The sequence below is a fragment of the Amblyomma americanum genome, chromosome 3 (assembly GCF_052857255.1).
Source record: "Amblyomma americanum isolate KBUSLIRL-KWMA chromosome 3, ASM5285725v1, whole genome shotgun sequence".
NCBI classification, from domain to species: domain Eukaryota; kingdom Metazoa; phylum Arthropoda; class Arachnida; order Ixodida; family Ixodidae; genus Amblyomma; species Amblyomma americanum.
Window position 1 is genome coordinate 61,060,494 of NC_135499.1, and position 54,490 is coordinate 61,114,983.

Sequence of the window (54,490 nt, forward strand, 5' to 3'; positions counted from 1 at the left end):
TGTAAACTGCATATGCCTGGCATCCCTCCTGCAGCATCTCGACATTGTTGCTATTCAATGTGCACATGCATTTTGTGCATAGTTTGACAACCTTAATAACACGAACTGATGGGCGAGTTGGTCTAACACTACGGTGAAACAGTGCAGTGGCACACGGACAAAAAAAGAAAGTAACTACTAATCTTCACTAGGTGGCTGGATGGCACATTCCTTCATGTGAGCTGAGCATACGTGAAGCCACTGGGAGTTGGATGGCTTATGTCAGAAGACGGAAGGCTGCTGTGCTTTTCAGTGAATGCAACCACAGCTTTCATCCTTTCGTACATAGTTTTTATGCCACTCTCTGGTGGCAAGTGCTGTTGTATCACAGAAATAAAATATGAACACGATAAATGTGAGCATCGCTTGTCAAACCTTCCAGTTTCAGGGAAATCCAGGAAAATATGCATGCAAATGCTGCGGTAAAGAGGTGCTTGCATAGCACTCCGCGTTCTTTTCTTCAGAGTGCTATGGAGTACTAGTAGAATGACAATGAGGATAAGGTCATCTTATAACTGAATTTTCGCATAGCAGAGAATAGGCGAACGATGACAGAAACCAGGGCACCCGTCCTTTGAACAGCCGCTCGATTTTAAATATTTCATATATACAGCGCTAGAGGTTGCAAACAGCCGATGTCTCCTGACATCGATGGTGGATGTAGATGTTTATTGGTTTAAGCGTTCATTTAGCTACCAGACATGCCTATAGCACAGCCAAGTTTATCTAGCGGCACCTACCTGAAGCACGCAAAATAGTTTTTGGGCTAGTCATGAGCTAAAGGAACGACTTGTGAGAACGGTGAATATTTACGGCAGCATGTGCCATTTTAGATATGTGCAGCGCGAGAGAAATGGCCAACAGGAGAGAGTGGTAGAGGACATGCGCTGCTTTAAGCCAACAGCACCAAGCCCCATGAATTAAAGCCCATTCAGGCATAGTACTTTATCTGCTACAATACAAAGCAGTACTTGATACCCACGTGTACCAGGACACCACTGACGTCACATTGGGTAGTAGGTACATCCTCTGTCGGCTTCGCTCAAAAGAATACAACTTGGCAAAGTGGTTGGCTAGCTGTGGAAGTTTTCCACTTACTACATGACAATAAAAATCAACGTTTGCAACCTGGTAACTGCAACATAATAAGCGGTATCTCGCAAATTAGAACTTGAATACTAAGCAAAACTTCGTGCTGGGATTCGTGGTGCATATTATTAGACGGGTATTTTGTAGTGCAACAGGACGACACAGAGCCTAGGAGACAAGGCTCTAGATTGGCTGTAGCGCTGTCATGTCGTCGGCTCTCCTACTTGTTGTCCCGTTGCACTCTGAAGGGCCCTTCTTTCTGAAATGTCTTTCTCAAAAACTTTTCTAGTCTTCTTGCATAGTTGATGGCGCAACAACCACGCATTGTTGTGAAAAAAGACAAAAGTGACGGAAAGACGAAATGTGTAATGAATGATGCGAAACGGAAACCTCAGAACCTTGCTGATGTCCCATTCAGTGTACTGTGAAAGGCTGGCTTCTGGGACAAGCCCATTCACTTACAGTGACTTCATGCTCAGGCATCTTTTGCATCATTCAGCCCCTTAGTGGAGACCAGTGGATGTAACGCACTGATTCGCTAATGTACAGGAGTGCTGCTTCCTTTCTTTGCTTTGTTTGCATGCTTTTGCAATGTTTCGCCATTGTTTTAAGACAACCTGCCAGGCAAAGTGGTTTAATTACAGAATAATGTCAAGTTGGCTGCACCTTATTCGGAGTCTTTTCTGTAGCCCTACATCAACTTTTTACAAAGAAAATGTGTGCAGGATTTTCATTTCGCATTTTCCAAGCTCTCATTTGCTGTGCTTGAGGTCACAATAAAAATTAAGAACGCGTTGCTTTCCATTTATGTTGAAAGAGTAATGTGCTGCATTGGAAATAACGTTCCATATTGCAATTTAATAACGTAAGTCGAAGTGCTACATCTAAGATGAAATTTCAGGCTCGTGTCATCTACTTGAGACGTATATTCTGCTGGTGTGAATGTTACGGGATAGCCAACTCTTGAAGCTGCATAATAATGTCTAAATGTTGAGTATAATATTGAAGTGCGTAATTTTGTAATATGCATCTCTGTTTAGCTATCAGATTGCTACCATTTTCAGGATGAAATGGATAAAGACAATGGACTGGTAAAACAAACTGAAGTTTATGTAGGAAGGTGTAATGGGCAAATGCCTTGACTTCGGTACTAAAAAACTATACCCTCTATAGGTGTCTTGTTTGCGACGAATGCTTCTTCTATTAACTAAAAGAATAAGGAAACAGCCACTCACCTGCACTTGAGCACCCTGGTTATGATTAACGTCACCGTTAGCTAGATTTTCAAGGTCATCACAAGTGTTCGGACGTACATTTCGCTGTCAGTCTGGATGCTTAACTGTCTGTAATCATCTTCAAGATGTCTTTTCTGTTCTTTGAAACAAGTATAACAGGACTTTCGTAAATGAAAGAAATGCTTCACAGTTGTGATTTTTTCTGTAAGAATCAAACATCTGTCATTTCCTTATGTTGGTGTCTCATGTTCAAGGAACATGGCAAAGAGGAAAAGTAAATGTGTGGGAATGTGCGCCCCAGCATAGCTATCACAGGCTTATTCCAATAATTAAATTGACAAAAAATACCAAAGGTACCAAAGGCCAATAATATACCAAAGCAAAAAAAATGCCAAAAGGAAAAAAAAAGCTGAAGGTAAAAAACCCTGTCCACTATGTTTTTGTGTGCTAATTGAAAATATGCCTCACAATTTCATTATGTTATGTAATATGTAAGATTTTGGAGAGAAATTGTAAGAAATTTTGCTGGAGGAAACTTGTTAAAAGGCATGCCATTCATTTGTAATGACGTCAGGGAATGCAATAAGGGTAAAATTATCGTCTTACCTATCATAGAAATTAAGTTGTCGGTGTTTGAAGTTGCCACTTCAGAAACGGGAAGGAAAGCGTGTACATATTCTTGTTTTTAAAATGGCAACACAAGAACCTTATAACTCAAGTTATATGATAGGCAGGATGATTTTACCTTTCGTTGGTGTCAAGACAAAAATAATAGCATGCGTTTCAGCAAGTTTTCTGCAGCAAAATTTCTTTCTCTCTCTCCAAAATCTTACTTAACATATAAGTGCACAAGCACTAGATGTCTATAAAATTTAGTGGCATATTTGGAATCACCGCGTAGAAGCACGTTCCATGGAATTTTCATAGTTGTGACTATGATTGGAATTTTTTTTTCTAAGAGCAGCTTCCCTGCTTACATGGGTTGCATGTGACATCACAGATGCCATGATTGAGTCCAAGGCGTAGCTTCTGCAGTGCAGGTCAGAGCAGGCGGTAACACGTGGATTTAAAAATGCTCAGGTTTCCGCAGTGGCTTTTCAAACATGGAGCTGCTATGACGGTGCAACACATGTACAGTGATTTATAACTAGGAATCGGTTATTATACTGCAGTTCACTCCTCACATGTCGAGGCTATTGTTCGGTTCATGAGGTATAAATAGCATCAAGAAAAAATACGATTATAAATAATTTAGCTGCAATAGGGAAATACTACAAGGTAATTCATATATACTAATGCCTAATACATGATTTGAAAAAAGAAAACATGCAAGCAATATTTTGGTATCTGCTGTTCATGAACTCATGTTGGGCATGGCTTATGTAAGCCTGCAGTTTAGCAAGGCAGCTAGGAAAGAATATTTATTTTCATATTCTTACCGCCCTTGAGCCGGCCCTCCTCGAGAGATGAGTTGTAATTTAATGTGCTGTAGTTGCAAAGTAAGTCTTGGGAAATGTGCTAGTTTTTTTCTATTCTCCACACCCAGCAAGAGTTGTGCTAAAAGACAACATGCACACACGTGCGCTCAACCTGTCTGCTTATTGTGTATTGTGCTTTAGGGCAGTTCTTCATGGCCTTCCTGAAATCTTGAAGGCTAGCATTTATGTGACTATGGCTCAGTTAATAACTTCTTAAGCTACATTAATCATTTGGCTCAGTATTGAAATCAGAGCTCAACTGCATTGGCTAGTCATGTGTAAGATCCCTAGTTTTTGAAAAAAAAAACCCCGCTGATTTTAGCATTTCTGTGCAATGGTGTGCTAGCAGCCACATTATCTTTTTTGGACGATATTGTGCCTTCAGTAATCAGTACGATGACGTAATGATAGGAATGCTATTGTTTGTCACGTGACTTATCATGAAGGGTACAACCTGGCAATGAAAAAAGTTCAGCTGATGCCTTGATATATTTGCTACTGTTCTGCTCATGCAAACTAGCACAAGTGCTGCGGCTCTGGCAGCAATGCTCTCACACTCTTGTATGAGGTTTACAGCACGGGCCCCTGCCAAAAGCAGTACTACCATATATGCACAAATGCAGCACGAGTTTATTTTTAAAATCATATGCTTCAGGAAGCACCTCACGTTATATTGGATCCAAGGTATGAATACAGAGCAATTTCTTTTCTAACTTTTTTACACCCATAGCGAGCTCACCCAACAGACTATTGAGCTGCGAGAGTAAGCCAACTTTTTGGTGGCCAGGAACGTGGAAAGGAAACCGTGCAGACTACTGAGAAAGAATAGAAGGCACTGAAAGAGCCTTGAGTAGTAGGGAAGGAAAAAAATTGCTAACAAGCACAGAACTGTGCCGCATGGACCATGAAGCAGTGGGAAAAGGAAGCAATGGCATGCGAGCCGTTGCTGTAAGGCCGCGGAGAATACTGCAGATTCTTTATATGGAATTCACAGAATTCAAAACTTTTTCTTAAAATTAGAAGCTTAGGCATGTAGCAGCAACAGCACTGTACTGCTGTGCAGCAACAGCACGCACAAGGCATATCTCTGGCACCAGGAATTTGCTGTGTAAAGCATGCTAAATCAGAATGCAGTGAGTAACTGCAGTATTGCTATTACTGCTGCCTGCCTAATGCTGGAGGCATTTGCTTTCTTGGCATCACAGCATCCCTTCCTCTGTGTTTTGTGATACGTGGTTTTTCTTGAAAAGCTAGTCTAACCATGTAAATGATGTTAACATGAACCCTTATTTCCACAGAAGTGGAGCAAAGAGCAAAGGTGGATCTACATTTAGACTAGCCCTATAATTCTGCACGTCTTAATTCGGATGATCTAACTTCTTAATATGTCTTTTTCTTTTCAGGCAACTATTGGGCATGAACCCAGAGGAAGGGAGCCGGCAGTTGAACCGGAGGATCACTTCAGTCCACCCAAAAGTGCACAGCGCCCTTCAGCAGCTTGACAAATTCAGAAAAAGTGGCAAGATTGCATGTCTCGGATTTAGTGTGTTTGTGAACTTTGAACTTTCATTTTGGATTTATTGCGTACCTCAGATTACGAACTCTGATATCGGAAGTTAGATATTGGATTAGATTCGATTTGAAATTACATGCATAATGTATATCATTTGATGTGTAGCTTGTTTTTGCTATTTTTGTACCTTTTTGTGTTCTTAATTAAAACGGTTTCAAACTAATTCACTTCTATGCAATTTTATCACTTCCTAGATTGTGTTTGAAGGAGGTGCAAAATACCACATGCAAGCTATTTACTTTCAAAGTGTGTTCATTTTGATACGTAATCTGTGTGCAGAAAAATTTGTGTGCATGCTACAGACATGACACATGGTAAATGTGCCTTACCTGAACGTGGGCCTGGCTCCGATCAGAAAATACAGGAGTGTAATATTGCGTATCATGTGCCATCAAGCAATAAACGGCATGTGTTCAGTCAGCTTTCAAAGATGAACATGGGCTGCTCATAAATGCTATGGAACATGCGTATGTTAGCATCTTTGCAGTGGAATGTACAGTGCAGCATGAGAACAGAACGTGATATGTAGTCATATAACACAGATCCTGTCATGTTAACTTGGTTACAGCACGCCTGCTATACATTGTTGTGATGGTTGGTGTTATGTTGACAAATAACAGCACATACACCGTGGCATACAGAACATTTCTTGTTGTGCAAAATGCACCGCACCACTTTACCACGGGGTGTGTGCACAACGGAGTGGTGCAGCACATGTTGCGGCAACAAGGTTAGCGGCCACATGTCCTGTATTTATGCGGGATTTTTTCTTACAGTGCACTTATAGAGCGAGGCAGAGCGCCTCGCCTTTCTCCATCACCTCTTACACTATAGTAATATGGAAGAACGCTAAGCAAATAACAAACGGTGCCCTCTAATCGACAGGCCGAACGTATATAAACTATGCCCCTTGATTCTTAAACGCATTAAATGCAACGAGCCAATGCCGAAATTAAGAGTAGGGCTTAAACACGTAAAAAGAGCGCTAACCACTTTGAATCGGGCTATCAAAAAAGAACTTGAAAAAAGCTGGAAAGCTCGTTTTTAGTGCACAACCTCGTGTGTGTGATGACAGCGGTGGCTGCGTTTTTATAGAGGCAACACGCTAAGGCGCCCATGTGCTGTGGGATGTCAGTGCACGTTAAAGATTTCCAGGTGGTCGAAGTAATTCCGGAGCTCTCCACTACGGCACCTTTTTCTTCCTTTCTGCTTTCACTCCCTCCTTTATTCCTTCCCTTCTGGCGCGATTAAGGTGTCCAATGATATGAGACAGATACTGCGCGATTTTCTTTCTCTAAAACCAATTATTATTATTATTAACATTGCGTGTGCAAAAGATGTAATCTCGGCCACATTCGTAGTGAAAAGGGACACGAGAATTGCAAAAGAAATGAATATTTAAACTATAAAATATAAAAAAGAATTATCAAACCAATAAGTGACAAAATCAAATACTATTAGTCACTGGTACTCAATCATACATGAGTGCGAAGTCGCACCTCCTGACATCGGCCCCTGAGTACAGACAAGCGACCGGCGCTCGACGACGGATTTGGTTTGCCCACATTCGAATATACGCAAGCTGCGACGGGTGACCGAGGATCTTCGCACAATCTGTAACCAAACGTGGGCTTTATTTGCGCTTCACAATGCAAACGGATTGAAAAAAAACCACAATAAATAAGCCAAGGTCTCAAATCGCGAATCATACAATACCAGTCAATCATTCACAGCACAACATATCTAACAACCAACCGGAATAAAGTTAAATACACACTGTCAACACACAAAACGTATGCAATGCGTGGAACTCAACACTGAGTAGAGCGGTCGCATATCATCGAGGAAATCATTACAAATTGCCAAAAACCATGAATCGAACGTAATCGGAAACAAACGGGAAACTATTCACAAGAAACATAAACGGATAATCACTATGGCGATCGAACAATACTCGCGTGGTGTGCAGTTGTCTGCACGAATTGAAAACCAGGCGGTGGAAATTATGTCGGAGACCTCGGCTATGCCGCCCCCCCCCCCCCATTTCCGTCTCTTGAAATAAAGTTTCTACCAGCACGCTATACACATTCAAATATCGGCAGTAATCAAAACCAATTGCACACTATCGACATTAAAAACCAACAAGCACAAACACAAGTGCCCCGCCGAGCGGTTAAACACGCACTGAAATATACAGAATGCATATGCAGGGGCAGTAGATATCAAAAACAACCAAGAATGGCGCGAAACGACCAATAAGAAAAATTAGACCAGATCACATAAAAAAACGCACTCAAGCTGCATGCGTACTACCGACATGCAAACATACCTAATGCACGGACGCTAGAACAGATGCATGTTGATACAAGTAGAGTTCACCATGGAAGGAGCCTGTGGTGTAAAATCTCGTACACAATACGACCGCGGAAGTTCTGCATGTGGTTCTCCTCGAACAAAATCGGCGCGTCCCGGGTGAGGCACTCGGCGTACTGCCACAGGAAAACGCGACACTCGAAGGTGTTCTTCTGGAGCTGCACATTACGTGGGTAAAAATACCAGCCGCTCCAGTCCAGGTCGCAGTCACGCCTGTGCCTCACCTTTTCCAGGCAGTCAGCCAACGTGTCGATGATGTTGGCATGCTCATCGCGCGGACCCAGGCTGTCGTAGATGACCATCTCGGGCGTGCGGAAATCCACCACGGCGAGACACCAGTGGGAGGTGTCCTCAGATTGCACGAACACCAGTAGAATGTCGTAAGCGAAGAGGTCGGCACCATGCGTCCAGCGTTTCACGCCGTCAGGTCCACAGCGATGCAGCTTGGAGAAGAAAAATGTACTGAACGCGTACGCGGGCGGACCGCCTCGCCTTTTGGAGCGTACCGAGATCATAGCCAGGTAAAAGTTCACGATATTGTCATTAAGCGACTTGTCTTCTCAGCGTGGCTATGTCACGTCGAGTGACAGCCATAGAGAAGGCCTCGACCAGAACCTGCTTCCGTGGGCCCCGCTTCAACGCTTCAGACACTTTCTGCATGGCAGAAGTGAGTCGGCTACAATGGTTGACGTCTCCCTAGAAGTTGGCTACGGTGGTTATCGCCTCCATTTTGTCACTGCAGGTTTGCACAGGGGCGCTCAGGAGACTGGATCACTTTTCAAATAATCCGTCCTGAAGGGCAGTTTGAAGCATCCCAGTTGAGTTTTCCCCTTCAGGTGGCGATGAGAAGAAACATCTTGTTAATGATGAAATCGGGGTTTCTGGATGACCCGGTTGTTTCAACTCGCAAACATTCACGTTACTCGAAGAAAGGAGAAGGTTAACTATTTATTTACTACACAAATAAAACAAGAAAAAGCAAAGCAAGGAGAAAACGATGAACATGACTAAACCGTTGATCAGACGAATTCAGCCATCGTTAAACCCAGCGTGCTTGTTTATAAACCCTGTCTCCGCCCTTAGCGGGGTCAGCCACCAATAAGATTACAAGCGACACACCTCACCAATCAGTGGTCAGGGAAAGGAAAACAACTAATCACAGATTGAGGAAAGAGTGCTGATTAAATATTTGGGAAAGGAGAGGTTGCAATAAAATACACAAACAGCACAAACGCGACCACCCTCTCCCACGGCCCAGCCGTTACCACTCTCCTACCTCTTTCGCACACACGACAAACATATGCCGCCAAGACGATCTCTAAAGTTGTTTACAGAACACAGCGCAAGAGAAGAAGACAGTCGTTACGGGAATAGTGGGTTTCCGGTCACTCGGCTAATACTCAGCCGTATCTCGTGCGTTCCCGAAACCTCGTCAACCCCTTGACAACGAACACATGTCGACAGCTGCACATGGTTAGGCTTCTTAAGACGGGCTATGCCTGTGACGGCGCGGAGTGGCCGAGGACGTCCACCGCAAGCAGGGGAGGCCGGGACGGGTCCCTTTGTTGGCGGCTTCCGACCCCACTGGAGCGGCCTTCCTTGCGAGCACAAGACCAACAAGTTCGCGGAAAGGTAAGCGAACTGCACAGTACCTCTGCAACTGTCGGGAGACCAAGAACGGTAAACGAATGCCACGGGGCTAGCGTCTGACTTAAAGCAAGACTGCTGGTCGCTTTGCACGGCCAGCGTTCGTCTTACCTCGGAGGGGCAGACTGGCTGTGGCTTTCCGAACACCTCGCCGATGGTCAAACAGACTGGAACACTTCAAAAAATCCGTCCTGAACGGCAGATTGCAGCGTCCCTCTGCAACTGTCGGGAGACCCAGAGCAGTCAGCGAACGTCACGGACTAGCGTCTGACGTAAAAGCAAGGCTGCTGCTCGCTCTGCACAGTCAGCGTTCGTCTTACCGCGGAGGGGCAGTCTGGCTGTGGCTTTCCGAACACCTCGCTGATGATCAGACTGGATCACTCTTCAAACAATGCGTCCTGAACGGCAGTTTGAAGCGTCCCTCTGCAACTGTCGGGAGACCCAGAGTAGTCAGCGAACGTCACGGTGCAAGCGGCTGACTTAAATGCAAGACTGCTGCTCGCTCTGCACGGTAAGCGTTCGTCTTACCTAGGAGGGGCAGACTGGCTGTGGCTTTTCTAACACCTCGCCGATAGTCAGACTGGATCACTCTTCAAACAATCCGTCCTGAACGACACTTTGAAGCGTCCCTCTGCAAATGTCGGGAGACCAAGATCGGTAAGCGAATGCCACGGGGCTAGCGTCTGACTTAATGCAAGACTGCTGCTCGCTCTGGACAGTCAGCGTTCGTGTTATCTTGGAGGTGAAGACGCGCTGTGGTTTTCCGAACACCTCATCGATGGCCAAACAGACTGGATCACTCTTCGAAAAATCCGTCCTGAAGGGCAGTGTGAAGCGTCCTTCTGCAACTGTCGGGAGACCCAGAGCAGTCAGCTAACGTAACGGGGCTAGCGTCCGAAGTAAACGCAAGACTGCTACTTGCTCTGCACGGTCAGCGTTCGTCTTACCTTGGAAGTGCAGATGGGCTGTGGCTTTCCGAACAGCCCGCCGATGGTCAAACCTGGGTCACTTTTCAAACAATCCGTCCTGATCGGCAGTTTGAAGCGTCCCTCTGTAACTGTCGGGAGACCCAGAGGAGTCAGCGAACGGTACGGTGCTAGCGGCTGACTTAAATGCAATTCTGCTGCTCGCTCTGCACGGTCAGCGTTCGTCTTACCTCGGAAGAATATTTTTTTTTTAAGGAAGGAAATGCCGCATTAACTGTCTCAGTATTCTCGGTAGATACCAGAAGCGCGCCGTAAAGTAAAAGCATAAAGAAGACGGTGAAAGAAGCGAAGAAAGAGGTGCCGTAGTGGAGGTCTCTGACATAATTTCGACCACCAGGGGATCTTTAACGTGCACGGACATTGCCCGGCACACGGCCGCCTTTGCGTTGGCAATGTATGGCAAAAGATATGTGCTTCAAACCGGTTTTTTGTGTTCTACAAACATTAAAGATAGCAATATATAAGCATTATTTTTATTCTGATATATATATATATATATATATATATATATATATATATATATATATATATATATATATATATATATATATATATATATATATATATAAGATGCTTAAAACAAGATTTATAATTATTTAAATGAAATATGAGAATATGTGACAAGGTAATGTGTATCATAATTAATAATATTAATTGGTTTTGGGGGAAAGGAAATGGCGCTGTATCTGTCTCATGTTGGTGGACACCTGATCCCTGCCTTAAGAGAAGGGATACAGGAGGAAGTGAAAGAAGAAAGGAAGAAAGAGGTACCGTAGTGGAGGGCTCCATAATAATTTCGACCACCTGGAGATCTTTATCGTGCACTAACATCGCACAGCACACGGGCGCCTTATCGTTTTGCCTACATAAAAACGCAGCTGCCGCGGTCGAGTTCGAACCCGGGAACTCCAGATCTGTAGCCCAGCGCCCTAACCACTGAGACAGCGGCGGGTAGATAATATGTATTACACTTTTTACTGTTTGAAATAAGAGAATAAGTGACAAGATAATGCGTATATATAACGCTTTTTAATGTTTTCCGACCACCAAAAGCGATTTCAAGCACTTTTTGTCGGCAGTGGAAAACGCTCAATGGCGATGCATGTGAAACGGAAGCTCACCAAACGGTTCGCAGCGCCATGCGGCTGTTTCCTCAATTCGCCTAATTGCTTGCATATGAAGACCGCGTCCCCCACATGTGACTACAAGGGTTGTGCAAAGGTCGGGCTTTCTGTGCGTGTGTGTGTTTGTGTGAGGGAGGGGGTGCTGTAGTGGTGGTAGTGGTTTTTTTCATTAAAATAATAGTAAAAAGGAAGGAAAAGAATTTTCCTAGCCCCGTCATCTGCCATCGATACTGAAGCACCTGAGCTGGGGCAGCGGAAATAAAGGATAGCAGGCAGAATGGAGAAATTTAATGAAAGAGGTGAGGGGACAGGAAGAGAGGGAGAGAAGTAATATATACAAACTATTTACACAGTAAGAAATGTGTCCAGGATGTGCGCGTGATTAGTTAGTTTTAGAGGAATTAAAACACAGGCGCACAGCACTGTGTTGGCTAGAACTGGAGTGGGGCGTCCAGTTATTAATCGTTCGAGGTAATACTCCCGGAGCGTTCGGTCACTGCATGTAACTACTTGACGGAGAACAGACCGGACGTCAAGCCCGTGTGCTCGAGGAATGCACAGAGGCTCACCAAAGTTCGATCACGAGTGCGCGCACTGCCCTGCGGCCACAATATCTTCTTGATGGAGTCTAGTAGTGTGCCCTGCGCCCTATAGGCCGCGAGCATATCGCGACGAGCATCGGCGAACGCTGCACAGTGAAGGAGCAGGTGTTCTAATGTTTCCACTGCACCACATCCGTCAGACACATCACTCGTCGCGATTCCGTGAAGCTCCCGCCGTTCCCCGGTCCACACGCAGCCACCGCACGCGCGGAGGATCATTACACGTTGTGACCGTGTAAGCGCGCGACAGCTGGTGATACTGTCGATGCGCTCACCTCCTGCGTAGTTGGTGTGCAGCGGTCGCGAGGTCGTCAGCTTCTTTGCCGGCGATGCCGCAGTGACGGCGCACGCACGCACATCCTCTCTGCGCGAGGCGCTCGATGCGCGAGCGAATTTCCCGGACTAGTGGGGTACCGCGGCCGTTAGACTGCAGGCGGCTGAGGGCGGCGCGGGAGTCGCACAGCAGAGCACTCCTGGGCGGCGGAGGGCCGAGGGTGAGCAGCAGGTCCAGCCCGAGCCGGATCACCATCAGCTTCGCCGTGGTGAGGAGCCCAGGAAGGTTTCGTGTTGCTGGCTGTGCAGTCGCAGGGCGGGGATGGTAGCCGCCGATGCAAGGGAGCAGCTGTCGCGGGCCGCTGAGTCGTCGGTGTGCACGAGGAGATGGTCCTGGAGCTCCTCGTGTAAGACGGCTCTGGCCAGGTGCTGCACAGCACAGAGGGGTGTGCTCCGTTTTCCCGTAATGCCGACGATCTCTCGATGTACCTCCGAGGCAGCAAGCCAGAGCGCGCAGGAGTCGTAGTGGGGTGGGCCTTGTGTCAACTGCTCATACTCGAGCAGCGCCGCGCCCATTCGTGAGCGCTGGTGTGGGCGCATACGCTGCAGCAGCGAGCCGTCGTCCGGTGCGCGGTGAAGCCGGTCGATGTGATTCCGTGCCCTGCGCGCTGCTTGGAGCTCAAGTGGCCACGCTCCTGCCTCGGCCAACGTTGCGGCGCACTGCGAGTTTTTGGGCAGGCCTAGGCACACGCGCAGGGACTTTCGGTGCTGGAGCTCGAGTTTTTTCTAGCACGGCTTGCGCACCGTGACGAGCGGCAGCGAATAGAGCATCGCCCCCAAAGCTGCGGCATTGTATAGCCGCAGCGCGGCTTGCTGGGAGATGTCCTGGCCTCGAGCGGTGAGCTTGTGCACGGCGGCGGTGATCCTCTTCATCTGCAGACGGGCCTTGGTCCCCGCGGGGCGGAAGGAAAGGCGCCAGTCGATGTCCAGGCCAAGGTACCGCACTGATTTACGCCAAGGGATCGGAGTCCTGTCCAGTGATAGTGGCGCAAGGTGCGCGCGCGAGCGTGAAACGCAGGCCATGGCCACCGATTTTTCCGAGCTCAGCGACAGACCAAAGCCGCGCAAGCTGGCATCGATTGCGGTCAGGGCTCCCTGAAGGCACCCCCGCAAGCAGAACGCCTCGCCCGGTGGTCTCCGGCACAACAGAGCTATGTCATCTGCATATATGGACATGTACACATGGCGTGGTTGCTCGTGGAGAGGGAGGCTGGCGCCACCGACATGGCCACATTAAACAGAAATGGTGATAAGACAAAGTCCTGCGGCACGCCCATGTCCATCGGGCGAGGCTTGGAGAGCTTACCCCCTACTCGTACGCGCATGGTGCGCCCGCTCAGGAAGCCATGAACTTATTGAAAAAGGCGCCCGCTCACACCGGCCCCCTCAATCACCGCGAGAATTGGTGCGCTGTGAACGTTGTCAAAAGCGCCCGAGACGTCCAGTAGTAGCAGCAGCGCAACCTGGCCTGCCGCCCTGGGATGCTCCAGCGCTGTAACAACGTCCGATATAGAATCAGCCGTGCACCGCATCCCACGGAAACCCGTCTGCCCCTCGTCAAACAAATCAGCCTCCGCAGCCCGCTCGTTCAGACGCTGCAACGCCATATGCTCCATGAGCTTACCTGTCGCCGTAGTTAATCCCACTGGCCGGTATCCTCTCAGCTCCGTAGGTGGGCGCCTTGCCTTTCGGATGGGACAAACGACCGCGGTTCGCCAATATTCCGGTAGCTCCCCGCGTTCCCACACCAGGTTGATCTGCTGCAGGAGGATCTGTCTTTGCGCTGCGCATTCAGGTTTCGCTGCATATGGTATGTCATCCCGTCGGGTCCGGGCGGCGAGCGGTGGCGGCAGCGCTGCAGCGCATTGTTCAGTTCCGCCGTGGTGTACGGCGCATCACATGGACCTTCCGAGGCGACGGGCGAGGGATTGGTGTCGCATCTGGGGCTCTCTGGAGCAGCTATGTTAGCTGCGTTTGCGGCGCTGGGCGGCGCGAACCGATCGGCAAACCGCTCTGGCAACTCTTCAAAGCTGAGCCTGCGGAAGATTGCGAGGGCGGGCAACGGTTGACGGTTTGCCTGTGGTTCGGTGATGCGTCGCAGGGTGTCAAGCAGCTTCCGCGAGCTATCTTCCTCCATCCTTTGGCATAGTGAAGCCCACTGCCGGCGGTATAGCTTGTTGGCGTGGCGGCGCGCTGCTGCGTCCAGCTGTTGTAGACAGTCCAGTCGGCGGATCTGTCAGTCCGTCGCACCCGTCGCTCTGCGCGATCTCTCTTCTCTCGCAGATTGAGCAGCTTCATATCAGGTGTGGGCTGCCCTGCCCTTACCTCTGCTCGTTGGGTGGCTGCGAGAGCGCTTCGGACTAGACTTGAAAAGAAATCTGCGCCAGTGGCCGCCGCCTCGTCGACCGCCCGCCTGAACGCACTCCAGTTGGTAATTGGAGTAGGCAAGTTTGGGGCGCGCCTCCAACTGCAGTGGGTTCGATTATGGTGGAGTAATGATCTGAGCCCCAGAGAGATGGTGATTGGCGCCATGTCGCCTCGATGCCTTTCGATGCGAAGGCAACGTCGATGCAGGAGCCGGTTGTTCCGCGTCGTCGAAAGGTGGGCTCGCCGGTGTTCAAGGGGGTGAGTCCCAGCTGCGTTGCTGCGTCGTGCAGGTCGTCTCCACGCGAGGAGTGGCGCGCACTGCCCCACGCACTATGGTGGGCGTTAAAATTACCACAGATGATTTGGCGCGGGGCACAGCACGAAGACACAGCATGAAAACAGCGCGTTCCACGCGACAGCTCTACGCACATAAAGACTGGCCTCCGACGTGTGAACACCACCGACGCGCACTGTCACCACCACACACTCCTGGGCGTCAGATTAGCCGCCGATGAGGGTGTGCTGGACATCCTGCCGCACGTATATCGCACACCTTGATTTCCTGGGGCGGTGAGATGTGTCACAGCAGGGCACTGCGGCAGAGCTGGGCTCCTCGCACGTGGCGGCTGAGTGGTAGCCAATGAAGCCAGGTAGCCGCATCTGGGGCTCCCCGTCATGTGAACGTACGTACGTCTCCTGCAGCAGGACAACTTCCGACAAATCCTGTGCGATGCGAACTCTCATTTCGGCGTACCGCGCCGCAAGTGAGCGCACATTACACTGCAGGATGGATGATATGCGGGAGGGAGTCCGGCGGCTAGCCATCATGCTGGCCTATCTGTGCGGGAGCACCCGCTGCTTCTAAGCAAGCCCGGCGTCCATCGGTACCCTCCGGAAAAAGTGCGCTGAGATTCATTGAAAATAACTTTTTGTGAAAGGAAATGGCGCAGTATCTGTCTCACGTCTCGGCTGTCACCTGAACCGCGCCGTAAGAGAAGGGGTAAGTAGGGACTAAGAGAAGAAAGGAAGAAAGAGGTGTCGTAGTGGAGGGCTCCGGAATAATTTCAACCGCATAGGAATATTTAACGTGCACAGACATCGCACAGTACAACGCGCCTGAGCCTTTCGCCTCCATCAAAACGCTGGCCCCGCGGTCGGGTTTCAACCCGGGTACTCCATCCAAAGATCTCTGCGCAAGACGTACTTCTCGCCCTTCAAGAGTCTCTCTTTTACACCAAGCGCCGTACAGCCGCTACGCGAGCCATACTTGCCTTGGAAATTCATAAGGCTTTCGACACTATAAGCCATGACCGTATCCTGACGATATTAGCTACCACCGGCTGTAGAACCCGCATATGGCAATATGTTCGGGCCTTTCTTCAGGGACGCACGGCAAAACTTTATTTTGGGGATGTCGCCTCCCAGCCTTTTCCCCTGCCTAACAGGGGAACCCCACAAGGGGCGGTTGTATTACCTTTACTTTTTAATATTGCCCTAGCGCCACTATCAAAGGCCCTTGCTGCTATCGCAGGGCTCCACACGGCCATATACGCAGATGATATAACCTCGACAATGGGAGCATCCATTGGAACAGCCCAGAATATCCTGCAATCTGCCATAGACATCACCACCACCCACTTAGCAAACACAGGCCTCCGTTGCTCTCCAAATAAATCGGAACTCTTGCAGCTGAAACCCCTGCACAGTGACCCCCCCCTCCAATTGAACTGCACATGTACGGGAATCCAGTGCCCATTGTGTCTCAGTTGAAATTCTCGGCCTTCTCATTAACAACACACTCGATGCTACCAGCACCCTTCAGCTCTTGCAAAGGCAGACCAAACAGGTGGCTGCACTAATCAAGTGGGTGGCAGCACGCAATGATGGGCTGTCTGAACGCGAGACCCTCAATATGACAAATGCATTAATCATCAGCCGCATTACATACCGCCTCCCATACCACATACTCAGCGCCAAACACAACAGACAGACATCCTAATACGCACAGCTGTCACCTCCCCCCCCCGCCCCCCCCGCCCCCCCCCAGCGGTAATTAGCGCGTTCATGCGCTGGCCCGAGAACTCTCCTCCCGGACCCCGGACGATCAAGCATCCAACCGTACGCAAGAGGCCCCATCGGTCCTTTATACATATCATCAAATCACGGCATTCTACATACTCATCGCTTGACATTACCACCACCCCACAATACTTTGTCGCCCTTATCCAGCGCCACATGGCGACAATTACAGACGGGCTGCTTTATTTCACCCTACCGTCTCTCATGCTTTCACTCCACCTTTCCTCCTCATTGTAACACCTGTGGCGTGCCCAGATCCACACTTTCTCACTACCTTTGGGAATGATCTTTCCCACAGGGAGTGCCCCCATCCCCAATCCCACTCATTCTTCCTGGGAGGCTGCTTTACGGACCGCTCAGCCCGCCGGCCAGAAATGGCTGGTGGATCGGGTCTTATGTCAAGCACAAGCCCGTAGACTCCTGGACCTGTAGGAGACCACCCTGGAAGATTTTTTCTTTCATTTTTTTCAAATAAAAGTTGTTTCCATCGATCCGGAACAGTAGCCGAGCGCTCTACCCACTGAGGCTCTGCGACTGGTGCTGCTGAGTATCTTTCGGCTATGAATGCGAGAGTTTTTCTTGTCTTGAAGTAAGAAGGATGAAAGCGTACCACTGAGCATGCGAGAAACGCGCATAAGCTGTCGTCCGACCGCCCACAGTGCACTCTTGCTGGCGCTTCATGTTCTCAGAACCTGGTGGCGATACGGTCTATGGACACATCGAGCGCAACGGAGTGCATATTTCACTGCATGCTATTTTTAATCGCTCGTATTCATTGCGGCACCATACAACAAGTTATGCGGTTTGTTTCTGAAAAAGTACACCATGGAAGCGTGCGAAAAAAGCGTGTGCTTACGGTCACTGTTTTACGCAGCATAAGGCGCCTGCGCCTGAGAGAGCCTTTCATGATTAGTTGCTGATCGCTCTATCTCAGTGCCTTCGAGGGTATGTTTTCCACTTTGCCGACAAAAACCTACCGCCGCGATGGCTCAGTGATTAAGGCGCTGGCCTACTGAGTCGGAGTATCCGTGTTCGAACCCGACGGCAGCGGCCCCGTTTCGACGGAGGCGAAAGCGAAACACAACGGCGCCCGTGTGCTGTGTGATGTTCATGCTAATGATCTCCAGATGCTCGAAGGTATTCCGGAGCCCTTCACTACGGTACCTCTTTCTCTATATCTTTCAATCCGTCTTTTCCCTTTCTCTTAAGAACGACGCGGTTCCCGTGTCCACCCGCGTATAAATGAGACAATTACGGCACCAATTGCTCCGAACAAAACCAATATTGCAGCCTTTTCTTTCACTCTTGACGAGAAAGGGCAGCATTTTTAAGTTTTTTTTCTGAAATTATTTCGCTTCCTTACCATCGGTCGGTCCTCCTTCCATGCGGCAGTGAGCAATCTGAGCTTCAGATGACGATGATGATGATACCAACTTTATTTTGCACCAGATAAGGAGGGCCCCTACTCCTCGCCCCCGGCGCGCAGGCCTGGGTGACGGGAGCCTTGTCCGCGATTAGAAGCAGGAAAAGAGGTCTTTATTCCCCGTGGTTTCTTCCGCCAGGCGGATTGCTTGTTGCTGTGGAGCAGGGACTAGTGTGACGCTGGCAAACAAGGTTTTCAAATTATGACTCTTCGCGAATGCAGGTTGTCACCACCCGGGTTTCGGACTTACCTTTGTTCACAATTTAAGAGAGTGTCTTACTGCTCAGGTCTACACTTATGGCGAGACAGTTACCGCAATCCGCCTTTCTCCATCACCTCCTCATTACACCATAGTAATAGTGAGGAAGGCTAGGCAAATAAAAAAACGGTCCCACGTAATCGATAGGCCGACAATATATAAACTATGTCGCTTGATTCATATGCGGAGTAAATCCAATGAACCAATGCCACAGATGTCTTTAGTGCTTAAGATGTCAAAAGAGCGCTAACCAATTTAAATCGGGCTGTAGAGAAACCCTTCAAAAAGGCTGGAGAGCTCATCTTGTTTGCACAACCTCGCATGTGCAAAAGTTGGAATTTCCGCCGCATCCGTACTGACAGGCGACATAAAAATTGTAAAAAAAATTAATTATCCAAACTAAAGTATAAAACTTATTGGAAAACAAATAAGATACAAAATGAAATATTATCACTCATTGTCAAGCAACCGAACTTTAACGACAGATGAGGTTTGTACACATTCGAATATACGCAAACTCCGAGGTGTGACCAAGAATTCTCGCACAATCTATAACCAAACTGGAGTTTTATTGGTATCAATGGAAACGTATTGCGAAGAATACAATTGTCAAATTTTTCAGAGCAAAACAGATCTAACAATCATTAAAAATTAATTACATAAGCACTGTCAACACACAAAACGTATGAAAAACGTAGAACTGAACACTGATCAGCGCGGTAGCAAATCAATGAAGAAATTATTACAAATTAGCAATAGGCATAAGAAATCTGAACGTAATATTCAAACAGACGATAATAAAATGTTTACAAGAATGAGAACCGGATATTCACTACGGCGAAGGAAAAATTTTCGCTTAGTGGGCGGTGTCAGTGCAAGTTGAACGCCAGGCGGTCGAAATTATGTCCGAGCCCTCCGCTGCACCGTCATCGCCCCAACCATTTCCGTCTCTTCCAATAACGTTTCTACCATCACCCAATGCACACTCAGCAATCGGCAGTGATGGAAACTAATTGCCCACTATCGACATGAAAATCCAAAAAAGACGAACGCTAGTGCACCGGGAAGTGGTTACACACGCGCTGAAATATACAGAATTTATAACCAGGGGCAGTAGATATGAAGAAAAATCAACAATGGCGCGAACCTCAATAACAGCAATTACACAAAATCACATAAATTAACTGCACTTAAGCTACATGCGTATAATCAAACTAAATACATATACTGGATGCACGGACGCTTGAACCGAGGCATGTTGTTATAAGCAGGTTTCACCATGAAAGGAGCCTGCGTTGTTAAATCTCGTACACTAGACGACCGCGGAAGGTCTGCATGTGGTTCTCCTCGAAGAAATTCGGCGCGTCCCGGGTGAGGCCCTTGCGTACTGACACAGGAAGACGCCACAGTCGAAGGAGTTGTTCTGGAGCGGCGCAATACGTGGGTAAAAATACCAGCCGCTCCAGTCCAGGTCGCAGTCACCCCAGTGGCTCACCTTTTCCAGGTAGTCAGCCAACGCGTCGATGATGTTGGCGTGCTCATCGCGCGGACCCAGGCTGTCGTAGATGACTATCTCGGGTGTGTGGAAATCCACCACGGCGAGACACCAGTGGGAGGGGTCCTCAGAGTGCACGGGCACCAGTAGAATGTCGTAAGCGAAGAGGTCGGCACTTCCAGTTTTCACGCCGTGCGGTCCACAGCGATGCAGCTGGGCGAAGAAAAATGTACTGAACGCGTACACGGGCGGACCGCCTCGCCTCTTGGAGCGTTCCGCGGTCATGGCCAGGTAAAAGTTCACAATATTATCGTTAAGCCCCTTGCCTTCACATAGCGTGGCTATGTCACGTCGAGTGACAGCCATAGAGAAGGCCTCGACCAGAACCTGCTCCGGTGGGCCCTGTTTCAACGCTTCACACACTTCTTCCTGCATCACAGAAGTGAGTCGGCTATAATGGTTAACGTCTCCCTCGTGGTCGGCTACGATGGCTTTCGCCGCCATGTTGTCACTGCAGGTTTGCACAGGGGCGCTCAGGAGACGATCACTCTTCAAGCAATCCGTCCCGATCGACAGGTTGATGCGTCCCTCTGCAACTGTCGGGAGGCCCAGAGCAGTCAGCGAACGTCACGGGGCTAGCGGCTGACTTAAACCAAAACTGCTGCGCGCTCTGCACGGTCAGCGTTTGTCTTACCTCGGAGGTGCAGGTGGGCTGTGGCTTTCCGAACACCTCGGCTATTGTCAAAAGAAATGAACCACTCTTCAAACGATCTGTCCTGACCGAGAGGTTGAAGCGTCCCTCGGCAACTGTCGGGAAACGCAGAGCAGTCAGCGAACGTCACGGGGCTAGCGGCTGACTTAAACGCAAGACTGCTGCGCGCTCTGCACGGTCAGCGTTTCTCTTACCTCGGAGGTGCAGACGGGCTGTGACTTTCCGAACACCTCGCCGATGGTTAAAAAGAATGGATCACTCTTCAAACGATCTGTCCTGACCGACATGTTGAAGCGTCCCTCTGCAACTGTCGGGAGACGCAGAGCAGTCTGCGAGCTAACGGCGCTAGCGGATGACAAACGCAAAACTGCGGCTCGCTCTGCACGGTCAGCTTTCGTCTTACCTTATAGGTGCTGAGCAGCTTTGGCTTTCCGAACGCCTCGCCGATGGTCCAACAGTGGCCGACTGAGACAAACGTGGAAGACTACTCCGAGAAGGCACACCCGTCCTGAGACGCGCAAGGCGAGTGAAGCTAGTTTGGCGCACACCTCTCAGGACCCCTCAACAAACGCTTCTGATATCGCCAAAGACGACATCGCCGGCGTTTTTATAGTTCATGGCTCCGGGTTTCTTCCGGCCTGTCTGAGCGACGTCACTTCCTCTCTGTTGTCAAAAAAATATCACAATATCGTGGCGGCCGCGTTTCGATGGCGGCGGAACACAAAGGCGCCGGTGTGTAGTAGTAGTAGTAGTAGTAGAAAACATTTATTGCAAAAAGGTAGGATAGAGAGGCGAAAATACAGATTTTAGGTGGAGTCCTTATTTCAGGACCCCAATGTCCACCGCAGTTGCTCTTGCTTGGGATATCAGCTTTCGCTGCGTCTCCAAGTCAGAGCTGAGCAGGGCAGACTCCCACTGTTCCTAGGAGTGATGTTTGTCTAGTTCGGGGGGCTTGGGACCGGAGCAGCCCCATGTTACATGATATGTTGTTTGAATTCCGCCACACCAGGGGCAGTTGCTGTTATATTTGTCGGGGAAGATGATGTGGTACTTGTGTAGGTTAGGAAAGGTGTTCGTCTGTAGTTGTCGCCATTCCCTCGCCTCTGCCGCCGTTAGCTTACGGTGTGGTGGGGGATAGACTTGTCTTTGTGTTCGGAGAAGGAGGAGGCGCTCGCCGTACGTAGAGGGGTGAGGTCGGGGAGGTTAGTCCCTCGGTTAGTATATCCTCGAGCTAGACTGTCCGCGGCCTCGTTTCCCTCGAGCCCCTCGTGCCCAGGAGTCCAAGTGATTTGGTGCTTGCATGTGGAATTTTGAACTTGTGGGGTTGTCAGAATGGGAGCGACGGAGTGTGGAAGTCTGCCAGAGAGGAAGAGGCGACACGCGGACTGGGAGTCGGTAATAATTTTTAACTCATTTCCCGTAGCATCGCCGTGCTGGATTGCGAGGGCAATTGCAGCAGTTTCTGCTACTGTGGCAGAGCAGTTTCGTAGGGAGGCGCTGGCGATTTCCTTGAAATTGGTGTCCAAGACGACCGCCACCGCGTTTGTTGAATCGGGGTACGTGGCTGCGTCCACGTATACAGCATTTTGTGCCTGGCGATGTGTGCGGCGCAGATAGTCCACTCGCGCCTTTCGTCGTCCCTTTTGTGAGTCCGAGTGCATGTTCTTCGGGAGTGGAGCTACATACACGCGAGTTCGCAGAGTTGAGGGTAGGTCTCGGTTGTCCTGGACGGCGCGTATGTCAGCCGGGGAACCCACTCTTTCCAAGTTTGCGCGTCCAGTTTTGGTGGTGAGGAGGCGTTCCTTTTGCGATGCTAGGACGGCTTCTCGAATTTCTTCTATTGTGTTGGTCAGTCCCAGGTACTCGAGGTGGCAGTTGGCCGTGTACATCGGGAGGCCTAACGCATGTTTGTAGGCGGTACGGATGATGGCATCTGCTTTGTCTCGCTCATTCCCCAGAAGTGGTAGTTATGGGAGACCATATGACAGGCGGCTCATAACTAGAGCCTGTATCAGTCGAATTGTATCCTCCTCTCTCATGCCTTTTCGGTTGCGAGTGATGCGCCGAATCATGCGGGAGATCTGGAGGGCAGTTGTCCGGAGACGCTGTAACGTGTGGTTGGCTTTCCTGTCGCTCTGAAGCCAAAGGCCCAGGATGCGGATAAGAGGGACTTCCTTTATTCTCGTGCCTTCGAGGTAAACCTCGATGTCGCCGGGAGATTTGTAGGCATAGCCCTGAATGCGGATAATTTCGGATTTGTCGGGTGCGCAGCGGAGGCCGCAATTTGCTGCTTGTCTTTCTACGCAATTGACTGCCTCTTGTAGGGTGTTTTCTTTGTCGGCAAGGGAACCGCAGGTGGACCAGATGGTAATATCATCAGCGTAGATAGTATAGCCGATGCCTTCAATAGCCTCGAGTGCTTTTGCCACGCCGATCATAGCTATATTGAAGAGGAGAGGAGAGATGATAGAGCCTTGGGGAGTGCCTTTGTTGGGTGTCTGCCGGAGCAGACATCTCCCATGCCAATCGTGGCCGTGCGGTTGCTGAGAAAGTTTTTGATGTAGTTGAAGGTCTTGGGTCCGCAATCGAGGGCGTTGAGCTCTTTCAAGATGGCGTCGTGAGAAACGTTGTCAAAAGCGCCTTTCAGATCAAGTGCCATAATTAGGCGCCCGTGTGGTCTGCTACGTTAATGCACGCTACATATCACCAGGTTGTCTAAATTATATATTCCGGAGCCCTCCACTGCGGTCCGTATTTCTTCTCTCAGTCCCTCCTTTATCCCTTCCCTTTTGGCGCGCATAAAGTTTCAGCCGAGTTATGAGATACTGCCCACTTTCCTTTCCCCAACAGCCAATTTAATCCCGCCTCCACAGATCATGCAGCCTTTCTCGAGTGGAAATCCTTCGCGGTGGGAGCACCGTTTTTGAACTAGACAGCCCGGCGTTGCCACGGCACCAGCGTTTGTAACACGCATGTAAGAAATTTTGTTTTAAAAAGAAATTATGGTAATTGGTATTCAATGCTTACATTGATAAAAATGAAAATAGTTTTTTTTTGAGGAAAGGAAATGCCGCAGTGTCTCAAAATTCTCGTTGGATACCTGAAGCGCGCCGTTATAAGGTAAAGCATAAAGATGACGGTGAAAGAAGCGAAGAGAGGTGCCGTAGTGGACGTCTCTGACATAATTACGACCACCAGGGTTTCTTTAACGTGCATTGACATCGCACAGCACACGGGCGCCTTAGCGTTTTGCTTACATAAAAACGCAGCGGCCGCGGTCGAGTTCAAACCAGGGAGCTCCGGATCAGTAGCCGAGCGCCCTATCCACTGAGCCACTGCGGCGGGTAGATAATGTGTATGTATTACACTTTTTAATGTTTGAAATAAGAGAATAAGTGACAAGATAATGCTTATATATAACACTTTAATGTTTTCCGACCACCAAAAGCGATTTCAAGCACTTTTTGTCGGCAGTGGAAAACGCTCAATGGCGATGCATGTGAAACGAAAGCTCACCAAACGGTTCGCAGCGCCATGCGGCTGTTTCCTCAATTCGCCTAATTGCTTGCATGTGAAGACCGCGTCCCCCACATGTGACTACAAGGGTTGTGCAAAGGTCGGGCTTTCTGTGCGTGTGTGTGTGTGTGTGTGTGAGGGAGGGGGTGCTGTAGTGGTGGTAGTGGTTTTTTTTCATTAAAATAATAGTAAAAAGGAAGGAAAAGAATTTTGCGAGCCCCGGCATCTGCCATCGACACAGAAGCACCTGAGCTGGGGCAGCGGAAATAAAGGATAGCAGGCAGAATGGAGAAATAAATGAAAGAGGTGAGGGGACAGGAAGAGAGGGAGAGAAGTAATATATACAAACTATTTACACAGTAAGTAATGTGTCCAGGTTGTGCGCGTGATTAGTTAGTTTTCGAGGAATTAAAACACAGGCGCACAGCACTGTGTTGGCTAGAACTGGAGTGGGGCGTCCAGTTATTAATCGTTCGAGGTAATACTCCCGGAGCGTTCGGTCACTGCATGTAACTATTTGACGGAAAACAGACGGGACGTCAAGCCCGTGTGCTTGAGGAATGCACAGATGCTCACCAAAGTTCGATCACGAGTGCGCGCACTGCCCTGCGGCCACAATATCTTCATGATGGAAACTGTAGTGTGTCCTGCGCCCTTATAGGCCGCGAGCATATCGCGACGAGCATCGGCGAACGCTGCACAGTGAAGGAGCAGGTGTTCTAGTGTTTCCACTGCACCACATCCGTCACACACATCACTCGTCGCTATTCTTTGAAGCTCCCGCCGTTCCCCGGTCCACACGCAGCCAATGCACGCGCGGAGGATCATTACACGTTGTGACCGTGTAAGCGCGCGACAGCTGGTGATACTGTCGATGCGCTCACCTTCTGCGTAGTTGGTGTGCAGCGGTCGCGAGGTCGTCAGCTTCTTTGCCGGCGATGCCGCAGTGACTGCGCACGCACGCACATCCTCTCTGCGCGAGGCGCTCGATGCGCGAGCGAATTTCCCCGACTAGTTGGGTACCGCGGCCGTTAGACTGCAGGCGGCTGAGGGCGGCGCGGGAGTCGCACAGAAGAGCACTCCTGGGCGGCGGAGGGCCGAGGGTGAGCAGCAGGTCCAGCCCGAGCCGGGTCCCCATCAGCTCCGCCGTGGTGAGGAGCCCAGGAAGGTTTCGTGCTGCTGGCTGTGCAGTCGCAGGGCGGGGATGGTAGCCGCCGCTGCAAGGGAGCAGCTGTCGCGGGCCACTAAGCCGTCGGTGTGCACGAGGAGATGGTCCTGTAGCTCCTCGTGTAAGACGGCTCTGGCCAGGTGCTGCACAGCACAGAGGGGTGTGCTCCGTTTTCCCGTAATGCCGACGATCTGTCGATGTACCTCCGAGGCAGCGAACCAGAGCGCGCAGGAGTCGTAGTGAGGTGGGCCTTGTGTCAATTGCTCATACTCGAGCAGCGCCGCGCCCATTCGTGAGCGCTGGTGCGAGCGCATACGCTGCAGCAGCGAGCCGTCGTCCGGTGCGCGGTGAAGCCGGTCGATGTGATTCAGTGCCCTGCGCGCTGCTTGGAGCTCAAGTGGCCACGCTCCTGCCTCGGCCAACGTTGCGGCGCACTGCGAGTTTTTGGGCAGGCCTAGGCACACGCGCAGGGACTTTCGGTGCTGGAGCTCGAGTTTTTTCTAGCACGGCTTGCGCACCGTGACGAGCGGCAGCGAATAGAGCATCGCCCCCAAAGCTGCGGCATTGTATAGCCGCAGCGCGGCTTGCTGGGAGATGTCCTGGCCTCGAGCGGTGAGCTTGTGCACGGCGGCGGTGATCCTCTTCATCTGCAGACAGGCGTTGGTCGCCGCGGGGCGGAAGGAAAGGCGCCAGTGGATGTCCAGGCCAAGGTACCGCACTGATTTACGCCAAGGAATCGGAGTCCTGTCCAGTGATAGTGGCGCAAGGTGCGCGCGCGAGCGGGAAACGCAGGCCATGGCCACCGAGTTTTCCGCGCTCAGCGACAGACCAAGGCCGCGCAAGCTGGCATCGATTGCGGTCAGGGCTCCCTGAAGGCACCCCCGCACGCGGAACGCCTCGGCCGGTGGTGCCCGGCGCAATAGAGCTATGTCGTCTGCATATATGGACATGTACCCATGGTGTGGTTGCTCGTGGAGAGGGAGGCCAGCACCACCGACATGGCCACATTAATCAGAAATGGTTGTAAGACAAAGGCCTGCGGCACGCCCATGTCCATCGGGCGAGGCTTGGAGAGCTTACCCCCTACTCGTACGCGCATGGTGCGCCCGCTCAGGAAGCCATGAACGTATTGCAAAAGGCGCCCGCTCACACCGGCCCCCTCATTCACCGCGAGAATTGGTGCGCGGTGAACGTTGTCAAAAGCGCCCGAGACGTCCAGTAGTAGCAGCAGCGCAACCTGGCCTGCCGCCCTGACATGCTCCAGCGCTGTAACAACGTCCGATATAGAATCAGCCGTGCACCGCATCCCACGGAAACCCGTCTGCCGCTCGTCAAACAAATCAGGCTCCGCAGCCCGCTCGTTCAGACGCTGCAACGCCATATGCGCCATGAGCTTACCTGCCGCCGATGTTAATCCCACTGGCCGGTATCCTCTCAGCTCCGTAGGTGGGCGCCTTGCCTTTCGGATGGGACAAACGACCGCGGTTCGCCAATATTCCGGTAGCTCCCCGCGTTCCCACACCAGGTTGATCTGCTGCAGGAGGATCTGTCTTTGCGCTGCGCATTCAGGTTTCGCTGCATATGGTATGTCATCCCGTCGGGTCCGGGCGGCGAGCGGTGCCGGCAGCGCTGCAGCGCATTGTTCAGTTCCGCCGCGGTGAATGGCGCATCACATGTGTCAGACACGCATCGTAGGGTGGTGATAAAGGGAACTGCCCTGTTTATTCCAATGAAGTGCAATATATACAGAAGCTCTAGCCACATGACTTTTGTGATAAGTGCGGGATGACAGCCAACGAAGTGTGCTCGTGTTTTATCTGCAGGCTGACGTCACATCTTTCCCTTTTTGCAAGCTAAGTACATTCACAATAACTCAACAACACAGTTCATAGTTAATCATTAACTCCAAGTCGTTTCGGCGTCTTGATTATGCGACCGCAGCGGGTGGTTCTCCGATGTCCGGTGGTTTCGCTCTCGTGACCGGCATACTTCCCTGGCGTTGTAGCCGGTAATTTGGCGGGCAGTTCGGGAACTTGTGGCTTCGGTGTTACGTCGATCTCTTCTTGATGGTGATCCCGTTGAACCGCCGATGGAACACTGTCATCGTCTCCCGTCTCTGGCAGTGGGAGGAGATGGCGTCTGTTCCGGCGAACGGCGCCTTTCTCGGTCCCCACCCAGTAGGACCGTGGCGTTTGGGACGGCCGCAGGATAGTTCCGGGAGCACCCTTGTCTTTCAGCCACACTCGATTTCCTGCAGAAAGTCTGGGCAAAGACCTGGCAGCATGACGCTTGTCAAAGTATCTTTTCTGCCTGTTTCTGTATTCGTCATCCATTTTCTGCCACAAAGAGCTAACAACACAGGGTTTTAGCTGAGATTGAACGCAAGGTATTCTTGAGCGCAATCGACGGCTCATCTAAAGTTGTGCTGGACTGTAACCTGTGGGACCCGGCGAGTTCCGGTAGTTCAGCAAAGAAATGTAGGGGTCCTCTGCTTTCTTCAAAAGTAGCTTTATCGTTCTTACCATGCGCTCAGCTTCGCCGTTGGCTTGCGGGAATAGCGGGCTAGTTGTGACGTGCTTGAACCCGTACACGCTTGAAAAATGCTTGAAAGCAAACGAGACAAATTGTGGTCCGTTATCGGATACCACGGTGTTTGGGATGCCGTGCCTGGCGAAGATACTCTTCAGATGGTTGATAACCGCTTCTGATGACGCATCGCTTTTCAGCAAGGCCAGCTCTGGATATCTGGAATGATAATCCACAACAACAAGATACACGGCGCGTTTTATTTCAAATAGGTCCACGCCGACTTTTTGCCATGGTAGCTCTGTCGTTTCCGAGGGAATCATTGGTTCCGCGAACTGAACACGTTCACTTGCACACACATTGCAATCAGCTACAGCTTTTGCTATCTCTTTGCTGAGCCCCGGCCACCAAACAGATTCTTTTGCTTTTGCTCTGCAGCGAACGATACCTTGGTGCCCTTCGTGTATTCGTTCGATCATTTCCTTCCGCAGACTTCGCGGAACAATAATGCGAGCATCTTTCAGCAACAGGTTCTTGCAAACTGAAATGTTAGCACGGACGGGCCAAAATTACCTCAAAACGTCTGGGAACCTTTCTTTTTTTGGCTACCCGTGGTGGCAGGCTTTCATCAATGACAAGCGTTCCTGGTCTTTTTGTTGCTCAGCTCGTATGAGATTAAGCATGCTTTCTGTAGCCGGTAGGCCCTGAACGATTCCATCGACGAAAGCAGATAAGTCTGAGTCTGTCAAGGCGCCTAGAGTATGGTTAGTAGCGTTCGCTCGTACTCTTGATAAGGTATCGGCTGTCGCAATGCTTTTGCCGGGAACGTGCGTTAGTGTGAAGCAGTACCTCATCAAGCGCAGTCTGAATCTTTGGATGCGAGGCGGCATAGCGTCCAGAAGATCACGACCGAGCAACGGAAGTAGAGGCTTGTGATCTGTTTCGAACAAAAATTTCATACCTCTTAAAAATTCGTCGAATCGTTCAGCTGCCCACGTCAGAGCTAACGCCTCCTTCTCTATTTGAGAATATTTTTGTTCCGTCTTTGTCAGCGATCTCGAGGCATAAGCAACCGGTCGTCGTTCCCCGGATGGTTGGATCTGAAATAATACAGCGCCAAGACCATATGATGAAGCATCAGCCGAGACTATTGTCTCGTAGAGAGGGTGGTACATGGCGAGGCACCTGTCCGAGCTGATGGTTTCCTTGATTTTGCAAAACGCTTGTTCCTGTAGCGGTCCCCACGACCACTCATTGTCCTTGCACGGAAGGCTGCGTAGAGGCGCGCTCATAGACGCTGCATCTGGAAGAAACCTAGCAAGATGGTTCATCATTCCCAGAAGAGAGCGAACTTCCGTTACGTTCTGCGGCCTCGGAAATTCTGTGATGGCCCGTACTTTTTCAGGATGCGGCCGCACGCCACCAGCGCCAAAAATCATGCCAAGGAAGGATACTTCTTGCACTGAAAAACAGCATTTTTCTTTGTTCAGCGTCACTCCTTCCCGCTGTAGTCTTCCGAGCACCTTGTGTAAGCGAGAGTCGTGCTGTGACTTATTTGCGCCGAACACAAGAATATCGTCCATGTAGTTCAAAACACCTTCTAATCCTTCCAAGACTTGCGTGAACTTCCTCTGAAAAACTTCTGGTGCCGAGGTTATACCAAACGGTAGTCTGCGATAGCAGTACCTGCCGTATGGTGTTATGAAAGTGGTGAGTGTTTGCACGACTCCGCAAGTTGGATTTGGTAAAATCCCGAGCTTGCGTCTAGTTTCGAGAACACAGAGGCTTCCTGAAAGCTTCCCATGATCTGCTCTACGGTTGGCAATTGGAGGCGCTCTCTTCTTACGAAGTTAATTAGTTGAGTGAGGTCGAAGCAAATCCTGACTGAGCCGGATGGCTTCAATACCGGCACAATTGGCGCACACCATTCCGTCGGATCCTCGACCTTCCTAATCAGGCCTTCCCGCTCAAGCCTGTCAAGTTCCTCCTTAACCGCTTGCTTCATCGGGATAGGAATCCTGCGCGGGGTTGACACTGCGTAGGGGATTGCATTTTCTGCCAACCGTATCGTGTGCTCTCCTGCTATAGATCCGATTCCTTGAAATAGCCCTGGGTACTGTTTCGCGACCTCGTCGGACGTTTCTAGTTCGTCTAAAACTCGAACTACCCCAAGGGCATTTATTGCAGGTAGCCCTAGTAAAGGCATGTGCAAGTTTTTTACAACATACACTGTCTGCTCGCAGCGATTGTCCTTCCATGCGATTTCGGCTTGAAACTTTCCGCACGTGTCAATGCCTGCGTCACTTGGTCCCCTTAGATTTGCTGCTTTCTCAAGATAGCTTGGCATTCCTGGGAAATTTTCCCCCACGACCGTGACTTCTGCTCCAGTATCGACTTTCATATTTACTTCATGGCCGTTTATCTGTACCGTCACGAAGTGCGCAGACAACTTGCTTTGTCGCGGTGTAACTGTGCCTAGGAATTGGTGCTCGTTATCTGGGTAGTCGTTATCTGGGCAGCCAGGTGCCGTTACCCCGTCAAGTTTTCTTTCTCTGTTTTTAATTCGACAAGCCTTTTCGAAATGCCCTAGCTTCTGGCAGTAAAAGCATTTTTGCTGCTTCGCTGGGCAACTAGTTCGCGGGTGCATCGAACCTGCGCAATAAGTGCAGTTTTTTACAGAAGCGGTCTTCTTGCGACGCGCAAGTGTAGCATTCCATTCTCTCTTCTGTTCTGTTTTCTTGTTCTTTACCGCTGCAACATATGTTTCGGCGCTCGTAAATACCTTCCCGCTGTTTCAAGTCTGCTTGCTGCTGCTTTATTGTTTCGCTTGTTCGGGCCCTTGCTAGTGCGGTGGCCAATGTTAGCTTAGGGTCCATTTGAAGCTCTTCCGACAGCGCTTCGTCTAGAAGGCCAACTACAAAGCGATCCCTTATTAAACGGTCCTTCATGTTATCGAAGTCGCATCGCTCTGCTAACTTGCGGAGGTCGGTTGCAAATTCGTCTACAGTTTCTCCTGACTGTTGACGACGTCGGTTAAAACGGGCGCTCTCATACACTGTGTTCTTCGTGTGAACAAAATAGGCTTCAAACTTTGCCTTTACGACCTTGAAAGTCTTCAGGTCTTCGTCTTTTACCGCTAACGAGCGAAGAATCTCTCTTGCCTTCCGGCCCATTGTGTAAAGAAGGGTTCTTACTTGAATTTCTTCCGTTTTCTCGCTGAGACCGGATGCGAAGCTGTAGTCTTCGAATTCCTCAATCCAAGAGGGCCAGTCTGCTGCGTTGTGGAAATCAAATGGCTGCGGAGGCTTTATCCCAGCCATTGTTGCTCGTTGCTGGACGCTCGTTGCTGCCGTGCCTTCCGTGAAGACTTGCACCACTTGCAAGTCCGCTCTGTCGGACTGCATACGCCCCTGACGGTCTATTCCGGGAGCGGCCACCCCACTTCGGACACCATGTCAGACACGCATCGTAGGGCGGTGATAAAGGGAACTCCCCGTTTATTCCGATAAAGTGCAATATATACAGAAGCGCTAGTCACATGACTTTTGTGATAAGTGCGGGATGACAGCCAACGAAGTGTGCTCGTGTTTTATCTGCAGGCTGACGTCACAACATGGACCTTCCGAGGCGACGGGCGAGGGGTTGGTGTCGCATCTGGGGCTCTCTGGAGCAGCTATGTTAGCTGCGTTTGCGGCGCTGGGCGGCGCGAACCGATCGGCAAACCGCTCTGCCAACTCTTCAAAGCTGAGCCTGCTGGAGATTGCGAGGGCGGGCAACGGTTGACGGTTTGCCTGTGGTTCGGTGATGCGTCGCAGGGCGTCAAACAGCCTCCGCGAGCTGACATCTTCCTCCATCCTTTGGCATAGTGAAGCCCACTGCCGGCGGTATAGCTTGTTGGCGTGGCGGCGCGCTCTTGCGTCCAAGCGGTTGTAGACAGTCCAGTCGGCGGCTCTGTCAGTCCGTCGCGCCCGTCGCTCTGCGCGATCTCTCTTCTCTCGCAGATTGAGCAGCTTCATATCAGGTGTGGGCTGCCCTGCCCTTACCTCTGCTCGTTGGGTGGCTGCGAGAGCGCTTCGGACTAGACTTGAAAAGAAATCTGCGCCAGTGGCCGCCGCCTCGTCGACCGCCCGCCTGAACGCACTCCAGTTGGTAATTGGAGTAGGCAAGTTTGGGGCGCGCCTCCAACTGCAGTGGGTTCGATTATGGTTGAGTAAGGATCTGAGCCCCAGAGAGATGGTGATTGGCGCCATGTCGCCTCGATGCCTTTCGATGCGAAGGCAACGTCGATGCAGGAGCCGGTTGTTCCGCATCGTCGAAAGGTGGGCTCGCCGGTGTTCAAAGGGGTGAGTCCCAGCTGCGTTGCTGCGTCGTGCAGGTCGTCTCCACGCGAGGAGTGGCGCGCACTGCCCCACGCACTATGGTGGGCGTTAAAATTACCACAGATGATTTGGCGCGAGGCACAGCACGAAGACACAGCATGAAAACACAGCGCGTTCCACGCGACAGCTGGACGCACATAAACACTGGCCTCCGACGTGTCAACACCACCGACGCGCACTGTCACCACCACACACTCCTGGGCGTCAGATTAGCCGCCGACGAGGGTGTGCTGGACGTCCTGCCGCACGTATATCGCACACCTTGAATTCCTGGGGCGGTGAGATGTGTCACAGCAGGGCACTGCGGCAGAGCTGGGCTCCTCGCACGTGGTGGCTGAGTGGTAGCCAATGTAGCCAGGTAGCCGCATCTGGGGCTCCCCGTCATGTGAACGTACGTGCGTCTCCTGCAGCACGATAACTTCCGGAGAATCCTGTGCGATGCGAACTCCCATTTCGGCGTACCGCGCCGCAATTGAGCGCACATTACACTGCAGGATGGATGTTATGCGGGAGGGAGTCCGGCGGCTAGCCATCATGCTGGTTTATCTGTGCGGGAGCACCCGCTGCTTCTAAGCAAGCCCGGTGTCCATCGGTACCCTCCGGGAAAAGTGTGCTGAGATTCATTGAAAATAACTTTTTGTGAAAGGAAATGACGCAGTATCTGTCTCACGTCTTGGCTGTCACCTGAACCGCGCCGTAAGAGAAGGGGTAAGTAGGGACTAAGAGAAGAAAGGAAGAAAGAGGTGTCGTAGTGGAGGGCTCCGGAATAATTTCAACCGCATAGGAATATTTACAGTCCACAGACATCGCACAGTACAACGCGCCTGAGCCTTTCGCCTCCATCAAAACTCTGGCGCCGCGGTCGGGTTTCAACCCGGGTACTCCGTCCAAAGATCTCAGCGCAAGACGTACTTCTCGCCCTTCAAGAGTCTCTCTTTTACACCAAGCGCCGTACAGCCGCTACGCGAGCCATACTGGCCCTGGATATTCATAAGGCTTTCGACACTATAAGCCATGATCATATCCTGACGAGATTAGCCACCACCGTCTGTGGAACCGCATATGGCAGTATGTTCGGGCCTTTCTTCAGGGACGCACGGCAAAACTTTATTTTGGGGATGTCGCCTCCCAGCCTTTTCCCCTGCCTAACCGGGGAACCCCACAAGGGGCGGTTGTATTACCTTTACTTTTTAACATTGCCCTAGCGCCACAATCAAAGGCCCTTGCTGCTATCGCAGGGCTCCACACGGCCATATACGCAGATGATATAGCCTTCTCGACAACGGGAGCATCCATTGGAACAGCTCAGGATATCCTGCAATCTGCCATAGACATCACCACCACCCACTTAGCAAACACAGGCTTCCGTTGCTCTCCAAATAAATCGGAACTCTTGCAGCTGAAACCCCTGCACAGTGACCCCCCCTCCAATTGAACTGCACATGTACGGGAATCCAGTGCCCATTGTGTCTCAGTTGAAATTCTCGGCCTTCTCATTAACAACACACTCGATGCTACCAGCACCCTTCAGCTCTTGCAAAGGCAGACCAAACAGGTGGCTGCACTTATCAAGTGGGTGGCAGCACGCAATCATGGGCTGTCTGAACGCGAGACCCTCAATATGACAAATGCATTAATCATCAGCCGCATTACATACCGCCTCCCATACCACATACTCAGCGCCAAACACAACAGACAGACATCCTAATACGCACAGCTGTCACCTCCCCCCCCGCCCCCCCCCCCGCCCCCCCCCCCCAGCGGTAATTAGCGCGTTCATGCGCTGGCCCGAGAACTCTCCTCCCGGACCCCGGACGATCAAGCATCCAACCGTACGCAAGAGGCCCCATCGGTCCTTTATACATATCATCAAATCACGGCATTCTACATACTCATCGCTTGACATTACCACCACCCCACAATACTTTGTCGCCCTTATCCAGCGCCACATGGCGACAATTACAGACGGGCTGCTTTATTTCACCCTACCGTCTCTCATGCTTTCACTCCACCTTTCCTCCTCATTGTAACACCTGTGGCGTGCCCAGATCCACACTTTCTCACTACCTTTGGGAATGATCTTTCCCACAGGGAGTGCCCCCATCCCCAATCCCACTCATTCTTCCTGGGAGGCTGCTTTACGGACCGCTCAGCCCGCCGGCCAGAAATGGCTGGTGGATCGGGTCTTATGTGAGGCACAAGCCCGTAGACTCCTGGACCTGTAGGAGACCACCCTGGAAGATTTTTTTCTTTCCTTTTTTTCAAATAAAAGTTGTTTCCATCGATCCGGAACAGTAGCCGAGCGCTCTACCCACTGAGGCACTGCGGCTGGTGCTGCTGAGTATCTTTCGGCTATTAATGCGAGACTTTTTCTTCTCTTGAGGAAGTAAGAAGGATGAAAGCGTACCACTGAGAATGCGAGAAACGCGCATATGCTGACGTCCGACCGCCCACAGTGCAATCTTGCTGGCGCTTCATGTTCTCAGAACCTGGTGGCGATACGGTCCATGGACACATCGAGCGCAACGGAGTGGATATTTCACTGCACGCTATTCTTAATCGCTCGTATTCATTGCGGCACTATACAAGTTATGCGGTTTCTGAAAAAGTACACCATGGAAGCGCGCGAAGAAAGCGTGAGCTTACGGTCGCTGCTTTACGCAGCATAAGGCGCCTACGCCTGAGAGAGCCTTTCATGATTAGTTGCTGATCGCTGTATCTCCGTGCCTTCGAGGGTATGTTTTCCACTTTGCCGCCAAAAACCTACCGCCGCGGTGGCTTAGTGGTTAAGGCGCTGGCCTACTGAGTCGGAGTATCCGGTTTCGAAGCCGATGGCAGCGGCCCCGTTTCGATGGAGGCGAAGGCGAAACATAACGGCGCCCGTGTGCTGTGTGATGTTAGTTCACGCTAATGATCGCCAGATGCTCGAAAGTATTCCGGAGCCCTTCACTACGGTACCTCTTTCTCTATCTTTCAATCCGTCTTTTCCCTTTCTCTTAAGAACGACGCGGTTCCGGTGTCCACCCGCATATAAATGAGACAATTACGGCACCAATTGCTCCGCCCAAAACCAATTTTGCAGCCTTTTCTTTCACTCTTGACGAGAAAGGGCTGCATTTTTAGGTGCTTTTTTCTGAAATGATTTCGCTTCCTTACCATCGGTCGGTCCTCCTTCCATGCGGCAGTGAGCAATCTGAGTGCAGATGACGATGATGATACCAACTTTATTTTGCACCAGATAAGGAGGGCCCCTACTCCTCGCCCCCGGCGCGCAGATCTGGGTGACGGGAGCCTTGTCAGCGATTAGAAGCAGGAAAAGAGGTCTTTATTCCCCGCGGTTTCTTCCGCCAGGCGGATTGCCTGTTGCTGTGGAGCAGGGACCTTGATCAGCCGCAGAGCTTTCCAAGTTTCTCTACAATTTATATTTTCTTTAGCTGCGGATTTATGTCGTGACATCACAAGTTGCGACAGACAACGGTACAGGTGCGAAATTGTGACGCTGGCAAACAAGGTTTTCAAATTACGACTCTTCGCGAATGCAGGTTGTCACCACCCGGGCTGCGGACTTACCTTTGTTCACAATCTAAGAGAGTGTCTTACAGCTCAGGTCTACACTTATGGCGAGAGAGTTACCGCAATCCGCCTTTCTCCATCACCTCCTCATTACACCATAGTAATAGTGAGGAAGGCTAGGCAAATAAAAAAACGGTCCCACGTAATCGATAGGCCGACAATATATAAACTATGTCGCTTGATTCATATGCGGAGTAAATCCAAATAACCAATGCCACAGATGTCTTCAGTGCTTAAGCATGTCAAAAGAGCGCTAACCAATTTAAATCGGGCTGTAAAAAAGCTGGAGAGCTCATCTTGATTGCACAACCTCGCATGTGCAAAAGTTAGAATTTCCGCCGCATCCGTACTGACAGGCGACATAAAAATTGTAAAAAAATAATTATCCAAACTAAAGTGTAAAACTTATTGGAAAACAAATAAGATACAAAATGAAATATCACTCATTGTCAAGCAACCGAACTTTAACGACAGATGAGGTTTGTACACATTCGAATATACGCAAACTCCGAGGAGTGACCAAGAATTCTTGCACAATCTATAACCAAACTGGAGTTCTATTTGGGTGTCAATGGAAACGTATTGCGAAGAATACAATTGTCAAATTTTGCAGAGCAAAACAGATTTAACAATCATTCAAAATAAATTACATAAGCACTGTCAACACACAAACCGTATGAAAAACGTAGAACTGAACACTGATCAGGGCGGTAGCAAATCAGTGAAGAAATTTTTACAAATTAGCAATAGGCATAAAAAATCTGAACGTAATATTCAAACAGACAATGAAATTTTTACAAGAATGAGAACCGGATATTCACTACGGCGACGGAAAAATTTTCGCGTAGTGGGCGGTGTCAGCGCAAGTTGAACGCCAGGCGGTCGAAATTATGTCCGAGCCCTCCGCTGCACCGTCATCGCCCCAACCATTTCCGTCCCTTCCAATAACGTTTCTACCATCACCGAATGCACACTCAGCAATCGGCAGTGATCGAAACTAATTGCCCACTATCGACATGAAAAACCAAAAAAGACGAACGCTAGTGCACCGGGTAGTGGTTACACACGCGCTGAAATATGCAGAATATATAACCAGGGGCAGTAGATGTGAAGAAAAATCAACAATGGCGCGAACCTCAATAACAGCAATTACACAAAATCACATAAATTAACTGCACTTAAGCTACATGCGTATAATCAAACTAAATACATATACTGGATGCACGAACGCTTGAACCGAGGCATCTTGTTATAAGCAGGTTTCACCATGAAAGGAGCCTGCGTTGTTAAATCTCGTACACAAGACGAGCGCGGAAGTTCTGCATGTGGTTCTCCTCGAACAAAATCGGCGCGTCCCGGATGAGGCCCTCGGCGTACTGACACAGGAAGACGCCACAGTCGAAGGTGTTCTTCTGGAGCGGCACAATACGTGGGTAAAAATACCAGCCGCTCCAGTCCAGGTGGCAGTCACCCCAGTGGCTCACCTTTTCCAGGTAGTCAGCCAACGCGTCGATGATGTTGGCATGCTCATCGCGCGGACCCATGCTGTCGTAGATGACCATCTCGGGCGTGCCGAAATCCACCACGGCGAGACACCAGTGGGAGGGGTCCTCAGTGCACGGGCACCAGTAGAATGTCATAAGCGAAGAGGTCAGCACCTTGCGTCCAGCGTTTCACGCCGTCCGGTGCACAGCGATGCAGCTTGGTGAAGAAAAATGTACTGAACGCGTACACGGGCGGACCGCCTCGCCTCTTGGAGCGTTCCGCGGTCATGGCCAGGTAAAAGTTTACGATATTATCGTTAAGCCCCTTGCCTTCACTTAGCGTGGCTATGTGACGTCGAGTGACACCCATAGAGAAGGCCTCGACCAGAACCTGCTCCGGTGGGCCCTGTTTTAACGCTTCACACACTTCTTCCTGCATCACAGAAGTGAGTCGGCTATAATGGTTAACGTCTCTCTCGTGGTCAGCTACGATGGCTTTCGCCGCCATGTGTCACTGCAGGTTTGCACAGGGGCGCTCAGGAGACGATCACTCTTCAAACAATCCGTCCCGATCGAGAGGTTGATGCGTCCCTCTGCAACTGTCGGGAGGCCCAGAGCAGTCAGCGAACGTCACGGGGCTAGCGGCTGACTTAAAACGAAACTGCTGCGCGCTCTGCACGGTCAGCGTTTGTCTTACCTCGGAGGTGCAGACGGGCTGTGGCTTTCCGAACACCTCGCCGATGGTCAAAAGGAATGGATAACTCTTCAAACGACCTGTTTGAAGCGTCCCTCTGCAACTGTCGGGAAACGCAGAGCAGTCTGCGAAGTTCACGGGGCTAGCGGCTGACTTGAACGCAAGACTGCTGCGCGCTCTGCACGGTCAGCGTTTGTCTTAGCTCGGAGGTGCAGACGGGCTGTGGCTTTCCGAACACCTCGCCGATGGTTAAAAAGAATGGATCACTCTTCAAACGATCTGTCCTGACCGACATGTTGAAGCGTCCCTCTGCAACTGTCGGGAGACGCAGAGCAGTCTGCGAGCTAACGGCGCTAGCGGATGACAGGCAAAACTGCTGCTCGCTCTGCACGGTCAGCTTTCGTCTTACCTTATAGGTGCTGAGCAGCTTTGGCTTTCCGAACGCCTCGCCGATGGTCGAACAGTGGCCGACTGAGAAAAACGTGGAAGACGACTCTGAGAAGGCGCACCCGTCCTGAGACGCGCACGGCGAGTGAAGCTAGTTTGGCGCACACCTCTCAGGACCCCTCAACAAACGATTCTGATATCGCCAAAGACGATAGATAGATAGATAGATAGATAGATAGATAGATAGATAGATAGATAGATAGATAGATGCCAGGAAGAAAGAAAAGTAAAGTGCACGGGCCTGCTCACTGGCTCAATAAGGGCCGCAGTCGCTACCACGTGCAGATAGCAGGAGAGTTGAAAGATCCGATAGAAAGACAGGATAGTAAAGACGCGCTAAAGGCAAGGCCGATCCCGGAGGTAGTGCAATACCGGGCCAACCGGTGGCGGGAGTGAAGCAAGCTTCAAACTCTCCGCCGCATTTCAAAAAAAAATAAGTCCAACTGGACCCGGAGCAGATACTCTACGGAGTCTGGACATCGCTTCTCGGCCTTTTGGCTAAGATCAAAGACGACATCGCCGGCGTTTTTATAGTTCACGGCTCCGGGTTTCTTTCGGCCTGTCTGAGCGGCGTCACGTCCTCCCGGTTGTCAAAAAAATATCACAATAACGTGGCGGCCGCGTTTCGATGGCGGCGGAACGCAAAGGCACCCGTGTGGTCTGCTACGTTAATGCACGCTACATATCACCAGGTTGTCTAAATTATATATTCCGGAGCCCTTCACTGCGGCCCGTATTTCTTCTCTCAGTCCCTCCTTTATCCCTTCCCTTTTGGCGCGCATAAGGTGTCCGCCGAGTTGTGAGATACTGCGCACTTTCCTTTCCCCAACAGCCAATTGAATTTAATCCCGCCGCCCACAGATCATGCAGTCTCTCTCGAGTGGAAATCCTTCGCGGTGGGAGCACCGTTTTTGAACTAGACAGCCCGGCGTTGCCACGGCACCAGCGTTTGTAACCCGCATGTAAGAAATTTTGTTTTAAAAAGAAATTATGGTAATTGGTATTCAATGCTTACATTGATAAAAATGAAAATCGTTTTTTTTTGAGGAAAGGAAATGCCGCAGTGTCTCAAAATTCACGTTGGATACCTGAAGCGTGCCGTTATAAGATGAAGCATAAAGATGACGGTGAAAGAAGCGAAGAGAGAGGTGCCGTAGTGGAGGTCTCTGACATAATTACGACAACCAGGGTTTCTTTAACGTGCACTGACGTCGCACAGCACACGGGCGCCTTAGCGTTTTGCCTATATAAAAACGCAGTCGTCGCGGTCGGATTCGAACCAGGGAGCTCCGGATCAGTAGCCGAGCGCCCTATCCACTGAGCCACCGCGGCGGGTAGATAATGTGTAGATATTACGCTTTTTCTTGTTTGAAATATGAGAATAAGTGACAAGATAGTGCGTATATATAACACTTTTTTACGTTTGCCGACCACCAAAAGCGATTTCAAGCATTTTTGCCAGCAGTTCAAAACGCATGTGAAACGAAAGCTTGCAAAACGCTAACGCAGCGCCATGTGGCTCTTCCCTCAATTCGCCTAATTGCTTGCATGAAAAGAACGTGCCCCCCCCCCACATGTCGACTTGGCAGAAAATTCTAAAGTAGAATTCTTCACGGCAGTCGCACCCTATGAATACGGCACTGTGGGGACCGCCGCCCCTATCCGAGCTAATTCACCTGCAGAGGCGGAAGGAGCTGCCATCGCACTTGCGCTGGCCCACTCCACCATTGACAAAAACATAACCGAAATTTGCACAGATTCCCAGGCCGCATACCGCCACTACCTAAAGGGCGTGGCGACGCCGGCCACACACCGTATTCTTGCCATAGCCACGTCTCTTGACCGAACGGTTACTCTGTCGCGGATCCCTGGGCATGTCTCGATCCCCGGTAATGAGCGCGTTCATGCGCTGGCCCGAGAACTCTCCTCCCGGACCCCGGACGATCAGGCACCCAACCTTACGCAAGAGGCCCCATCGGTCCTTTATACATACCATCAAATCACCGCATTCTACAAACTCAGCCGCTTGATATTACCACCTCCCCACAGTAGTTTGTCGCCCTTATCCAGCGCCACATGGCGACAATTAAAGACGGGCTGCTTTATCTCACCCTACCGTCTCTCATGCTTCCACCTCAACTTTGCTCCTCATTGTAACACTTGTGGCGTGCCCAGATCCACACTTTTTCACTACCTTTGGGAATGTCCGCCACAGGCAGTACCCCCCATCCCCAATCCTCCTCATTCTTCCTGGGAGGCTGCTGTACGGACCGCTCAGCCCGCGGGCCAGAAATGGCTGGCGGATCGGGCCTTATGTGGGACACAAGCCCGTGGACTCCTGGACCTGTAGGAGACCACACTGGAAGATTTTTTCTTTTCTTTTTTTTAAAAATAAAACTTGTTTCCATCCATCCATGTGACTACAAAGGCTGTGCAACGCTCGGGGTTTCTTTGTGTATGTGTGTGTGTGGGGGGGGGGTGCTGTAGAATGCAGATTTGCTGTGGTTGTACGAAGGAAGAAGAGAACCTGCCAAAGACATTTTTTTTCTTACAGCGAAAGCCTTACTGGCCGCGAACTTGCGCATTTCGCCGTGGCCGCACTCCGAGGAAACACATCACTTCACAACGCGCGCCTCACATATCTCGGTGGACACTCGAATCGCGTTTTCTTCTTTACCTCCCCTTCTTTATTCCTTTTTTACGGCGCGGTTCGAGTGTACACTGAGCAATGCGAGACGGCTACTATGCTTTGCGCGCTCGCCGCTCCATCTGGCATGATGTCGCACCACGCGGCTCGCCGCCGCCGCCATATGGTATGACGTCACACTGCGTTCCATCGTTGCGGTCGGCTCCTCTCGCTTCGCCAGCTTCGTCGCATGCCCGATAACATGTCGGAGGGTTGAAAAGGAGAGCTCGTGTGCTCCAAAACCACAGTTGTGTCGTCTTTAATGCGACAACATAGCTAGACATCCAGACTAACCTGTACTAGCAATCAAGATTAACCAAGACTGACCATGCCATGCCTTTGCTTTCGGTACGTATATCCTGGCATAGCCGAGCTAAGCCACTGCAAACTTTTCTTTTGGCAATGCGGTTGAGGCTTGGCAGGAAACAGAAGGAAATTGGCTTTTGTGCCCGGACCCTTTCTGTTCCTGCATAGCCGCTGCAGCATTGCCGAGAAAAGTAGTTCAAGCGGGCCACTATTACGGCCTCTACTATAGTGCACCCTTGAAAAAACTACGCACTATACCTCGTGAAGAGATTATTTGTTGTGACGAAATTTGAGGAACGAAAAGGCGCATTTTTTTTTCTCGGGCGACAGTGTGCCTTTTGGCATAAAATAGTATTTTACAAATAAAGATACACTCAATAACAAAAGGTTACGAAGGAATCCGCCGGGGTGGCTCAGTAGTTAATGCGCTCGTCTACTGATCCGGAGTCCCCGGGTTCGCACCCGACCGCGCCGGTTGCGTTTCGATGGAGGTGAAGCGAAAAATTTTGGCTGCGGTTTAGCTCTGGTTAACCCTAGTTGAATTGCAAAACCGTTGTTTCCTCGGCACGTCGTCTACGCAGCGTGTCATTCCGAAGCTCTCGAAAACTCAAACTGGTCTTTTCCGCAGTTGAAGATTAACCCGCTGCGGTTGCTCAGTGGTTAGGGCGCTCGGCTACAGATCCGAGTTCCCAGGTTCGGACCCGACCGCGGCCGCTGCGTTTCTGAGGCAAAACGCTAAGGCGCCCGTGTGCTGTGCGATGTCAGCGCATGTTAAAGATCCCCAGGTAGTCGAAACTATCCCGGAGCCCTCCACTAGGGCACCTCTTTCTTCCTTTCTTCTTTCACTCCCTCCTTTATTCCTTCAGTTACGGTGCAGTTCTGAGATCCAACGATATGAGACAGATATTGCTCCTTTTTATTTCCCCTAAATCCAACCAACCAATTGAAGAGTCATTCCGGGACGGGGCACGAGGTCTACCCGCATCTTTGTTACAACGCTTCTTGAGTTGCGCGGCGCGTTCTTCGGGCGTCTCTTGAGCGCGTTCTCTCTTCCTAGCTTCGTTCTGTCGTTGTTGCGAATCCTTCGCGCTCTCCATAACGACTGCAATACACTGATGTTGCTGTTGCTGATGGGAAGAAAAGGAAAGTGCACGGGCTCGCCTACTGGCTCAAGACTGGCCATTATTCGCTGCACGTGCTGAAAGTAGGAGAGTTAAATGATAGCGGAGAGGCGGCCCTGCTGGGAGTCTACGGAACAGCGAGTTAAGCCCGCTTCGGGAATGCTGCCGAAGATCAAGAGGATCGACGATACGCCGTAGCGGTCGTCTACACTAACGAAACGCTTATCTACTCCGCCAGCTTAAGCTCCGGACACGCCGAAGTGGCCGAGCAATTAGCCATCGCACTTGCCATATCTGACCACGATTGCGGGGTCGTTGTTAGTGACTACGCACACCCATAAAGAATTGCGCCAAGCGGAGAATATCCGTGGAAGCTTGCCGAATAATCAAGAACCTGAAACGCTCACCGGACAACAAGGTCGATCTAGTTGGATTCCACCCAGACATGGGAGACGGCTCTCCGCACGTCACCAACCTCAGCGAGGCCGCTCACTCCACCGCACGAGGGCTCAGAAACCGCTCGTGAGAGAGCCATGGTGAAGACGGGACGAGATATAGGCTGACAGGCTTCAATGAATTAACCAAAGCCTTCTACCTGGCCCGCCGGACCTTTCCCCCGCATAGGAACAAACTATGCAGAGCTCAGGCAGTCGCCTTGAGGGAATTACAAACACGTACCCGAATCCGCTGCAATAAAGACGATCTACCCCAAAATATATGACACCAACACGTGCAAGCTCTCTAAGACAGACGTAGGCGTACTTGAACACATACTCTGGGAGTGTAAGGCACATCTAACCAATGTTAATACCGAAACCCTCTCGTCGAGGTGGTCCACCGCTCTTCGTAGAACCAGCCTCAATGACACACTCTGGGCCATCCAGCAGGCCCTCGAGGCGGCGAAGAGATCTCCACGTCCCGTAGTGGTTACCTATGCCCGGTCGGGCTAAACCCTGCTGGGCACTATTATAATTATTATTGCTGGGCACAAGTTATTACCTCCAATGCGGCACCACTTTCTTCCTTTCTTCTTTCGCTCTCTCCTTTATCCCTCCCCTTATGGCGCGAATAGTGTGTCCACCTATATATGTGAGACAGTTTCTTTGACATTTCCTTTCCTCAAAACAAACGTTCAATTTTTTTTCAACGCACCCTCTTCCAGATTCGCTCGGCGTTCGCACGGGGAGTCAGACGTGCTGGTCGTCGGCTTCGGCGATTTTCAGCCGGAGCAGCGGAAGTTTCCGCCTGACCCTAGCAAGATCATCCCCAACGTGCACCGACAGCTGTCGGGAACGTCTGGACACCAGTTTTTTTCCAAGGTGGGCCCGGTTAAACCCCCTTTTCGGGCAACACATGGCCCGATCGGGCCGGTGGCGCGGCTAGGCCTAACGGCCGAACCGGTACCCGGCACATCGGGGCCTCTGGCCACTGACGCCAGTATGGCTGCTACGCAAATCTCCTGCCGAGGCTACGACCCCGAGAACAAGCACTGGACAACGGTTCACCCAGCGGAAACCGCAGGCCCAGTTTCGGCAACGGTTACCCCAGCGGCAACCGGAGGCCCAGATTCGGCAAGATTTCGCAGCGCCGCGTTGAACGCCGCAGTGCTGCGCCGAGCGCAAGACCAAGCCTTAAAGCCGGCGTCCGTAGACGCGGCCGGCGTTCACGCCGGAAGCCAGCAGTCACCCGCCCCGCGCGCGGCGGGCCGCAGTCGGCGACTGCTCACGAAGTGGAAACCGCCTGTTATTCCCAAGCCTGCTCCAGACGACTACGTCTTCGTCATCAAGCCCCGGACCCGCGTCTCGTTGTACGAGACTTTCCAGGAGACCGGCTACGGCCGGGCGTTCACGGCTCTCCTGGGCGCGCAACCCGCAACAGATCTTACCATAATACCGGTAAGAGAACAAAACCTCATTATTGTTCACACTGCGAAACCTGAGCTAGCCGACCGTATCATCGGCGAATTTGAACTTAATGGACCCGACGGGAAGGCCCCCCTTGTGGGGCACCTGCGCCAAGACGACAAGGACGTCTGCTATGGCGTCATTACCGTCCGTAACTCTGAAACTACGGACTCGCTCCGTACTAGGCTCCAATGGCGCTTCGGCACCATCGTGGAAGTGCGAAAATTTGGGACATCCAACAAAGCGAGACTGACTTTCGCCGGAACAGAGAAGCCACGTTTCGTGCACTACGACTCGGAGCTTGTACAAGTTAGGCCTTACCAGCGAACCATTCCAGCCTGCCGACATTGCGGTGTGGTCGGCCACCGCGTGGACGCCTGCCCCGGCCAGAGGCTGGACCGGTGCGGCCTGTGCGGACAGCAGGCTCTACTCGTTGAGGGGGAGCGGGCCCCTCACCAGTGCAACCCAAAGTGTTCAGTGTGCGGCGCGGCCCATGCCACGGGGGGCCCAGCGTGTACTGCTAAATATCGCGCTATCCAGCCCACGCAGGCCGAGCGCGGGCGTAAATCGAAGCGAAACCGACGCAAGCGTGGCAAGCGTCGCCCGGACAAGCTGAAGGCCAAGGCTGCCGACCAAGCCATGGAACAGCCTGTGAATTCCTCTACTGGGAGCCAAGGGAAACCTCCAGCTGCGCCACCGCCGCCTCAAGCCGGTGCAGCGAAGCCCCTCGGACCTCCACAAAACGGCGGCTCCAAGACGTGGGCAACCGTTGTCAAGCAACACTCCCAGGTGAGCGGCGCCGGCAGGGCAGCTTCTCCCTTCGCTCCCCCTTCCCAATCCCAACAACGGCCAATCTCTGCCGAACAAAAAGAAATATCTGCTCTCCGCGAGCAGGTTGCAAATTTTCAAAAGCGCCTCGCAATAGCGGAGGCCCGCCAAAATTCCCCCAACCACACCTCTGCCTCACCCGCACCAGAGGCAATGGAAAGCGACGCAACCCCTTCAGGACAGGCTGCGCATGCCCTCACGGCACTCGAGGCGAGAGTGAGCGCGCTCGAAACTCAAGTTAACAACCTAATATCCGCATTGGAAACGCAAATCAATGCCACACTTACGGCGGCACTCAACAAAATTAGCCACCTTGCGGCATCTATCCCGAACCTCATAACCGCTCAGTTCGCTCAACTCACCCGCGCTCCCAAGCGCGCTGGCCCGCTCAAAACCTCCGCAGGCCGGCAGCTCAAAGCGTCTAGGCGTCGAATCGCCGGAGAAGAAGAAGAGGTCCCCTGTGCCATCCTCAGTATAGAGAACGCTCCTCGCTTTGGAGCCACTGGCTCTCAAGCCTCCTCTCTCCAAACTCACAACTCTACCCTTGATCATGGCGGGCGCCCCTAGAAATAGGAAACATCCGCGAAGCAATTCGATCCCTTTTCAAATTGTACAGTGGAACTGTCGCGGATTCAAGGCACGCACAAAGCGAGCCGATCTACGCCTTTTCCTTACAACGTTCCCAGAATTACCTGCTGTGGTGGCCCTTCAGGAGCCAGGAAATGGCGCCACCCTTGCCAGTTACACGGTGTACCAGCAGGATGCGCATAGCTGCCTCTGCGTACATAAAAATTACACGGCCTCCCAGGTTGACCTGGATCTTAGCGCTACTTTCTCCTATGTAATGGTGACGATCCTTCCGCTACGCAAACAGGACCCCCCATTGCACATACTCAACATTTACTGTCCCCCAAAGCTACCAAATGTTACATTCGCAGATATCTTCAGCCGGGCTTTGAAGGTCGCGAATCGGGATCCCCTCATAATCGTTGGGGACTTTAATGCTCCCAGCACCTTATGGGGGTACACACGTGAAGAGAAACGCGGACGCAAGTTGGCGGAGCTTGTTTCCACACTGGGCCTTACTCTTCACACGGATCCCGCGCAACCCACTCGTATAGGTAACTCCGTTACACGCGATACGTGTCCGGACCTCACCTTTACGAAAAATATTCGCTATGCAGATTGGAGGAACACCGAGGAATCCCTCGGTAGTGACCACTGCATAATTACCACTACAATCCATACCAAGCCACTCACAAGACCACAGGCCAATGCAAAACTACCCGACTGGACCAAATTTAGGAACAGTTACACCAATCCTCAATCGATAATGGACCAAGGATACTCAACGTGGTCCCAACACCTAGTATCCCACTTGAAATCAGTCGAGCAAAATGTTCAACTCTCAGAGGCGAGCCCGGCGGTGGATAACCACCTCCTCCACCTCTGGGAGGCACGACACAGCCTAGTCCGCCGCTGGCGTCGTCAAAAACACAATCGGAAACTCAAAATTCGAATTGCGAATATCACCCAACAGGCGGCACAATACGCGGCCCAACTCGCCGACTCCAATTGGGTGCACCGATGCAACACTGCAGCTCGGCAAATGTCGAGTCGGAGTACGTGGCGCCTCTTCCGCGCTCTTATTGATCCGGCACAAACCCGTACTGAGACACAAAAACAGCTTCAAAGGGCTATACATAACTTCACTGGAGACACGGCTAAACTGGCCGATGCGCTCCGCGACCAATATTTGAGTATACACCAGGATCCCCGTGGTCAGGCGTACTCGTATGCAGGTTCCGAGAACGCGGATTTGGATCAACCGTTCCAGCTCCATGACCTAAAAGCGGCCCTGGCTAAAATGAAGCGAGGTACAGCACCAGGCCGGGACAAGGTGACGGTAAAGCTTATTGCCAACCTCCCAGATCCCGCCTACGAAACTCTCCTCGATTACTTCAACACTATCTGGATTGGAGGCACACCACTCCCCATAGATTGGAAAACGGCACTAGTAACTTTCATTCCCAAGCCAGGTAAAGCCATTAACACCGACAACCTCCGGCCCATCTCCCTCACTTCGTGTGTGGGGAAGCTGATGGAGACTATGGTCCGCGACAGATTGTCGGCTTTCCTGGAACAACAAAATATGTTCGCAGACACCATGTACGGTTTCCGCCCACACCGGTCCGCACAAGATGTCCTGTTGCAACTTCACAAGGAGATTCTCGACCCCGTCGCGCACCCCAGCAATGATAAAGTAGTCGTCGCACTTGACCTGCGGGGGCTTTCGACAATGTGACCCACGAGATCATCCTATCCCACTTGTCGCAAACACATTGTGGGCGCAATACTTTCAATTATATCAAACAATTCCTTACAGATCGCCAATCCTATATCCGGCTACAAGACACAGAATATGGCCCATATCAACTTGGTACACGAGGGACCCCACAGGGAGCTGTCCTCTCGCCATTACTATTTAATCTGGCCATGATGAAGCTCCCTACCCAGCTGGCGGAGGTCGCCGGTGTGCAGCACGCTCTGTATGCGGACGACATCACCCTCTGGGCAACACAACAATCGGTTGGAGACATCGAGACCAACCTGCAACAAGCGGCAGCTATAGTGGACGAATACGCTCGTCGCTGTGGTCTTGAATGCTCCCCGAGCAAATCTGAATTTGTGCACATACGCCCCAACTCAAAGTGCACAACCAAAATTGCCCTTTCCCTACTTAGCGGACCGATACCTGAACACGCGGAGATCCGGGTACTGGGGCTTTTCATTCATCATAGGCGCAAGATAGACACTACCCTAAACAAGTTACGTAAGGTGGGGGACCAGGTGGGTCGGATGCTCCGCCGGGTGTCCAATAAAAGGGGGGGACTACGATGCAAAGATGCCCTGCGGCTGGCCAATGCATTCGTGACCAGCCGGATTTTATATTCGGCTCCCTACCTCCACCTACGCAAATGCGATGAGAATGCCTTAGAGGTAGTTCTCCGCAAGATTTATAAGAGAGCGCTCGACCTCCCCATAACGACGTCCAACAAGCGTCTCCTCGGTCTGGGGATGACCAACACCTTTGGGGAGTTACGAGAAGCTCATCTTAACAATCAATACTTGCGCCTAAGCAAAACACCTGCGGGGAGCCGCCTTCTAACCCGCTTACACATTTCATACGCAACACATACAGAAGAACGGGTCCGCATCCCTGAAGCCTGGCGCTTTGCACTCCAGGTGCGACCCCTTCCGAAGAACATGACTGCAGACACCCATGATGGTCGCCGTCTCGCGCGGGCGGAGGCTATTTCTCAACAATATGGCCACAAGCCAGGTGTCTTCTTTGTGGATGCGGCCGGCCCGCACCATGGCGGTTGGTACACGGCGGCCGTCATCCACCAAAACACTACAGTTCAGGGCCTTACTTTCCGTGCCCCAAACATTACATTTGCGGAAGAGATCGCCATTGCACTGGCCGCCGCAGATCCAGAGTCCCGAGTCATTATTACGGACTCCAGGGGCGCCTGCCGCAATATTGAGCAAGGGTACATTCCAGACCGTGCTTTCAAAATTCTCCACGCATGCGATTACACAGGGTTTCCGACCCATCGTACCATCGTGTGGGCTCCGGCTCATGCGGGTCTTGAGGGGAACGAGGCAGCCGACGCTGCCGCCCGCGCGCTTACTCACCGGGCGTCGCCTCATCCGCAGCCTGATCCGGACTTCAATTTCAATCCGGCCATCACCTTTAAAGAGATCACCTCTCTTTATCAAAATTTTCATGGTCTCTATCCCCCTCCCTGTAAAGGCCTCACCAGGGTGGCGGAGCGCTGGCTTCTCCGCCTCTATACCAATACTGTACTGTGCCCGGCAGTACTTAAGCACTTCAATTCTTCTTTCTCGGGCGCGTGCCCACACTGTGAGGAGGAGTTTTCGGACACCTACCACATGGTGTGGGCATGCCCTTCCAATCCTGCCTACCCACCCCACCTCCACCCCACTCGAGAGGCCTGGGAAGCTGCCCTGCGCGGCTGCTCCGAACTCCATGCCCAACAGGCATTGGTAGCTAGAGCCCGGCCGCTGCGGAAGCTACAGGGATCCCGGACTAGGGCTCCCTCCTAGTGTTTGTAAGGGACGGGCCCTTCCGGCTCGCCCCATCGACCTCTCACTGTAAATAGAAATAAAAGTTTTCCTCCTCCTCCTCCTCCTCCTCCTCCTCCCTCTTCCATTCAATGGTATCGGCCGGTTCTCTTGTCTGCGCAGGGAATGTGTATCGCAATGGAGAAAGGTGTCTATTCCTCTACCAAAGAGGAAAGATATTATCTCCTTTCAACTACCACTACCTGCTTTGTCACACTAGCAGGGTCACAAGGATCTGCCGACACCATGGGCCCGAAGGGAGTCCCTTCACAAGAAAAAAGTTGCTCGGTTCTATAGCTGTATTCGGCTACTGTGCACACCACACAGACAGGAGAGGGAATGAAAAGCCACGGGAATATGTTGTCCAAAACTGAGCAGCACGCGGTGGTTGAGTGGTGATGGCGCTCGGCTGCTGTCCCGAAAGACGCGGTTTCGATCCCGGCCGTGGCGGTCGAATCCCGATGGAGGAGCAACTGTAGAGGCCCATGTACTGTGCGATATCAGTGCACGTTAATGTACTCCAGGTGGCCGAAATTTTCGGAGCCCTTCACTACGACGTCCCTCATAGCCTGAGTCAGATTGGGACATTAAACATCAATAAACCATAAACCAACATAAGAGGGAAATTTGTTGTCAATCGAACCAGTATACCTGAATTGCACGAATTTCACGAAAGTGAAAGATTTACAAGGCACTGCGACAAATTACATACACCAGTACAGGCAGCTTCCTTGTTCAGAAGACAAAAAATTCAGAGAAACCTTGAAGGTTCAAAGCCTTCCATTCGCGTCACCGTGATAGCACTAATTGGTGGGCGCCTCGCACATCTAGAATATGACCGGATCATGAGGCAGGCAGAACAATTCTCTGTGGTTTAGGAGCCTTACTAAGGTTACGGACCCCTGCTTCCCGATCAACGCCCGTGGGCACAGCGTGCTGACCTCCTTTGAGGCTACACTGCAGATAATTCTCTACACTGTGGTTGGAAACTTGGGAACAATGGCAAAAAGAGCAGTATGCATCTGTCAGATGTTTAAAGGTTATTGTACAGTTTCGCAGCCAGCAAAAAATTTTCTTATATATTTTTAGTAGTAGTGCTTTATTAAATAATAATAAAAAGGATAAGATTTTTGCTAGCCCCGGCATCTGCCATCAATACTGAAGCATCTGAGCTGGGCCAGCGGAAATAAAGGGTAGCAGGGTGAATAGAGAAATGAAATGAAGGAGGTGAAAGGACAGGAAGAGAGGATAGATGAGAGGTAATATATACAACCTTTTTACACAATAAGAAATGGTTACAGGTAAAATGAGTTTTTTGAATAAGATGAGCGATTTATTCGACACAGTTTGGTGTGCACTGAGCTGCATTTGGAGCACAGCTCAGGCAGTTAACTAGCCGTGTGGTTAACTAATACAAAATAGCAACTTTTAGCTAACAGTTTTCGGCTCCTTGTTTTGCTCAGAGGCGTGTAGCCCACCGAAAGGAAAGTTCATATCAGTTTTTACATTTCTCGGAAAAGCCCTTCTCGTCGCCGCTGCAACGACAACGATGCCGCAAGAAAGTGTGCTAGCTGCGCCTGTTGTAAAAAGCGCCACCGGCCTCGAGACCAAAAATAAGGGCAGCTTAGGGGCGTGTGTACAGGCATAACTATCAGACCTTGAAAAGAAGTGTGTTTAGAAAGAAAGGGCCAGAGAGAAAAAAACTGTTTTCAGGAGGAGGAGCAGGAGAAAGCTTGATTGTACTCTGCAGTTCTGGGCCGTCTTCAAAGACGTTCTATTTTCGTTGCATCCCCTGTAGTCTTCTCTTCCCAGCTCATAGTTAGCACGACGAACTCCGGGCGAGCATCCACACGTGACAAGCGATGCACACCTCTCAATGAACAGCACTCCGTGGTCCAGACTGGCTATAACCCAACGATTAAAGCAACAAACGTAATCAACTTCAAAATGCGAGTGTGAATTTCCGGGGGCGCCAATTAATCGATCTTACACGGCGCTAACTAACGCAAATTTTAATTCCGGCTGTCATTCACGGCATCAACGACATTTCTGTCCGCGCATCTACCTTGCAGCAAGAAAAAGCCAGCATCACAGCTTTCACACCGATTGCCTTTAGCGCGCTTTGGAAACAAGATAATGCGTACGGCTTGCGGGAGTCGCGGCGGTGAAGGCGATGCTACCACCGGGTGGCGCCGTCGGATGGCACTCGGCGTTGTACATGCACTGCGTTGTAAATAACTAAGATATTTTCAAACGGAGGTTTGCTCCGCTGATCACCGCGTTATTTCGTTCGTTGCACGCTGGGGCCGTTGGTTGACGTAACCGAGAACTGCGGCAAGATGTGTGACCAGGGCGGACCGTGGTTAGACTGCCCGTATAAAACAGGTATAAAACAGTGCTGGAAATGGCTGTAGCTTGGCGTGGAAGTGAACTAACTGTAAAATGGAAAAAGGTGACAAACGGTCTGAAAATAAAATGACCAAAAGAGAAATAATAAGGAAATTATATATTCCGTGTTGTCAGCTTAGAGGTATGCTGCATTCCGCAAGATTGTCTCGCAGCACAACCAAACTGGAGGAAACAAGCAGCACCGGGAGAACATTGCGGTGATCCTTCGTTCACCAAAGCGCGGGATGGAACTTAGCAAGCGAACAGAGCTGGACGGGCGGCCGATTACCCGCGGATGGCGTCACTCCCGCCAGTTCTCCCTTTTTGGGAGTTCCTGGGTTCGATCCCGACCGTGGCGGCTGCGTTTTTATGGAAGCGAGACGCTAAGGCGCCCGTGTGCTGCGGGAAGTCAGTGCACGTTAAACATCCCCAGGCGGTCGAAGTTATTCCGGAGCCCTCTACTACCATACAACATACAAGTTATGCACCATACAACAAATTATGCGGTTTGTTTCTGAAAAAGTACACCATGGAAGCGCGCGAAGAAAGCGTGTGCTTACGGTCACTGCTTTACGCAGCATAAGGCGCCTGCGCCTGAGAGAGCCTTTCATGATTAGTTGCTGATCGCTGTATCTCAGTGCCTTCGAGGGTATGTTTTCCACTTTGCCGACAAAAACATACCGCCACGGTGGCTCAGTGGTTAAGGCGCTGGCCTACTGAGTCGGAGTAACCGTGTTCGAACCCGACGGCAGCGGCCCAGTTTCGATGGAGGCGAGGGCGAACCACAACGGCGCCCGTGTGCTGTGCGATGTTAGTGCACGCTAATGATCGCCATGTGGTCGAAAGTATTCCGGAATCCTTCACTACGGTACCTCTTTCTATCTTTGAATGCCTCTTTTCCCTGTCTCTTACGACGCGGTTCCGGTGTCCACCGGCATACAAGTGAGACAACTACGGCACCAATTCCTCCCCCCAAAACCAATTTTGCAGCCTTTTCTTTCACTGTTGACGAGAAAGGGCTGCATATTAAGTGCTTTATTCTGAAATTATTTTGCCTCCTTACTATCGGTCGAGCCTCCTTCCATGCGGCAGTGAGCAAACTGAGCTGCCGATGACTGTGATGATGATGATACCAACTTTATTTTGTACCAGATAAGGAGGCCCCCTACTCCTCACCCCGGGCACGCAGGCCTGGGTGGCGGGAGCCTTGTCTTCCGCGATTAGAAGCAGGAAAAGAGGTCTTGATTCCTCGCGGCTCCTTCCGCCAGGCGGATTGCTTGTTCCGGTGGTCCAGGGACCTTGCTCAGCAGCAGAGCTTCCCAGGTTTCTCTACAATTTATATTTTCCTTAGCTGCGGATTTAAGTCGTGACATCACAAGTCGCGACAGACGATGGTACGGATGCAAAAGTGTGACGCTGGCAAACAAGGTTTTCAAAGTATGACTCTTGGCGAATCCAGGTTGTCACCACCCGGGCTGCGCACTTACCTTTCTTCACAATTTAACAGAGTTTTTTACAGCTCAAGTCTAAACTTATGGCGAGACAGTTACCCCAACTCGCCCTTCTCCATCACCTCCTCGTTACACTATAGTAATAGGGAGGAAGGCTGGGCAAATAAAAATACGGTCCCACCTAATCGATAGGCCAATATATAAACTATGTCGCTTGATTGAGATGCGGAGTAAATTCAATGAACCAATGCCACAGATGTTTTTAGTGCTTAAACATGTCAAAAGGGCGCTAACAAATTTAAATTGGGCTGTAGAGAAAGACTTGCAAAAAAAGCTTTAGAGCTCATCTTGATTGCACAACCTCGCATGTGCAAAAGATGGAATCTCCGCCGCATCTGTCCTGACAGGCGACATGAAAATTGTAAAAAAAAATTATGGAAACTGTAAAGTATCAAACTTATTGGAAAACAAATAAGCTACAAAATCAAATATTATCAGTCATTGTCAAGCAACCGAACCTCAACGACGGATGAGGTTTGTACACATTCGAATATACGCAAACTCCGAGGTGTGACCAAGAATTCTCGCACAATCTATAACCAAACTGGAGTTTTATTGGCGTCAATGGAAACGTATTGCGAAGAATACAATTGTCAAATTTTTCAGAGCAAAACAGATCTAACAATCATTAAAAATTAATCACATAAGCACTGTCAACACACAAAACGTATGAAAAACGTAAAACTGAACACTGATCAGCGCGGTAGCAAATCAATGAAGAAATTATTACAAATTAGCAATAGGCATAAGAAATCTGAACGTAATATTCAAACAGACGATAATAAAATGTTTACAAGAATGAGAACCGGATATTCACTACGGCGAAGGAAAAAGTTTGGCGAAGTGGGCGGTGTCAGTGCAAGGTGAACGCCAGGCGGTCGAAATTATGTCCGAGCCCTCCGCTGCACCGTCATCGCCCCAGCCATTTCCGTCTCTTCCAATAACGTTTCTACCATCACCCAATGCACACTCAGCAATCGGCAGTGATGGAAACTA

At 50.9% G+C, this 54,490-nt stretch overlaps 1 protein-coding gene and 2 pseudogenes across 1 annotated transcript; all 3 read right to left on the reverse strand.

Annotated features, from left to right (window-relative positions):
- Nucleotides 1-7,789: 7,789 nt before the first annotated feature.
- On the reverse strand, nt 7,790-31,490 carry LOC144123765 (uncharacterized; annotated as a pseudogene).
- Nucleotides 31,491-37,262: 5,772 nt separating this feature from the next.
- On the reverse strand, nt 37,263-37,616 carry LOC144123766 (sentrin-specific protease 1-like). Its single transcript, XM_077656523.1, has one exon. It carries the CDS (start codon nt 37,614-37,616, stop codon nt 37,263-37,265), a length of 354 nt encoding a protein of 117 aa, XP_077512649.1.
- Nucleotides 37,617-38,939: 1,323 nt separating this feature from the next.
- On the reverse strand, nt 38,940-39,111 carry LOC144126500 (U2 spliceosomal RNA; annotated as a pseudogene).
- Nucleotides 39,112-54,490: the final 15,379 nt, after the last annotated feature.

Excerpts from the sequence above, each read along its gene's own strand:
- LOC144123766 (XM_077656523.1), bottom strand. The coding sequence starts at position 37,616 with ATGACATTCTACTGGTGCCCGTGCACTGAGGACCCCTCCCACTGGTGT.